Source organism: Panthera tigris, chromosome C2, assembly GCF_018350195.1.
Source record: "Panthera tigris isolate Pti1 chromosome C2, P.tigris_Pti1_mat1.1, whole genome shotgun sequence".
Lineage (NCBI taxonomy): Eukaryota > Metazoa > Chordata > Mammalia > Carnivora > Felidae > Panthera > Panthera tigris.
Genome location: NC_056668.1, coordinates 73172328 through 73243621, shown reverse-complemented (window position 1 = coordinate 73243621; position 71294 = coordinate 73172328). Strand labels below are relative to the sequence as shown.

Sequence of the window (71294 nt, the reverse complement as noted above, 5' to 3'; positions counted from 1 at the left end):
TACTTTGACAGTCAGGGAAAACGAAGTTAAATATTTAAAAGGGAAAAAGTGGGGTGCCTGGGTGGCTCAGTCGGTTGGGCGTCCGACTTCGGCTCAGGTCACGATCTCACAGTCTGTGAGTTCGAGCCCTGCGTCGGACTCTGTGCTGACAGCTCGGAGCCTGGAGCTTGCTTCGGATTCTGTGTCTCCCTCTCTCTCTGCCCCTCCCCTGCTCATGCTCTGTCTCTTTCTGTCTCAAAAATAAATAAAAACAATAAAAAAGAAAAAATAAATAAAAGGGAAAAAGTAAAAATAATGCAGCTGAAAGAGTACCTGGGTGGCTCAGTCAGTTAAGTGTCCAACTCCGGCTCAGGTCATGATCTCACAGTCTGTGAGTTCGAGCCTCGCATTGGGCTCTGTGCTGACAGCTTGGAGCCTGGAGCCTGCTTCGGATTCTGTGTCTCCCTCTCTCTCTACACCTCCCCCATTCGTGCTCTGTCTCTCTGTCTCTGTCTCTCTCTTTCTCAAATATAAATAAACATTAAAAAAAAATAGGGGAGCTGTTTTAGGTTGGGCCCCAAAACACAGATGGGGGTGCTGCAGGCTTCAATCTGAGTTGAGCAGCTTGACTTCCTCAGCTCCTCAAGATCATCTGGGCTGGAGGCCCTGGCCCAGATGACCTGTACACACAGCCCACCTAGCTTAGAGTAGACACTCCAATGTACTGAGTGCTTATGTCCAGCAGTTTCTGCTGGAGTAGGTAGTATTTCTGGATCCCAGCCTCAGTTCCAGGAGTTCCAGAGTGGCCCTTGGTTCCTGATCTTATCCTGTCTGGGAAAATACCGGTGACAGCAAGGAACAGGCAAAAGAGGCTGAAAAGAAGTGAAGGATGTACATTCCGCTGCCGCATCCACTCCTAGGACAAACCCACACAGATGCACGAATACTCATTCTGCCATTGTTTGCAACAGTAACAAATTGGAACAAATTGGGGGAAAAGGTGGAAAAATTGCCTGTCCATCAAAGGGATACATAAATTATAGTATTTTCATACAACGAGATACTGTATAGCATCAAAATAAATGAATTAACATGAACATAGAGGAATCCCTAGTGTTAGCAAAAAATAAAGCAAGTAGCAGTTTGATTTAATCTCTATTAATATTTATTTTAAAACCGTATTTCATATAGTATTTATCTATTTAGCTTTTATTTTCTTTAAAATTTATTATCACAATCTATTAATATTATATAGGTTTTATTAAGTTTATAGCATGATTCCAGTAAGATTAAGTTAAAAGTATGTGAAAACACCACTGATTATTTATGGATGTCTACGTGTGGTAAAAGGAAAAGTCACGCATGTGAATAATCAACATCAAATTCCCAAGAGTGGTTTCCCTTGGGATCAACAGAAGGGAAAAGAAATCAGGGAGTGGTACATGGAGGCTTCAAAGGTATTTTCGAAGTTTTGTTTAAAAAAAAAAAAAATACATCCAGGGGCGCCTGGGTGGCTCAGTCAGCTCAGCTCAGCTCAAGTCATGACCTCACAAGTTTGTGAGTTCCAGCCCCAGGTCTGGCTCTGCACAGACAGACAGTGAGGAGCCTGCTTGGAATTCTCTCTCCCTCTCTCTCTGCCCCTACCCCACTCGTGCTCTAAATAAAAAATACATCTGAAGTAAGTATGGAAAAGAATGTTAGGATTTGACAAAGCCTGGTGGTGGGCACAAGTTATATTCTTCACTATACTCTTGTGCCTTTTGGGAAGAATTAATTTAAAAAATAATAAAGTAACAAATAGAAAGTAGGTCACCGACGCAGGATGCTCCGAGTGAGGCAGGGGGAGGTGACCATGGAGGGACGGGCTGGGGTGCCCTGGGTTGCGATGTGGTCACACCCGCTGCGTGCCCGCGGGGGGGGGGGGGCCCTGGACGCCACCCTGCGTGGTGCACACTCCCTGCCCCGCCCACCAACCCATGTGGCGCCTATTTCTCCTTCTTGTTTCCAAGTCCTATCTGGCAGCTTCGCCGCCGCGCTGCTTGCTGGGAATTGCAGGTCTCGCCAGCGAGATTCAGCTCCTGACGACCTTCGCACAGGTGTATTTCTGGCCGTGTGCACCTCCTTGGGTGGCTCCGGCCTTTGTAGTTCTGGGTCTTGTGCAAGAACAGCACAAGTTCACGCCCACCTCCTGCCAAGGGGCAAGGGAATCTCGGAGGCCTGGAGATCCTGATTATTTTATCTAACTGAGGCATTCCCAGGTATTTGGGTCTTCAGTGTTTTGGTTTCGTGTACTTATTGATCTGTCTGTCTCATCTTCTTTATTCCTCGGGACATGAGTCCAGTCCGGGTCGGTGCCAACATTCCAAGAAAATCCAAACTGGGTCTTCTCACCAGTGCTCCTGTCAGGTCTTGGAATCGGGACACCCGCTCTGGGATCCCAGCTCAGCCAGCCAGCCGCCAGATGCCTTTAGGCAAACCTTGTCACCTCTCTGGGCCTCCCATTCTTCCTCTGGTAAATGGGGCAGGGATGCCTGCCTCACAGGGTTGGCATGATGTCACGATTGCATAATGTCTCGCTTGTCAAGGTTCCAAGCACAGCGTCTGCACAAGACACAACACATTAATTTAACTTTTCCTAAGGTCAAATTTAGCAATTAACGTTGGCGGGCCTTTCAGATTCAGATCCTTTCTTCCTTCCCACCAAGCTACTTCCCTTCTTCCTTCCTCTGTTCGCTTCTTCCCCAAACTCCCTTCCCCCAGGTTAGCTCTGGCCACTCAGGCTCGGACAAAACAGCCTAAGCCCCAGCGTCCAGCTCTGCATAAGACTTTCCAACAGCAACTCTTGACCTTGTAGAACCTTTGAACCCCCTAGGGAGCTAAAGAAAAAAAACACCCAAGTCCCCCAAACACTCCCCCACCCCTCTTTGCCCCAGACCACAGCCTACCCCCACAGAATGTGATTCAGTTGGTCTGGGGTGGGGGCCGGTGCACCAGGCACTGTATTTTCTTTACCTCACCACACCCACCCCAGGCAGTGGATCCTAAGGTCCATTTTAAGACTAATCCCTGTAAGCACCACAACCTTCTCTTGAGCTCCTTCCCTCCTTGGGATGTTTCCCTGTCATCATAACAGTGGGAAGCAATGACCATGTGTTCATTTTTTCCATTTACCAGGTTCTTTCTTGGAAAACATCTAATAATTTACAAGTCCTTCACAGAGTCCTTCCTTAACTTCGACTCGTGTGGTAGGCAGAACAGAAAACACCCCCAAGGTGCCCGGGGGAGGGGGGCAAACTGAAGTTTCCTCTGAGACCTGATACGTGCTTCTGTTCTATCTTTTCTGGGGCCCAGCTACCATTCTGCCCATAGGGCTCACTTTTCCTTTGCCACAGATCTGAAATAAACATCTGACGGCAGAGCCAGCTGAGTAAAGCCAACAGTGAAGAATCTGTGTTTAGGGAATGTTTCTACTTAATTTTGGCTCACGTACTCTTAAGACACTGGTGGCGTTTGCTCAGTGCTCGCTATGTGCTGGGCACTTTGCTATGTTCACTATCACATTATTTCCGCACAACTCTATGAAGCAGGCACTGTCATCCTCCTTTTACAGATGAGCAAATAGGCTTCGAGGAGTTACGTGTCTCCCTGCTTCCCCAATATGGATCTAAGATTTGAACTCAGGCAGTCCAACTCCAGAGCCCGCATCCTTGTTTTTGATTCTTCACTGCTGTCCATCTTCCATCCCTGATCTGCCGGCTGCCTTTCTGAGCACGGAGCTGGTGCGACTTGGGGGTGAGAATAAGTTAACGTCTCCGGGCTGCTCTTCCCGCTCCCCTGATGTTCCAGAGCCAATGATCATGGGCCTCATTTCACAGAAGGAAGCACATATGGGCTGTGACATCTCCAAGGCGACAGCTCAAATGACAGGAAGAAATGGGGGTGGGAGTAGTGAATTCCCAAACCCAGACCTCTAGGTCAGCACAGGGACCTCGGGGACTGTTGGCATTTTATAAATGCCTTTCATTCCTCAAAGCCTAACACAGTTTAATTTTGCAAATACACCTGGGGCGGGTGGCTGAAGAGCAATATAGACAATAGACCTGGCCTGCCTCAGATTTTGCAGAAGAAGGTTGCTTGTAGTAGAAGCAAATAGTGTTAAATGATTATCTCACAGGAATTCCTACCAAGTCTGACCATCCGCCTGTGCTCCTTTCCAGCTTCCTGGGGCCACCTAAATGAATAGTTACAATGTTATATTTGAACAATAAAAGGACTTTGCAGTTCAGTTCCTCTGTGCCTGTGCGAGAGAGATATACTCTGTCAAGCTTCATTAGGAGAAAAAAAATGAGTTGGTTACACTGTAAATATTACGTTTGCTCTTTCTAAACAGGCCCGTAACTAGCAAAATGGCTAAAAATTGGAACAAAACGTGAAAAAAACACAAGCATAATCCTTGCCTTTTTTGTCTGTCTTAAAAACATTTAAAAGGCCAACCTAATTAACCAAATTGTTTTCTTTTGCTATGCACAGATGGTTTCCTTTCCAATATTCTAGAGACAGATTAATTACCTAACTAGATTTACAGGTAGACTGGGATAACACGTTTCTCCTGCCTGCCTCCTAGGGATGAAAATACCCACAAGTAGTTTATGAGGTGTACTAGGTTCAGCAGTGGGTCCCCCAAATCCATGTCTTCCTGGAACCTGGGAATGTGACCTCATTTGCAAATAGAGTCGGGGTGCCTGGGTGGCTCAGTCAGTTAGGCTTCTGACTTCAGCGTAGGTCATGATCTCACAGTTTGTGGGTTCGAGCCTCTTGTTGGGCTCTGTGCTGACAGCTCAGAGCCTGGAGCCGCTTCAGATTCTGTGTCTCCCTCTCTCTCTGCCCCTCCCCTGCTCACGCTCAGTTTGTCTCAAAAATAAATAAACACTGAAAAAAAAAAAAAAAAAAGAAAATAGTGTCTTTGCAGATGTAGTTAGTTAAGATGAGGTCACACTGGATGAGGGTGGGCCCCAAATCCAAGGACTGCTGTCCTTACAAGAAGGCCATGTGAAGACACAGCCCCACAGAGAGAAAAGGGCCCCTGATGGGGGTGCGGGTGCATGGCTGTGAGCCAGAGAGCCTGGACTCAGCAACCTCAGAAGCTGGGGGAGACAAGCGTTCTCCCCTAGAGACTTTGGGTCAGTGTGGCCCTGCTGACACCTTGTTCTTAGACTTCTAGCATATGAGAGAAAAACTATGAGAGAATCAATTTGTTGGCTTATGCCGCCCAGTTTATGGTACTTTGTTACAGCAGCCCAGCCAAAGTAAAATAAGGGAATTTGCGGTGGAATCTGGACGGACACTCCTTCTACCTTCTTCAGAGCCCCCTTGCACTGAGGACTTGATGTGGGTGGAGTGAGCTCCACACAGTCTCCCCTGTCATCACGTGGTGAGAAAAAGGAACCCAAACAGAATGTGACCGTTCTTGGAAGTCAGAATAGGCAACATCCACGAAGGCTTTTCTCTTGTTGCCTGATTACCGTATTCACTGCTAACTCTAGGCCAAAAAAATACCACTTTTATTGGGGAAAAATGAGGCTCTTCCTAGAGAATAGAGCTGACTGAATCCAGCAGCAGTAGGAGGTCTGCTTCAGGCATGGTCAGGTATTTATGGAGTGGGAAGAAAGGACACCTGCCTGCTTCCGTGTAGGGACCCGGGCACATGAGAAGCACCCAGGGGCTTTTAAAACCCTGATGCCTTGCTCCCACCCCAGAGATTCTCATTTAGGTAGTATGGGGTGCTGCCAGGCATTAGGATTTTTTAAAGCTTCCCTGGGTGATTCTGATGTGCAGTTTGGGTTGAGAAGCACTAGTAAAAGTTACCTGGAGATTCCAGATGATTGTTTTACTGTGTGATTACTTTAAATTAAGGAAAATTAGTAAAAACATTATATATTAAAGAGAGAAAGAGGCTCCTGGGTGGCTTAGTTGGTTAAAGCATCCGACTTCGGCTCAGGTCATGACCTCACGGTTCGTGAGTTCGAGCCCCGCCTCGGGCTCTGTGCTGACAGCTCAGAGCCTGGAGCCTGCTTCGGATTCTGTGTCTCCCTCTCTCTCAGCCCCTCCCCACTTGCCCTCTCTCTCCCTCTCTCAAAAATAAATTCAAAAAAACTTTCTTAATTTAAAAAAAGAGAGAAAATAAGTGAAACAAAAAGGTGACACTTAGGATGCCATCAAACTCTGTAGTAAAGTCTTCAAATACGTGGAGAATACAACAGCTATTTTGGAAAGAATGGTCCTACAGGTGCAGCTCTGAGGTCAGTGGAGTGAGTTTGAGGCATTTTGTTTGCGGGAGCCCTCCGCACAATGCCTGGCGCAAAGACGCCTTCAAGAAACATTGGCCAATGAGGTCTGCTTAGGAAAATGAGAAAACCGTGGTTCAGACTTCCCCTGGCAGCTTCTTTTCTTCTCCAAAGAAATCTGGATCACCCAACTCATCCCCTAAAGCCTTCTTAATTCCTAAGAAGGCAAACACAGTTCTTTAAATTAAAAAGTTAATTACCATTTATTGAAGTTCCTGTCTTCATTTTAGGTGGGTTAACTGGTGATTCGGGAGAGTTGGATGCTCTCACGTGGTATGTGAGCACATCATAAACACTGACTAATCCATATATATGGTATATGGAGGCCCATTTTAAGGGACTTTAAAGTTTCAGACCTTAATTAATTATAGGAGGCTATTGTTGGATCATCTTTGTGATTTATTTGCTGCCGACTTCTTAATCAGACACACAACCTCCAGTTATTCTATTGTTATTATAAGAAAATATAACCCACTTACCATATGATTATCAGAGGGGCGCCTGGGTGGCTCAGTCGGTTAAGCGGCCGACTTCGGCTCAGGTCATGATCTCGAGGTCCGTGAGTTCAAGCCCCGCGTCGGGCTCTGTGCTGACAGCTCAGAGCCCGGAGCCTGTTTCAGATTCTGTGTCTCCCGCTCTCTGACCCTCCCCCGTTCATGCTCTGTCTCTCTCTGTCTCAAAAATAAATAAACGTTAAAAAAATAAAAAAAAAACCAATATGATTATCAGAAATATACCTTGGTAGAGGGCAGGGATTGTTCATCGTCACATGAGCTATTAGATGCTATGTGGATAGTTTTGAGGGAGGGATGAGTGGAGGGTGGAAATACCCCCTATCCCGGAGGTGGCTGGGTTTTGAGCCTAACTTTCATGGCATAACATTACTGCTCTCATTTCTTTTTTTGTTTTTGAGTATGTATATGTGATTACACAAATACTTGTCAAGGACCAGACAAGAGAGGATCATTAGGTTTCGACTTGTCTGCCAAAGGTGATAGATCAATTGGTAGTGACTCCTTGGGCTACTGGGTTGAAAGTAATTCGGAAATCAAATCCATGTTGAAAGGGAAAGGGTAGCAAGATGGATTAGTAATTTCTTAGAGCACATGAGAGGAGGGAATGGACACACGATGCCAGGCATTTGCTAAGATCCCCTTAGACCCGTTAAAAGTTTTTCCAAAAATTTGTTTGAGTATAGTTGACACACAGTGTTACATTAGTTTTAGGTGTAAAATGTAGTCATTCAACTTCTCTGTACATTATGCTATGCTCACCACAAGCGTGGCTACCATCTGTCACCATGGACCCTTATTACAATGTCATTGACAACATTCCCTATGCTGGACCTTTCATCCCTGTGACTTATGCATTCCATAACTGGAAGCCTGTATCTCCTACTCCCCTTCACCCATTTGCTCATCCCTCCACTCCCCTCTCCTTTGACAACGATCAGTTTGTTTTCCACAGCTTTGGGTCTATTTCTGCTTTTTGTGTGTTTCTTTGTTTTGTTTTTTAGATTCCATTATGAGCATATGAGTAAAATCATCTGGTTTTTGTTAGACTCTTTTTTTGACAGACAAGCACTCTGGGTTAGCCAGTAGGCTTTATACTAGTCATAGGAAGTGCTGTTTCTTTTCTAAACAGCTGTGTGCCCATGTTGGAAATTCAGTGTGTGGTACAGAGCCTGGGTACCTTGGGCTAGGAGTCCCAATGGAGAGATTCCCTAATAAAATGAAGCATTTAATTTCACTAAGGTCTGCACAATCCTTTCCATCTAAGGCTGAATGATTGGCATCCATTACCAATTATTCTATTTTTTTCATTCATATTAAAGAGGTTTTTTTTTGTATGTGTGAGGTATTTGAGTACGTAGTGCAAGAGGCCACACTCTGTTTCAGAGAACAATGGTCGAGGTCCAACCTTCATGTTTAGGCTTGTGCTCAGCTGTCCTTTAGAATGCTTCACAGGACATGACCATTCTCTGTCCTGTTATTTCCCACCATTCAGCAGTGTGATGCTAATAGATTGGATGTATTCTGTGAGAAAAGAGTCAGGATGACCATCTGACTGGGGGACCTGGGAGGACGGAGATGCCATTTTGAGATGAGGGTGACTGTACGAGGAGGGACAGATCATGAGCTCAGTTTCAGATGCCTACTAACTGTCCAAGTGGAGATGTCAGCAGCAATTGGATTTATGTGTCTGGAAATCAGAGGGGAAACATAGATCACATGTATAAATCTGGGAGTCATCAGCTTGTGGACAGAATTTAAAAGCATGGAAATGAATGAGATCACCAGGCTAATAAGTGTAGATAGAGAAGGGATCCAAAGACTGAGCTTTGGGGCAACTTCAAGATAAAGAACTCCAGAAAAGAGGAGGAAGCAGCAAGGGTTGGGAAAGAGCAGGGTGTAAGGTAAGAGGAAAGCCAGCAGAGTGCCCTGGTAGCCAAGTAAAGAGCGTTGCTTTGAGGAGGAGTCATTGACTAGGTCACTACTGCGTAAAGGTCAAGCAAGGTGGAGACTGGAGAACTGGCTACTGGGTGGGGCTGTGTGGAGGTCATTTCTTTGATGGAATTCTGGGGAGGGGTGAAAGCTCAGCTGAAACGTGTTTAATAGAGAATGGGAGGGTGGGAAGTAGAAGTGTCCAGCATTACAATGTTGTTAGGAATTTTGCCATACAGAGGAAGTGATGGGGGAAAATGAGGTTGAGCACACCTTTATTTTTCAGACGGGAGAAATAATTGCACATTTGTGTGCTAGGGTCAAAGGCCCAATCAGGAGAAGGTGTTGATGATGCAGGAGAGAGAAGAAGCATGGCTGGGGTCATGTTCTTGGGTAGGCAAGAGGGAACGGGGTTGCGTGTAGGTGTGTAGGAGCTGGTCTGTGCCTGGAGAGCACGGTTCATCCGTAAGACTGGAAGATAAAAGAAAGCATGTTGATATGATGGGAAGTGCTTTTGGAAGATCTCAGCAGATTACAGACCCTTCAGTGGCTCCCTGTTGTGCCTTATGTCAAAGAGTCCATAAAGCTCAGCCTAGGATACAAGGACTTAAAATATAAACACTCTGGCCCCAGGTTATATCTCCTTCCTCATCTACTCTTGATCCCTACTTGTTTTTTAAGTTTATTTATCCATTTTTGAGAAAGAGAGAGAGAAGGGGGAGAGACAGAGAGAGAAGGGAAGAGAGAGAATCCCAAGCAGGCTCTGTGCCGATACCCTATCAGCTGATAGCTATCGGCACAGAGCCCCATGCGGGGCTCGATCTCACAAACCATGAGATCATGACCCGAGCCGAAATCAAGAGTCAGACACTTAGCCATCTGAACCACCCAGATGCCCCCAAATGTGGTTCTGTGCATACTCTACATACACTTCTTATTGAACTATAACATGTATACATATGCGCACACCCACAAATCACAACGTGTATGTGTAGCTCTTTGTGTTTTCAAAGTGAACACACCTGTGTCAATAAATGGTGCCTCACTGGCCCCCTGAAACTCCGCTCGTCTCGCTGCGATTGTCATGCAGAGGTAACCACGATCCGGGCTTCTAACATCATGGATTACTTTTGCCTGTTTCTGAACTTCATGTAAATGGAATCAAACAGTGTGGACTCTTTCACGTCCCACTTCTTTCACCCGCTTCGGATTTCTGTGCGGCATTCCCTTTGTTAGCATGTAGCAATACTTCGCTCCTTCCCGTTGCTGTGTTGTATTCCACTTTGTGAAGAATAGCCCACAGTTACTTCCCCATCATGTTGTGGCTCGACGTTTGGTTTGTTGTTGGCTCCTGGCTCTGACAAATAGCCCCATAGTGAAGGTTCCTGCACACACTGTTGAACCCGTATACGCTTTTCTGCTGGACATGTACCCGAGAGTGAGATGCTGGGTCATAGATTGAAGTGCTACGTGTATTTTGATCCTGTTATTGTTATGAAGCACGCCCAGGAGTATAATCCTAGACACTGGAACCCCACGGTCCAAGTCTCTGAGCTCCAAGGCGTCTGAGGTGATTTGTCCGGCCCCTTCATTTTCATATGAGAAGCCTGACCCTCAGGCTGGGGAAGCGACGTTTGCAAAGTCACACTGCGAGGAAGTGGGTCCGTGCTCCAGGTCTCCTCATTTGGGGGCTAACGCTGGCCAAATACCTGTTAGTGTTCACACGAGGAAACTGTCCTCTCTGACCCAGGAATGGTCACACGCCGCTCCAATTTGTATAATGAGCACTACTGTTTACGAAGTACGTGCTCACTGCCATATACCTTGTGTCATATGTTTGCACGTGTCATGTGCTTACCTTGTATTATTACCTCTAGTCCCTTTTGCACATTTATGTATTTATTTGTTTTTTCCTCTCCCTATTTTTCAGATGGAAAATGAGCTCAGAGCGTATGAGTGGCCTGCTCAGGTTTCCACAGAAGGTGGCAGAGCTAGGATTTGAACCCTGCTTGTGACTACTTGAGAGGAAAAGGGGCAAACTCCTTAGAAAGTTATCGCTGCTCCGGCACAGGTAGACCTTTCTTTACCTCACTCCCCGGGGCTCCTCCCAAGTATGGAGAGTACAGTTTTCTATCACAGACCACGTGACTAAAAGAAGGCAATCGCATTGCAATTTTTTGTCTACGGTGTGGCGCCTGGGTGGCTCAGTCGGTTAAGCATCAGACTCTCGATTTCGGCTCAGGTCATGATCTCCCAGTTTGTGGGATTGAGCCCCGTGTCAGACTCTGCGCTGACGGCATGGAGCCTGCTTTGGCTTCTCTCTCTGCCCCTCCCCTGTGTACTCTCTCTCATTCTCTAGCTCAAAAATAAATAAATAAATAAATAAATAAATAAACAAACAAACAAACATTAAAAAAAAAAAAACAGAAAGAAAGCAAGAAAGCAATTCAACAAGGCAAGCACGGAAAACACCTGCAGCTTTCCCTGTAGGGGCTGATACAGAATACATCTGCTCAGAGGCATCATGATGATACTCATTTCTATTCAAAAGTTGTGGATGCGGTGAACACTTGCTCCTCAAGCTCTTCCCAGAAGTCCCTAGGACAGTGACGCTTGATGTTCGGAAATTAATTGAGCCCTGAAATTTCAGGGGAGCCAGGATGAGCTTCATTATTCTGTGAATCTTAGAGATATCCATCATCCATGGGCCCCCATCCCATATCCTGTATGCTATCTCAAAGAAGATAATAAAAGATAAGTGATCAGCATTAACATGCATTAGGCACTCACCCTGGGCCACGTGTGACTAGCTGCGCTCACGTGAATGACCTCATTCAGTCCTCCCGACAACGTTTCCAAGGAGGTGCTGTTACTATCCCCATTTTACTGATGAGGAATCAGATGCTTCCAAAGATGAGAAAACCTGCCCCAGGGCGCACAGTAAGTGAATGAGCGGGGGCTTCACCTAGGGCCCCCATGGCGGCCAAGCTCTATTCTTGTTTGTGGCCCTGACGCGCAGGTGCACAAAAAGTGCTTGTTTACTGACTGACGCCTCCCCTTGATTAGGGTTTTGGTTCTTTTTTTTTTAAGTCATTCATTTGGGGGTGTTCACAGTTTATCACAACCACCACAAGCTAACCCAGTGAAGCCTGTGTTCTCGAGGACAATTGTCCCCTACCTTCCACCTTGGAAAGAAGAGGGATTTTTCTTCTTATTGAGATCTCTTTAAATAATCTGCTTAAAAAAGAGATGGGTGGGGGAGGGAGAGAATCGGAGAGAGTCTGGGTGTCGGAGGGTCCTGGACGTGGCGAAGTGGGCAGTACAACGCGGCTGTGGGGTTGCCTTGGCTTTTAACTGGCACATCTTCTTCGACAGACCCTCCTTCAGCTTCCTCTCCACCATCAGTGCAGTTTCGTGAAAGCAGGTGGGAGGGGTTGGTGTGTCTGTGGACTATTACTTTTAGGGATTTTGAAAAACATTGAATGATTTGCACTATTTTGGCATCACTTAGGCTGTTAGGGCTTAGCTCTTTGTTTTTCTGTTTCAGTGTTATTTTATAAAAAGAACACTTAAAGTTTTAAGTGTTCCTCTCCTCCATGCCACAGATGGAAACTCAGTGCATCACCAAGTGATCCATCTCTGCGGGAATACAAATTACCTGTGCGTTTCAGCCTCTTTGCACTTTGCCTTAGCTAAAGAGCCCCTGCTAGATACATAGTATTAGCAGGTGACTCTCTGGGCCATATGCCGAAAAAGACAGATGTTTTACTTAAGTTCATTGAAAGGGAAATGTGAAAGGCACTAAAAGTCTGCTGGCCTATCTGTCTTCTCCCCAAACTCCCTCTGGCTGAGTGATCTTGTGTGTGTATGGGGAAGAGAGAGAGAGAAGGAAAGAGAGAGAGATGGAGAGAGGGAGATGGGGAGAGAGAGGGGGCGGGAGTGGGAGGAGAGAGAGAGAGGTAGAACAGAGAGAAGGAGGAGGGAGGGAGAGAGAGGGAAAGAGAGAGAGAGAGGGAGAATGAGAGGGAGGGAGAAAGAGGAAGAGAGAGAGAGGGAGAGAAAGAAAGAAGGAGAGAGAGGTGGGGAGAGAAAGAGAGAGAGGGAGAGAGAAAAAGAGAGGGAGAGAAGGAGAGAGAGGGAGAGGAGATGGGGGAAACTTGGGCTGTACTGGGACTTTCTGTTCCAAGGTGGGCTATAACACCAGCCAAGAACTTCCAGTCTTTTAAAATTCCCTCTGACTCTCACCTGAAATGTTAGAGGTGGGAGAAGTAGGAAAGATGCTGACTAAACCATTTTCCAAAGCCATGTTCAAAGAGAATAAGCTTGGGAACAGACACCGGACTCTTTGTTGTTGTTGTTCGTCTTAATTGTCTTGTGCTTCTTTTCCCTCTAAAAGCCTCACTTTACCACAAGGGACATGAATATCAATCAACCTGATAATGGAGTACCCTCAGATGGCAACTAGGAACCAGCTCACCGGTTAACTGTGTCACCTGTCTGTGTGTTGGTGTCCACCCACGTCAAAGCTATCTGTACAGTGCCAAGAACGATTCGGATTTGAGAGATGAATATTGTCAGCGTTTGGTGTGTGTTGGGAGGAGACTAGCTGTTGCAACATCACGGATGATTGTCATCCCCACCGTGATCCTGTAGAAATTTTGCGACAGAGATGTTCAACCGAGAAACTGTTCTCCATTTTCCTGAGTGCACAGTGGAGATGTTAAGTACTTCAGTTACTGCTCTGATTAAAATCTAAACGGCTATCACTTTCAGAGAAATGTCCAAATTTCTTTACCCTGTTCAACAAGGGATGGAGAACACCACCACTTTGGGACATATTTTAATTTTCTTTTGTGTTCAGGCTTTCTATACAAGTTACCTGGAGCAAATTAATTAAGCTGTAAGGGCTTTTATGAGCCCGATTAGATGGAACTCATCTTAAAATGCCTGAGGATCCTCCAGAGAGGGGACTGGTCCTTTGAAGATGAATTACCATGAATCAGGAAAGCATTCTGTTGTTGACCTCACTGTGTGCTAGCAATCTAGGGCTGGGCCAGGGGGCTATGATCTTGCTCTCAAGCTTCTTTGATGTGCACAAACGCAAAGAAGGTGCCCTTGGAGTGACAGTGGGGTGACTTCACGGGAAGTGAAGAGCTCATTGTCCTCTGTACGTTGTGATGACTTCTCGGGTAGCTTACAGCAAAGAGAACCTTTAAGCAAGAACACTGTGTGAATGTCCGGCTCTCAGATTCCGAGTCACTAAGAAGTCCCGAACTTGGGTGTCAGTCCCAGGGGCCGGGGTCCCTGGAAGTCTGCCAGGCTTCTTAGAGGGTAGTTTCAACAGGAGTGAAAGCACATACAATTAATTCTCAACAAAGAGACTGTGCTACTGACACACAAAACACGTTGTATGGTTAAGTGCACATTTCAAGGGCCTCTGAATTGTTGAGAGAAAATGTCTTGTCCAGAGAGTGACTGGAATCAGGTTCCTATCTGCTGCTCCTGAATTACTCTATTTTCTCGCTGTTGCATTTAAATGATGTTTAGAAATCAAGTGTGCAAATAGGAGACACGGGCTGCTTCTGTGGAAACAAAGTGGCAATAATTATTACTTTGTGTTCTGAGCAAAAGAAGGCTAGACATTCTAATTCTGGAGACCTAACAATGGAAGTCAGAAGGAATAAAAGTTCACTGGGGGAAGGAATATATCCTAGGACAGAAAGGAGATCCGAAAGCTGATTTGCGGGACGTGTCCTTATTTATTCTTGAACATGACATCGACAATGGTAAACGCTTTATTTTAAAGACTGCCTATGTTGAGTCGTCCACCTATAGGTTGTGCATTTTGCCTTAGGAACATGCTGTGGTAAGCTATGGCTACTTTCTGGCTGTTTCAAGAGGAAATGGAAAGTTTCAGTCACTGTTTAAGTAATGGAACCAACAATTAAACTGCAGGTGACCAAGTATTCCCTTGGCTCTGGTTGTGAAAGTCGCTGTCAAGCACAAGAGGGAACAGGAGGATTTGTTTCATTAGGGGTATTCATGTCCCCTCCACTCCTACCATGTCACTGCTGGGTCCAATGTGACCCAGGGGAGGAGGAGTCCAAAATCCATGCACTCAGCAACAGGAAACTGTGAGCTGAGCTGGGAGGGCCCTGAGAGACCCCTTGGTCTCCTTGGTATCACACAAAGTCCCCAAATGGGAAGAGCCTTGCCTAATGTCATAGTGCTGACCGGAACGGAGTGGGGCTGAAATGCAGATCTCTGGACACCCATTCCTGTGCTCTTTTCATTTTGCAATGGGGTTTTTTACCCCCCTGGAAACCTAGAAAATGAAATTCATTCACTTAATAGACATTTATTGCTAGGCTCCTGCTAGATATTGGGAGATGTGATATGAAGGGAAACATAGGGCGTCATGAGCACTTAGGGCCTGGAGACTTGATCCAGTCTAGGGGGTCAGGGGAGACTTCTCCCAAGAAGTGTTTGAATTGTGATTGGAAGAGAAGAATGGGGGGGGGGGCTGAATGAAAAGCAGGGGCAGGTGAGGGTGAAGGGGGGAATGGTGCGGGGTGGTGGGGGGAATGTTCCTAACAGAGGGAGTAACTGTGCAAAGGCCCTGAGACCACGAGGAGTTTGATGTACTTAAGAACTGAAGGAGAGCCGCTATGGCTGGAATGCAGGGGCTTGGGCAAGAGGGGGTGGGCAACACCAGACCACATGGACCTGCCTGTGTGAGCATAGGAAGACATTTGGCTTTTATTTTAAGGCCAGTGGGAATCTCAAGCAGGGATCTGCCATGATCAGATTTTCATTTTAACATCATGAGGGTTTCAAGGTCATTGGGCTCGAGAAGAGCCAAAGCAGCAGCTTAGGCCAGGGTGGTGGGGGTGGAGATGGGGAAGAACGGGCAGATTCGAGAGAATCCAGGGACACGCCTTCTCTGTCCAGCATGGCCAGCTGGTATTTCAATGTCCATAGAAAATGCTGGGTTGGCTACCTAGCCTGGAAAGGCGAGTCAAGGGACCTCTGAATCATGGCAACCAGGTGGCTGGGCCGCCTTCCTTTCTTGCTCACAGAAGCCTTGGAGCCTTGATCCTCCTACACCACAACCATTTCTTTCATCTGTAGCTCTCCAAGTATTTTCCCAAGACGCTCCAGCATGGGAGGGGCAGGGCAGACAGCTTGGCCTGCCATTAAGTGACTTGAAAAGTCCCCGAATTTTACCGTAATTGCAAACTTTGAGACAGCTGAGGTGGATCGGTGGTGGTCATTTACCGCAAAGTGAATGGAACTCAGAGAGAAGACTGGTTTAGGAAAGTGGTCACGGCTCCTCTTATTCCCGGCACGTTGAAGGAGAACAGCCCCTCCTCCCTGAGTACCTTCACCTTTGACCCCTTCAGAATATAAATTTTTACTGCCCATTCAGGCTTTAACATACTTTTTCTAATCAGTCAATTTGTAGGTGTTTATACATGCTTCCTATAGCAATATAATAACTAGGAGTTATGGAGCACCTCCCGTCTGCCAGGACTGCTCTAAGCCATTCATGAGTAACTTTACAGGTGATGAGCCTGAAGTTCAGAGAGGCGCTCTGTTTGCTTAACCAGTGCTCCAAGCCACCACAGTGTGCTGCCCTGCTCATACCTTCTGGTGGGTACACGGAGGTGCAGGTGCTGTGGAGAGAAACGCATCACCAGCCATTTTCCAAAGAGTATTCACCAGACTTAGGAAGCTTTTCACATTAGCGGGGCCGAGGGTTTTCCTTCTGTCCTTTCCTCTCACCTCTGATTTCCCCATTTGACTCCAATGTTCTCCATCTCTTGAAATTTCCCCTGTGACCGATCCAGTCACTTCTTGGAACTCCCCAACTTTCCCCAACGCATCTTTCTCCCCCTCCCGCGCTCACACACGTGTGCACGCCCACACGCACATGCACGTGAGAGACCCTTCTTCTGATCTCACCCCAGTGGTGGGGTTTGTGGTGGCCTGGAGGGAAGGGATTGGGATGCCCTAAGCCCATGCAGGTTTTGCCTCATCAGACGATGGTCCCCTTGTGTTGGCCTCACTGTAACGTAGGCGTGGCTTCTCAGGAGGGGGCAGTGCTTATGAAATAAGTGCTGGGGTCTTTGGGGGACATGCGGGAGGACTGAGGGCCCCTTGCTCTCTCTTATATTCTCACAGGGCCTGAGATTCTCTGCTCAGAGCTGGACTCTCGCTTTCTCTGGGCCGCTCCATGGTGGAAGGCCGAGGCAGCTCTGTGGAATGTTTCTTTTTTTCTTTTCTTTCCTTTTTTTAAATTTCCTTTTTAAAAAATTTATTTTTAAATGTTTATTTTTTGAGAGAGAGAGAGAGAGAGAGAGAGAGAAAGCACAAGCAGGGGAGGGGCAGAGAGAGAGAGAGAGAGAGAGAGAGAGAGAGAGAGAGGAAACACAGAATCTGAAGCAGGCTCCAGGCTCTGAGCTGTCAGAGCAGAGCCCAATGCGAGGCTCAAACCCATGAACTGTAAGATCATGACTTGAGACGATATCAGGAGTCAGATGCTTGCCTGACTGCGCATTCCTGCAGAATCTGTTCCTTGAGCGGAATCGGGGAAGTGTCTGTTCTGGGGACAGGCTGGATATCCTTGTTAGATTCGGGGGCCACCCTCAAGGCAGCTGGCTTCCCAGAAGGAGCAACCCCTCAGAGGACTGGGGACACTAGAGGGTTATTGGCCAGCCCAGCTGTCTCTCCTCCCTGGAAGCTTGTACTCCAGTATCTGGAGGTGTCTGTTCTTCAGCACCCTGGGTGCCTTCTGGTCACCTCACAGGCACGTCTAGATGGCGAAGTGGGACGCAGCCCAGTGGCCATCTCTCCCCAGCAGGACAGGCCTGACCTCCATGTCGTCGACCTCTTGCCTGGGAGAGGAGCTGTTTCATGGGCAGGGGCTTGTCAGAATCTCCGAGTCTGATGCTTTTTATCCTCAGCCCTGGGCATAAGAGGCTGGTGTCCCATGCAGGCCCCCAGCCTGGCTAAAGCGGACAGCCTCGATCGTCCTTCTTTCCGAGGAGGAGAGCCCTTCTTGCCCACCCCAACTCTGTCAATTAAATTCCACTTCTACCCGTTGATTCTGAACTCAAACCTCTCCTCTTTCTAAAGCCTCTCTGATGGTTCCTTATTTCGCTGATTCTGGGCCTTGCCATCTGTACCCCTGTTCTGACCCTTAGCGTGGCCCGGCCTCAGACGATGGGCTCAGGAAAAGCAGGGCCTGAGTCTCCTCTTCCTGTGCGCGGCCCCTTGAGGGTGCTTGATCAAAGTTCATTCCTTCATTCTCCCTTTCATCTGGGGAACATTTCCTGCCTACCCCCAGCCTCATCCTCATGATCCAAGCCACTAGAATCGCGGCAACATCTCACTGGGTCACCAGCCCCTTTGTTTCAAGGGGTAAACGGGGGTTCGGACAGCAGATAGCTCACAGCGGCCAGCTCTGTGTCCTCTCTTCATAGCCCTCCGCGGACGCGCCTTCTGCTCCTGCTTCTGCTTCTGCTGTGTGGGCTTTGGTTTCTCCTTCAGGCCTGTCGGCTTCTGCTCTCCCTGCTGCTGCTTTCTTCCCAGTTACTTATTCTGCTTCTGTTTCTCTTTCCACTTCGACTACTTGAAATCCTCTCCCCACTCTGCTTCCCCCTCCTTCCTCCTCTCTCTCCCCCCTGCTTCCCCTTCCTTCCTCCTCTCTCTCCCCCCTGCTTCCCCCTCCTTCCTCTCCTCTACCCCCTTTGCCTCCTCCTCCTTCCTCCTCTCTCCCCTCTGCTTCCCCCTTCTTCCTCCTCTCTTTCCCCCTCTGCTTCCCCCTCCTTCTTCTCTCCCTCTTCTGCCTCCCCCTCCTTCCTCTCCCCTCTCCCCACTGCTTCTTTTACTTTGCCTTTTGCTTTTCCTGCTTGTGCTTCTTCCACATGTGCAGCTACTTCGGCTTCTGCTTTTTCTTCATTCTCCTCCTCCTTGTTTCCCTGCTTTTGGTTCAGCTTCCGTTTCTACTTTCTTGGCTGTGGTTTTGGCTTTTTTTCTGCTTCTGCTTCTACCGCTGCTGCTTCTTTTACTCCCACTTTTGCTGCTTCCACCCCTCCTCTCCCTCTCTGCCTCCTGCTCCCCTCTCTTCTTTATTTTCCTCTGCTTCTTTCACTTCTCTCTTTCCGCGTTCCCTTCCTCTGCGTTCTTCAGCTGTTTCTTCTACTTCTGCTTCCTTTCCTCCTAGTTTGCTCTTTCCTCCTCCTCCTCCTTCTTCCCCTTCTGCTTCTCCTAATTTTATTCTGATTCCCTTCCTCTCCTCTTCCTCCTCTGTCTCCTCCTCTTCCTCCTGCTCAGTTTTAACATGCTGAGTTTTCAGTGCTTAGAAGACACCTGTTCATACCTTCTCTAGGGCTTTCCAATATTCTTTTTTTTCCCCAATATTCTTTCAGAGTTGCAAAATTTCCGCCAACTTGGGACTGACTGGTCAACCTTCAGTGCAGTCTCTTTGGTAAACAACAAATATTAACGAGAAGGCTTCACAGAGGGGCAGTGCTCTATAATTAACTCAATATTTTAAGCCCATTAGTTCAATTCTCATAGCCATTACAGTGTCTGGCAGAGGTGAAGTGAGGCTCAGAGAGGTTTCCACACTTCCCCACAGCCACACAGAAAGGAGCAGAGCTTTTATTAGAATTTAGGATTCTACTCCCTGCCCAGGGTTCACCATAAGTCCTGGCATTTTTGTTTGTTTTTTAAGTTTATTTTGAGAGAGATAGAGTGCCCATGGGGAGGGGCAGAGAAAGAGAGAAAGAGAGAGAGAGAGAGAGAGAGAGAGGGAGGGAGGGAGAGAGAGAATCCTAGGCAGGTTCTGCCCTGTCAACATAGAGCCTGACGTGGGGCTTGGTGGCACAAACCATGAGATCATGACCTGAGCCGAGATCCAGAGTCAGACCCTTAATTGACGGAGCCACTCAGGTGCCCCTGTTTATTTGTTTTTCAATAGGCTATTTTTAAAAGATCGTTTTAGTTTCATAGCAAAATCGAGTGGGAGGCACAGAGTGTTCCCACGGGAACTTGCATTTTTTCACACTAAAAAGCCCTTTTGCGTCTGTGATTTCTTCTGTTCAAGAAACAGATAAGACAGCAGCCCAGAGAGGGAAGGGGTTCGGCTGTGGACACACAGCAATGTGGTGATATGTTACTGGGATGAGGGCCCCCAGCCTCTTGTGCAAGTGCCATTTCGGAAAGCCGATGGGCAGTGAGTGGGTGGGCCCTGGGCCAGCGTGTCCTCAGCACCCCCTTTGCAGGTTCTGGCATGTAAGAGACCTCCAGGTCCAATTCTTTGAGCTCTTCCATCCTTGAGGAAAATTCTAGTGACCCAAATCCAGGGCAGGAAACCGATAAACACAGGCGTAGCTTTTTCAGAAAGACTCAATTGATAGGCTGTAAGTGCCACAAGGCCACAGGACAATTAGAGTATGCTGGGCTCCAAACTCTGAGCAGATGCCATCCTGGTTGGGAGCCAGGCCTTTCTCCAACAGGCCTGGCAGGGGCTCGCTGAGCAGCTGGTCTCCAGCCAGTCACCCCCCTCTGCTGCCAGCGCTGCACAGGCCCCAGGAGAATGGAAATAGAATTTGATAAAATTCCCATCTCGTCTTTGGAGAGTGGGCCGGAGCGGCACCCTCGGGTACGGAGTAGTAGATTATCCATCAGGCCCTGAGGGCAGGCCTAGCCTGCTCTTATTTAACCATCACATCCTATTAAAAAAAAAAAAAGTATTCAATGGCCTCTGTTAAAGAATGGCAGGGCAGACCTTATTCGGAGGGAACGTTGCGGCAAGTGTAGGGACCATTGCAATGGGATTTTGCAGTGGGGGAGAGAGATTGGGCCCAACTCCAAATACAGCCTGGGCAAGAAGGAATTTATAGCCAAGGAGCAGGGAAGGGATCAATGGATAGAGAAGTTACTCAGAGGAAACATCAGGGATAATGGGGGTTCTGGCTAAACTGACCTAAGAGCGTGCTGGCTGAAGGCAGACCAGGGCGATCAGATATCACCTGAGGGCTGGTGAGGGATGAGTAGAATTCTGATCACCAACTCCAGATTGTGGGGATCCCCCAACACCACCACGTAATTCTCCGGCACCAGCTGGGTGTCCTACAATTGGACTCAGTTCTAACCCTCTCTACCCAGAGAGAGCATCAGATTCCACAGGGTAGGGGCTCAGTCCCCCAGGACTGCCCTCCGCTCCACTCCAGATGCTAATTATAAGCCTGAGTCGTCACCCGTGCTTGTGACCGACCGGCTACAAATCATAGAAGGACCCTCTCTTTTGTCAGAGCAGCTCACAGAACTCAAGGAGACATTTTACTTACTACAATGGCAGTTTATTATAAAAAGATATAACTCAGGAACAGCCAGATGGAAGAGGTACATAGGGCAAGGTATGGGGACAGGGAGGGGAGGTTCCATGCCCTCTCCAGGTGGGACACTCTCCCAGGACCTCCAGTTGTTCACCAACTTAGAAGGTCTCTGAAAGCTGTCCTTTCGGGGTTTTATGGAGGAGGTTTCATTACATAGTCATGATTTATTAAACATTGGTCATTAGTGATTGATTCAACCTCCAACCCTTCTCCCCTCCCTGGAGATGGGGAGGGAGGGAGTAGTGGGGACTGAAAGATCCAGCCCTCCAAACACACGGGTGGTTTCCCGGGCAACCAGTCCCCATCCTTAGGTGCTTTCTGAAAGGAACGGCGCTGACTGACGTAAACTCAGGTGTGGCTGGAAAAGGTTTGTTAATGAATACTAAGGCACCTTTACAACTCTTACCACTTAGGAAATTCCAAGAGTTTTAGGTACACTATGCCAGCAACAGGAATGAAGACCATGTACACATTTCTTATTATAAATCACAGTATCACAACGAGGACTCTGATTAGATATCAAGAGTGACCAGATATGGAGGAGGGGGAGTGTAGCTAAGCTGACTTGGCAGGATTCTTGCTAAAATTGGACGATGCAGAGAAAAACAAGGAGATCAGAGGGGGAATCTTTGTCAGTCCTCAAAGCTGGACCCAGCACTGAGCACCTAACAGATACTTAGAAACATTTGTTTACTGACTGCGTACACACTGAAGCCAAAGAAGGGAGCCTTCACTCCTTCCTAAAATTACCAACTCCAGCATCTTTATGTTGTAGGACTGTCAGTGGGTTCTGATTAAATGCCTGGCATCTGGGGTGGGGCGGGATGTCAGGAATAACAAGGGAATGGCTTCCACAGTCAGGCTGGACTTTAGAGGCAGCCCAAAGGATAGAGAGATGGAGATAGTTTTGTTTTAATTTAACTTATTTAATTTGATTTAATTTTTGGCACAAGAACAGACACTCAGATCAATGGAACAGAATAGAGAACCCCAAAATGGACCCACAAACGTATGGCCAACTAATCTTTGACAGAGCAGGAAAGAGTATCCAATGGAATTTGATTTGATTTAATTAAATTAAATTAATTTATTTATTTATCTGTTTTGAGAGAGAGAGAATCCCAAGTAGGTTCCACACCGTCAGTGCAGAGCCTGACATGGGGCTTGATTCCACGAACCGTGAGATCATGACCAGAGCCAAAATCAAGAGTCAGACGCTTAACCGACTGAGCCACCCAGGCGGCCCAGGAATGAAGGTAGTTTTAAAGGGGAGAGGCAAGCTGGCCATGCCTTGGCTTGCAGGAAGGAAAGGGGACCCCCGAGAGCTGTCTTGGGCATGGGAAGAAGGCTTAGGGCCTAACTGCAGAAGGACTTGTGGAAATAGTTTTGTCACTTAGCCAGTCACCTAACATCTGTGTGCCTCTCCTTTGTGATGTGTTTCCTGGAAAAGTATTGCATCTCTGTGGAGAGAAAGGTTTCCTCCTGGCTAGGTCCTCTCAAGAGAGTCCTTAGAAGGCATGACTTACAATCCAGGAGTACAGATGGCCAAAGGCACAGAGTGTCATGGCGGCACTGCCCTCCTAAAAAGAGCCACCCTACCCTTGGGGCTCCACTGGGAGCGCTTCTGCGTACTGATGAGTACACGCTTCCAGGCACATGATCACGCCTGCAGGGTGACGCAGAGAACGTGCAGGGCCACCAGAGAGGCGGGACACCCTGGGGAGGGGGCATGAGAGTTGGACTTTGGGGGGAGGCGGCAGCACAATCAGAGGCTAGGGGTCAGCAGTGTCGTGTGCACAGCAAAGCATCCTGTTTGACTTGAATGGGAAGTGGCAGCTGAGGCTGGAAATCTCAACCAGGAGAAGCTCAGAGGTTTCTGTGACTTTCCTTTCGATTAAAAAAAATTTTTTTTTAACATTATTCATTTTTGAGAGTGAGAGAGACACAGCAACTTCCAGTGGAGGATAGAGTTTATCACATTCTCTATCTAGTTCATGACTCATTGTCATCAGTGGTCCCTACAAACTCCTCCCTGTACTCCCATTTCCCTACCCATAGAAAATGCATCCTAATATGCTTGACGTCTAGCTCTTGATTTGTACATATTCTTGGATAAGGTGTATTGTTGTTAGCTGCTTCGGATGGATGTGGTTTTAACGTATGCAAGTGATTTTGGTTTTTTTCCATCTCGTTCTGCTTTTGACTTTTTAATTGGCACTATGGTTTTAAGATTCATCCACGCTTCTGTGTGTGCATCTGGACAATGACTTCTAACTGGTTAGAATCGTACAGCATATGCTACATGAGCCCTTCCCTTCCCCAGGGGTGGATGTCCACATTGCTCACAAGTGGCTTCTCAGCAGAGGAGTGCCATGTTGAGCAGTGCCGCGGCCTCACAGGGCTGACACATGCTCATCAGTCGACAAGAAACACGTGAGCTCAGCTTGGAGGTGTCCAGCCAGAGCAGAAATGGCTTCAGATCCCTGAGAGACCTGCGAGGCTGCCGACAGGCCATCCACCTTTGTGGTAGTCCTACAATGTAGCCACGCGTGGCACAAATATTAGGTCTCAGTCCCGGCTTTGAAAGGGCAATGTGTTCGTTATGCATAATAGGAAGTCTAGGAAGCAAATCCAGGAGATCTGTTCTCCCAAAGGTCGGCCTGTGAATAAACATGGTCCTTGGTTTGATGTAGGTACAGGGTTTGGGGAGGGGCAGCACATGCCCATAGCAATCTAGAGGGAATGGAATGAAAGTGTGCGTGGGCATGCGCACGTGTGTGTGTGTGTGTGTGTAAGGGAGAGAGAGACACACAGAGAGAGAGAGGGCATTCGTGACTAGGCCACCATGGAGGTTAGAAGACAGAAAGGGCAGTTAGGAAAGACTCTTATTTCCTTCTTACCTATCCATCCTTGCCGTGACTTGGGGAAACTGTTGCTGGGTCCCAGTTAAAGCTTCTAACTGAAGAGCACACAGAGTGAGCTGTTATTCTCGGTTTATCAGGGTTGACTCCTGTGCGTGAGTCTTGTATTTCAGGAGAATTTGTTTTTCATGCAACAAGTCTCCTCCTCATCAGCGTGTCTGTCCATCCGATGCCACAAAAAGACTTAGGCAGCCAGGGATGCTGTTTTGCTTCTCGGTACCCTCCCTTCAGGCTGGCCCTGCACTGGAAGTGGGAGGTTGGGGTGGGCGAACCATGTGAGGGTGCTGTGGAGTTACAACCATTTCCTCCTCCAATTCCAGGATCCACAGGCGAAAGGTAGAAGGGATGGGCAGGTGGCAGATCGAATCCAATAGAGATTCTGGGAATCCCAAATTTCACTCTCTGAACTCTTTTCATGTATGTCACATCCCTCAGACAATCCTGCCAGCAAAAGAATTAGAGTGGTTCCACGGTTGCCTTGATGCAGAGGGCAGGGGCAATATTGACATCAAGCACGAGAGGTTCACGGAAGCTTGGGGCCGGCCATTCTCGGAAGGGTGGCACCCGTACCCATCTTGTTCACCACTGTGCCTCAGTGGCTAGTCCGGTAGCTGCTTACACTGTATGATGGCCTGCAAAGCCCTACACCTTCTGGTCCCTTCCATTCTCTCCATGCACAAGATGCTCCACTCTAACTGGCCTTTCTGTCACTCTAACATGACTATTTCTAATTCTGCCTCAGGGCCTTTGCACTCTCTGCAGTCTCTTCCTGGGACTCATTTCCCCAGATCTTTAAATGGCTGGTGCCCTGTCAGCATTAAGGTCATAGCTCTAGCATCACCTTCTCAGGGAAGCCTTTCCTGACAATCCTAGCTAACGGGCCCCCTCTTTACCTCCCTGCCCCAACAATCCTGGCTTTTCTCTATCCCGTTACTCTGTTCCATTTTCTTTACAGCACTTGCCATTATGTCAAGTTCTTTTAATTGTGTAATTGTTCAGATGTTTATTGCCATCTCTCCCTCTGGACTACATGGCCGATGGAAGCAGGGACTTTGCCTTGCTCACCATTGTTTCCCCGGTGCCTACGTCATGCTGTGTATAAAGTATGTGCTTACTAAGCATTTGGCAAATCCATCAATGAGTGAATAATGAAATGAGAGAATAAGCCAGTGGAACTGGAGGCAGTGCAATAGAAAAGAATCTAGACCGGGGAATGAAAACACTTAGCTTAGAGTCCTTGCACCCTGCATGGGAGCCATTGATTCTGCAAAAGCCCCTTAACCTCTTTGAGCCTCAGCTTCCTCATCATTAAAATGGGGACAACACTACCTTTACTCTGTGCCTCACCAGAGCAAGGAATGGATGCAAAAACTCCTTGTAAGGTCGGAAGCTCTGCCGAATGTTAGCTGCTTCCGTTGCGTTCAGTGGGGACCCACTGCAGAGTTTGGCTGCCTCCTTTCTGCTTTTCTATCAAGCAGCCACTGAGTGTTTCCTGAGCACTACTAGATGCCCAGAGCTCCTAGGGACTGGGGTCTACATAGGAGGCAGGGGCCTGGCCTCTGATTTAATTGGAGAGCAATTAACGAGGAATGCTGGCCAGCCCTTTATTAGTGGAAAGTCTAATGAGATGAAATGGAGCAAAGCTGAAAAAAAAAATCCCTTAACCATAATCATATTTACACTTTTATTGTCAGCCACACTCTTTGTTGGTTGAAAACAAGCTGACTTTAATTTATTGCACTCATCATTTCTGTCTGGGAGAGATAAAGAACCTGAGTTTCATGAGAAGGCATGCAATGGTAACTGTTGAAGGGGACCCATGCCCACGTTCGGTAGATGCTTTTCAGAACAAGTGACTCTCAGCATGGTAGAAGTTTTACTAATTCTCAGAAAGAAGCAGCCCTTACTCTAGAGCAGTAAAGAAGACCCTGGGAACTATGTTTCCTAAGAGACTTCCTTTTTTATCTTAACTGTTACTCAAACACACCAGGAACCTGAATCCTTTGGGAGACAGGACTTGAATAGTCAAGAAGTGAGTAGAACAGGGCTCAAGGTCTCAGGCCGGGATGAGTATGGTATATTCTGGGCACAGCGGGGAGGCGGGCCTTTCTGCAGCGGGGGGAGGTTTGTGCTGAGAGGGAGCAGGAGATGCTGCTGGGAGCGTATGGCAGAGGCTTTGAGTGCCAAGGTAAGGAATGTTGTGGTAGAGTGCATTTTTCAAAGATTACTGCATGTTCTTCTTAAAACGTGACCTTGGCGCCTATCCCATTCAGTGGTGGAGTCTATATCCCCTCCCTTTGAAACTGAACAGAGCTTTGTGACTGCTTTGACCAGTAGAGCATGCGGGAAGGGGTGTCATGTGCATTCTGAGGCTAGATCATACAAATTCCATGCATTTCCGTTTTTCTCTCTTGGGATACTTTCTCTTAGAACCCAGACACTATGCTCTGAAGAGATCTGAACTATCCCAGGTTGAGAGATCACACAAAGAGGCCATGTATCGGTGTTCCAGCAATTGCCCAGCCAAAGACCCCACTGCTGGCCAGAACTTCACATCCAAGTGAAGACAACCCCAGATCCTCTGGCCGCCAGCTGCTGAGTTACCTCCCCATCCTCATGTGCTGTCAAGTAAGGCCCCAGATTCAGCAATCCTCTTTGTTCCTCCAGTCGTGGTGTTTCTCAAAGAGTTTTCATCAATAACCATGAAATTGCCATCCTTCTCTACAGATGAGAAGATGCTCAGTGAGACGAGCTAGGCCAAGGCCCTATGGCAAGTTAAGTGGCAGCAGACCCAGCCAGTGCCTCCCAAGCCCCTGCAGAGCACCATCTAGCCCCTCCTGGTGCACTTTCCTCCGTGCCCTCCCCACCTTCCACCCTTCCCTCAGAGATGAGGAAGCTGGCCAGTCTCTTGCCTTCTCCCAAGTCCTTGGAGCAAGTAAACAACATCCAGTGACTGAGAGCTCCTCCCCCGCCACCACCCTGCTGGGCACCCCGGGGCTTCCAGGAGCATGGACCTCTCTCTGGTTGACAACAGTTAGCCTGGTGTGCTAGGTCCAACATGACCATGCTCATGTCATAGCTTGTCTAAACTAATTCTGCCTTACACCCATGGGCAAGGCCAGAGCCTAGCCATTCTTTAAGGCCTATCCCACTTGCCACCTCTTTGATAAAGCCTTCCCTGATATCCCCACCACTACTAACTGCTCTCTCCTGCAGCTCTAATAATATTTTGGTCATAACTCTAGCATGGTATATTATACGGAGGTATCTCCACTTACGTGGCTGGTGATTAATGCTGGCTGACGGAGGGGTCTTTAGCTGGGCTGTGGCTAGAGCACCTGCACGTGGCCTCTTCATGTCGTTTCTCTGCATTAACAACATCAAATAAAGAAATGTTTCTCAGCCAGAAACGTACCCGCAGACCCAGCCAATCAGTGGGAGAAAGTGTGTGCGCCTGAGGGGAGAGAAGCAGGGTGTGTGTGTGTGTGTGTGTGTGTGTGTGTGTCTGTGTCTGCGTTTGGGGAGGGAGGGAGGAGAACGAGCAGTAAAACTGGATGACCTTTAATTTCCCTCTCAGCCCTGCGATTCTGGATTTTCTTCTGGAATGCTTCATGAGACCCACCCCAGTTGCAGGCTCTCTGCCAATACATCTGGATGGAAAGCTGACAATTAGGGCCAGAGTAAGCACGAACAGAGCTGTAAGGATGGTCCGGTGAACGTTGGCTGAGCACCAGCTGTGTGTGCCCAGCATGATGCTAGGTCAAGGCTGTGTGGAGACCTGGCCAGGGCCAGGTATACCCTGTATGGCCTTCAGAGGCTGAGCATGCCTGTGTTTGTGATCCCAGTGTCGGGCTGGAAGTCAGAAGGCTGGGGGCAGATCTCAGCTCGGCCACTCCCTTCGGTGAGCTTTTCACGAGCATCTCCTCTATGCTGTTGCTGGTCTGGGCCCCAGCGGGGCACAAATGAGTAAGACCCAATCCCCTTATAGGAGTTTGCACATAACTTGGAAGTTTATGTAACCTCCCTTGGGCCTACTTTTCTTGCCTGTAAACATTGAGCAAATGTGAAAACCTTTCACACATGGACACCTGACACTCCGTGTATTCTGGTGGAAACCAAACATTCTCAGTCATCCCCTTTCAGACCCTCACTCCACGGACTTCTCTTCCTCAGTAGGGTGGCCAAACACATCTTCAAAGCTTCAGGAAATCAAGAGTGATTAGGAGAATCTACCGAGCCTGGCTGGCAACACTAACAGAACTAAAAACAAATGAGCTTCCAGAATTAAGGGCTTAGGGAGGAAAAAAACCCAAATCCAGAGCGTGATAGGCAGTTTTCAGTGAAGGAAAACATTTCCCTGAGAAAGGGAAAGGAATGAACAAGAACTCATCAGATTCCTATCTAAACTTTTCTTTATTTTTTCTCAAGAAGCTCAAATCACTTGCCAGCTCCTTCTGGGGTGGCCTCCCCCCTGCTTCTGTGATGGCATTGGTGAGACAGCAGGAGGATGAGGGGGCCTCGGCAGTAGCTGGGGCTCCACGGGACAGTGGGAAGAGAGCTGGGAAGACCAAGGGAGTTGGGGCACTTGTGCTGGAGACCCATCTCTGGGTAGGTCACTTTCTCTCAGTGTCAGGGTTCTCCTTCATCTGTAACATGTGGGGGTCAGCTGCAGGGGTCACGCTGGGGCTGTCCCCTACCACTGTGCCTCAGGCCCTGTGTTTACCTCAACACCCCCTTCTGAAACAGCGCCTCATTTCAAGTCACTTCAACCGACACTTCCTCTCCAAAACACTTCTTCCTCTTCTCCAGGCAAGCCCTCCCTTCCTGAGTACCCCCATGCCAGAGCCCAAAGGCATGGGTGGGATACTCCAGGGCTGTCTTCTCATCCCAGCTGTTCCTCAGACCCACGAGGCTCTTTTTCAGCATGGAAGCCTGGGCTCACCCCAGGCAACTAAGGCACGTATCCAGTATCTTCTAAAAGCTCTCCTGGTGGTTCAAAGGTGCATCCAGGGCCCAAACTCCTCTGTCTCATGTAGACACCAGTGATCTCCTCCCTTTATAAAAATAAACTCATGGCTCTTCCAAAGCCGTTCTGACCGACATCTCCTGGGTCTGGTTTGTTTTCTCTTCCCTTTCATTTTAAAATTTTGGACCTTAGGTCCAGAGGACTGAGTTGATGATATTTCTCAGTTCATGGCCATTCTCAAAACTGGCCGCTGGAAGGCCTCTCTTTTTCACGGATGAAAGGTGATTGTTTCCATGCTCCAATCCATTCCCTTTCTTTGCCCGTAGACCGCTCTATTAATGCCTTTCTGTTTATCTTTTTATTTGAACATGTTCTTGCAAAAAGTGTGTTCTTTTGTGTACATGAGCTTTTAATTATGTAAATGACATGTTATATGGCTCGTTCTGAGTCAGCAGAATGGTTTCCTGACACTTCACATGCGTGTTTTCACACGGATTATCCAGTCTCCTGCTGGGTTTCTTCCCTGAACACACCATTCCCCTTTCTGAGAGAGATGGGACAGATCTTCCACCAGTGGGGCAAACATTTTTTCGTGCTCAAAAGTGTTGTGGAATCTACATCCTCCGGTCTGTTCCCCTGGCGCTGGAAATGAGACAGGGATGTAGACTTAGGAATGCCCAGTTTCTCACAGATTTCGGGACTTGACCCTCCACGCATAACGGAGGCACTCACGCCTGAGTCCCGGGAAGTGGCGGTCTGCACATCAGCAACTGACAAACAGCAGCCCCACCCACCGCGTCCCACAGGCCCTGGTTTCACAGTTGCTGATGTGGCATCCCGAGTTCCTGGTCACATGGGAAAAGAACCTAGCACACCATTCCCCATGCTCTGAGGACCCTGGGCGGCTGCCCTTCAGCACATTTGTGCAGGGACAGACAGTAGCCTGGCCTACTGGTGCTGATGCCCTCCGTCCCAGGGACCAGAACTGAGGGGAATGTCTTTACAGTGCCGATGACGGAGCCTGGTGCTGAGATACAGCGCTGAGCTGTGTTTCAGGCCATCTGACTTGATCTTGAAAGGACTGCATTCTCCTGCCACTCGCTGGCAGATTCCGGCTTGGGGCATGTTTTCTGGAGTTTACTGTCTCATTAACCCCAACCTGCTGGCCTTGGGATGCAGCCGGATCCGTTTTGTGGCCAACAGAGCAGGTACATGGAGTGGGAGCAAATGTATTACTTTTGGTCTTTTTATGTGAGATCAAAACCAAAATGTTTCTGTTTTTGTTTTGGTAATGAGGTATCTGGACAGAAGGGCAGCGTGTTAGATCCAGACTGGAGGCTGACGTTGAGGCCCAAGGGACTTGCTTTGCTCAGAGTGATGGAGTTGGCAGGGGAGCCCCCAGTAGAACCCAGGTGTCCTGCGCCCAGGTGCGTCAGCCTTTGCTCCATGTTTGATGCCCCATGGGGCTGTTTGTCCTCTTTAGTGCAAATTATCAGATGCTCGGTCGGCAGTAGCAGCCTTCTCTCCTGGGCCGTGTTGAGCACAGACCACAGAACGTGGAGTCTCTTGCCCTGCGTTTTGTCCTGGACTTGTTGAGGATTAGCTGTGTGAACTAGGACAAATTATTTCAACTTCTGCGTTTCAGTTCCCAACTCCAGGAAAAAAGGGATATAACAATAGCTTGCAACACATGCAACAAGAGTCTTGACATAGTCATACCTTTTAATCCAGTGATCGGACTTCTGGGCACTCATCCTGTAAAAGCAATCCAAAATGCATAAAAAACTTTCTGCTCAAAAATTGCCTCATCCAGTAGTTATTGCATATTGTGTTTAAGAAGACTTTTTAATAACATGGGAAAGTGCTCATACTATGTTGAATAAGAAAAAGCAATACCTTAAAACAGCATTCAAAATCACAAATAGAGATCGTACTCTATTGGTTTTGTTAAACCAATCTTTAACAAAAGATTGGTTAAAAAAAAAGAAGAAGAAAAGAAATCAAAATGACCAGAATTGCTTAGGTGATGGGCCTATAGACAATTTTTTTTCTTATTCTGTTCTGTACTTTCCAAAATGATATATATGTATATTTGTGTGTGTGTGTATATATATATCTATATGTGTGTGTGTGTGTGTGTGTGTGTGTGTATCCCAGAACATATATATATATGTATGACTTTTATAAACGACTTTTATAAACAGGAAAAGAAATCCTTAAATCTTTAAGCATCAAAAATGAAAGAAACAGGGGCGCCTGGGTGGCTCAGTCGGTTAAGTGTCCGACTTCAGCTCAGGTCATGATCTCACGGTTCGTGATTTCAAGCCCCGCGTTGGGCTCTGTGCTGACAGCTCAGAGCCTGGAGCCTGCTTCGGATTATGTGTCTCCCTCTCTCTCTGCCCCTCCCCTGCTCACACTCTGTCTCTCTCTGTCAAAAATAAGCTCTAAAATTTTTTTTTAATTAAAAAAAAAAAGAAACATTTAAAAACCTAGTCTGCTTTATAGCCTTCTAAGCATTTTCTTCAACACCTATTGCCAGATTTTGTAACAGCCCCAAGAATTAGGTATGGATTGGATTCTACTTACAGATTAGGATGCTGGGGCAAAGGAGGGGAATGTGTGGCTGTTCCACCTTGTGAGGGGAAGGGCCAGCAAGGGGACTGAGCTTCTGGCTAAGGTGACAGAGCTTCTGCCATCCGCATGCCCCGCCCCTCGGAGCCACAATGGCAAGACTAACCAAGGATGGGGTAGGATGAATTGGTACACAACCTGACACGTTCCTTGGTGGGACTGACGGCTCCCACTGTGGCAGAGGGGGGACCTGAGGTTCTTGAGCCCCTTTTCCTCCAGCTGAGGTAGACACAGGGAGCACCCACAGAGAGACTGCCTGGTGCCTGGGTGACATGGCCTGGGACTTCTTAAAGTAGGGCTGGGTCCCTGAGCTCATGTGGGAACGGAGCAGTATGAACTGGGGGGGGCAGGGTGGGTGGGGAAGAGGGTCACGGGAGCCAAGACAGGTAGCACACTTCACATTCCACCTTGGCACCACTGAGCTACCCTAGGTGGGAACATAACAGCGGTGCTTTCGTCTGGGCGGCCTTTTCCCCGGGGGGTGAGGGGGAGAAAGTCCACCAATGGTCACTGGTGTTTCCAGGTGCCTTAACAGCTGCTTCCTGCTGATTCTACCCTTTCTTGGAACCTCATTTGCTCCCGAAGACAGGAATGCAGTCTGGTGACTCTGAGTTAGGGGAGCTCAGCCAGAAGGTCAATGCTCTCCCCGAGGCTCCCACAGAGGCTGGCAGGACGCGAGAGGGCAGGTGAGCTGGGCCCACAGGGTCATCTGTAGCAAGACCTGAGGCCCGGATGTTGGGGAAGTGTCTATCTCTTCCTCCAGAGCCAGGGAAGAGGAGACAGCTGGAGTTTTGAACACAGCTGGAGCAGTGTCCCAGCACCTCGCCCTAAGAGGCGGTGTTTTGCAAGAGTCCTTCCTGTGTTACTCACAGTGGATAAGGTTCATAATCTCACGAGCCCTTTGTCAGAGCCCCTCTGATATGTGGGCGGTGGTGGCTGTCTATACTTGTCGGTACCTCAAAGGATAAAATGTCACCATGTGATGAGGGTGGGAAGGGACTCCCTGGCAAGAGAGGGGAAGATATAGGGCAAAATGTCTTCACATGGTCCTTTTGGCACAAGCTGTGGGGAAGAAGGCCTCACAGAGCAGATGGTCGAGGTGTGGAAGGTCTGAGGCCTTCCCTGGCTCTGCCACTATCTGCCACCTCCCTGAGCTTGTGAGAGCAGAGTGGGAAATGTGGGAAACACTGAGGCAGGATGCGACACAGAAAGGGACTGTGGTGGTGAAGCAGCTGTTTACTGATGGACTGTCTTCATTCACAAACCGGCCCCACCCTCAATGCTTGACAGTGTGGAGTATATGACACTGGCTCTTCAGAGGGACATTCGTTCGAATTACTTGGGAACTTGTTTCAAATGCAGATTGCAGGGGTGCCTGGGTGGGTCAGTGGGCTCAGGTCATGATCTCACGGGTCTGTGAGTTCAAGCCCTATGTCAGGCTCTGTGCTGGCAGCTCAGAGCCTGGAGCCTGCTTCGATTCTGTGTCTCCCTGTCTCTCTGCCCCTCCCCCACTCATGCTGTCTCTCTCTCTCTCTCTCAACATAAACAAATAAACCTTATTTTTTTTAGTTATTAAAAATTTTTTAACTGTTTATTATTTTTGAGAGAGAGAGACAGAGAGAGAGGGTAGGGAAGGGCAAAAAGAGAGGGAGACACAGCATCCAAAGCAGGCTTCAGTCTCTGAGCTGTCAGCACAGAGCCCGATGTGGGGCTCGAACTCATGAACTGGGAGATCATGACCTTAGCTCGTTGGACGCTTAACTGACTGAGCCACCCAGGCGCCCCTAAATAAATAAACCTTAAAAGATAAATAAATAAAATGCAGATGGCAGAGCCTTCTCTGAGATTCTGGTTCAAGTCTGGGGTAGTGCCTAGGAATCAGTATTTTAATAAGTTCCCAGGTGATTCTTTTTTTTTTTTTTTAATTTTTTTTAACGTTTATTTATTATTGAGAGAGAGAGAGAGAGAGCATGAGCAGGGAAGGGGCAGAGAGAGGGGGAGACACAGAATCCGAAGCAGGTTCCAGGCTCTGAGCTGTCAGCACAGAGCCGGATGCAGGGCTCGAACTCACAAACCGCAAGATCATGACCTAAGCTGAAGTCGGACACGTAACTGACTGAGCCACCCAGGTGTCTCCATTCCCCAGGTGATTCTAATCCACTCTTGGGGATCAGCTAACAGGTTAGTTCAACTTGCCTGCAGCCAAATATAACTATGTGTGCCCCCAAATATGTCCTTGGGCCAATGCCATCTTGTTTCTGGTCCAGAAACCCAAACGAGGCATCCCATTATCTGTACTAAGTAGGCATTCCCCTCTCTGCTGGTACAACTGACATGTCTTGCTGGGCCTGCCTGTAAATCCCTGTAGGAAGAAGTTTATACCCTGTCAGGGCTCAGTTTGGGGGTCAAAGTCTATATAAGAACTTCTTGCTGTGGGTTTCCTGGAACCCTAGTGTTCCACGATACTACAAATAAATCCTTGAGCTATTTCCAAAACCCCTTCACTGGAACAAAGCTATAAAAGTAGCCAAAATATCCATTTTCTTTGCCTTTGGTGGAAAGTAGATCTACCTGGTAGTATGGTGACATTGAGTTGAATTCATTGCAGCATTTATTGAGTACCCGCGGTATTAAGCAAGGCTGACCTGAAGTTTCTATGTTTACATGTCATTGATTCATTAGTACACGGACAAATAAGTTACTACTTAACGAATGCACTCAAGCAAGCAATATTGTTTAAGACCACATACTCCATAAAGGGAATGAAATAATGACGTTTAAAAGAGTTTTGAAACCCTGGTCTGCATATGGAGTTGCTTATACGATGGCAAGAGAAGCTTGTTTAAAAGATGAAAAACATTTTACTCACGTTTTTCCCTTCTTTGCTAGGAGAGACAGCTCGTAGCCTCCCAGAGAACAGTCTGTCTCCTGGACGTGTTTCAGAAATGTTCACTTCATCCGGTCTTGGGGTGCAAGGCAAAGGGATTGTTTCTAGGAGACAGCATCCATTGTCCACAGCGACATCTAGGAAGGGCTGGGGTTTGTCACTTATTGCCTTCCAGCTCTTTCTCTGTTTTATCGCCAGGCTATGTGAGGCTTCTGGGATCCCTAACTATGCCTGATAGATGGGAAGCTCAAGTGGCTACGTTTAGGGCTCCAAACATTAGCAGAGGACTCTTGCACTGCATAAGGACAAGTGATTCATGTATTCCGTGGGCCGGAGTGCGGCCAGTAGTGGAAAGCTCATTAGAGTTCAATTAAGCGCATTCTTTACTGACAGGAAGTACACACTTCTGGTGCTCAATAGTAAGATGCTTTGGGGTTCGGGACTGTGTTTTGCACTCACTCTTTCTCTCTTTCCTGGGAGATCCCACTGTCTCCTTGGCCTTCATGAACCCTCTGTGGTGTGCATCAGAATCACCCCTGCACACTCTGATTCAGTTGGTCTGCGATGGGCAGGATTCCCAAGATTCCTTCTTGTCGTCCTCCACGGTGATTCCGGATTGCTACAAGGCCTGAGAACCGCTGATCTATGTGGACCTGTGGTTCTCAAGGTGGTGTGCTCACTCCAGAATTCCAGAACCTCAGCCTCTGTAAGCTTCTGCCTTCTGTTCTGGGCCTCTCTGTCTGGGATGTCTCACAGGCATCTCAGACGCCAAGTAGAAGTTTGGGAGCCACTTTAGCAGCTGTATTCAGCCACTTCCATTCCTTCTTTACTCCAAAATATACCTCAGGTCAGTCAATTCCTGTAGGGAAAATTCTGCCTTTTGTAAACAAAGTCTAGCTGTCACTGGACGGAGAAGCCATGTCTCTGATTCGTGAGTTCCCCCTTTTTCTTGAGAGTTTCTCTCTAACCATTACCCCAGCCCACAGTAACCTGGATGAGGGCCTGCTATTTTCCCTGCATCAATCAACTCATGCCTCTTTCTTCGCTTTCCTCCAGCAGAGACAAAGCCGCGCTCTTTGACAAGATTTGTTTCACTGGAGACTCAATGATAACAAAAAAGAAGTAAACGCGGGTCATGCTGTGACACAAGATACCGGGTGGGCTTTTCTCTTTGAGGCCTGCGGACCCCGCCTCGTCCCGGCCTCCGCTTCTGTATCCCCCTCATAGGCATTATCTCAGCACTTGCCAAGCAGAGTATGTGCCCAGTCTCCTTGCTTCCTCAAGTCTCCACCCAGACAGCTGGAGTAAGTTTGTCCTATTTATATGCTCTGTTTCTGCTTCTTGTTACATCCCCCCCTCAAATAACCAGCATTGGAAATGACCCTCGGAGGAGACCAAGTCCACTTCAGAGCCATGGTCTTGTAGCATTGGAATGAAACCAAAGTGTGACATAGTGACCTTGGTTTGCACAGTGAATGGGCACCACACCTCTGGCCGGCCTCATTGCCACCTTAAGAACTGTTGTGGGGATGCCTGGGTGCCTCCGTCAGTTGAGCGTCTGACTTTGGCTCAGGTCATGATCTCATAGTCCGTGAGTTCGAGCCCCGCATCGGGCTCTGTGCTGACAGCTCAGAGCCTGGAGCCTGCTTCCGATTCTGTGTCTCCCTCTCTCTCTGCCCCTCCCCTGCTCATGCTCTGTCTCTCTGTCTTAAAAATAAATAAAAACATTAAAAAAAATTTTTTTTAAAGAAACACAGAAAAGTGCCCACCATACTTGAATGTGCATACCAATCACCTAGGGATCTTATTAAAATACAAATTCTAGGGACGCCTGGGTGGCTCAGTCGGTTAAGTATCCAACTTCAGTTCAGGTCATGATCTCACAGTTCGTGAGTTCGAGCCCCATGTCAGGCTCTGTGCTGACAGCTCGGAGCCTGGAGCCTGCTTCTGATTCTGTGTCTCCCTCTCTCTCTGCCCCTCCCCTGCTCATGCTCTGTCTCTCTCTCTCTCTCTCTCTTTCAAAAATAAGCAAACATGAAAAAAAAAAAAAAAAAAAGAACTGTTCTGGCCCTTATCAGCCCTTGTCAGCATGTAGCAGAAGGCTCCCATACAATCCTTGACCACAAGCCTCCCCACTGTTGTGAATCCGCAATCCTAATACTATAGAATATTGAAACTTAGGCATTCTCAAACGATTTGGTCTCAAGACTCTTCTCCATTGTTAAGAATTACTGAGGACCTCAAGAGATTTTGTTTGAGTTATAGCTGTCAAAATTTACAGTGTTAAAAATGAACACAGAGGGATTTAAAAAAATATTTATTTACTAATTCACTTTAAAATTACAATAATAAACATGTCAATACAAGGAACTTTTTATTTTATAAAAAGTAATTTTTTATTTTTTATTTTTATATTATTTTATTAAATTTTTATTTAATTTTATTTTTATTTTATAAAAAGTAATTCTACTTCCCAAAACAAAAGTCTTACAGAGAAATGTGGCCTTGTTTTATATTTTGTAAGTTGCTTTAATGTTTAGCTTCAGAGTTGACCCTGGAGTCTCATAGCTTCTCCTGCATTCAGTCTGTTGTGCTATGTTGTTTGATGTGTATGTGGAAAATCTGGCCTTATGCATATATGTAGTTGAAAAAGGGAGGAATATTTTAATAGTTTTCTTAGATAATTCTGGGTGTTCTTTTTTCATACTACATCTCAACTCAAGAGGTGGTAGTTTTTTTTTAAAGTTTCCTTACGATGTAGAATATGAAACCACATCAATGAACTTTTTGCCTTCTTACATTAAAATCTATTCCTTTATCTTGCACTTTGACTTTATCTTTTTCTAACATCATACATGGGCCATTTAAAACAAATTGATTCACTGAGTTATATACATTTGTTCGTTTAATTAGTTAATTAATTTTTATTTTATTTGAGAGAGAGAGAGTGTGTGAGAGGGGAAGAGGGGCAGACAGAGAGAGAGAATCTTGCAGTCTCTACACTCAGTGCAGAGACCAATCTATGGCTCGATCCCATGACCCTGGGTCATGACCTGAGCCAAAATCAAGAGTTGGATGCTCAACTGACTGAGCCACCCAGGCGCCCCAAGTTACAAACATTTTCTAAATATCAACACACTTCATTATCCAGCATTTAAAAATCACACTTGTTAATATCACCATTGGCATATCATTGGACAAGCCATTAAACCCTGGAAAGCTGTCAAGCTCGCAGTGGCAGATGCAATTTTTCCAAGATCCTGATCTCACTTGAAAGCTCGGATTTTGTCATGGGCAACAAATACTGTCTGTTGTTTTCCTTGAAGTGACAGCCTCATGAGATTCATTTTTGAAAAAATACCTGCCAAAACCCAAGTCTGAATAACCATCGTTTATCTGTTAGTTGCTTCCTTCACATAAAAACATGTTTTCTGAAAGGGTGATTAGTACAGCTCGCTATACTCAGCCACACAACTGATTCTTCTGGAGACAGCATGGTACTTCTGAAGGAGGCAGAAGTTATGTGCGCTCACCGGTTCAACACACAGCATGAAAACAACCGTGCTACGCAACGGTTGAGGTTTCATAAAGTTGGTAACTTTATTGTTTTATCCCAGACCATCTTAAAAAAAATTTTTTTTATGGCAAGTACACGATAGTGACGAATATACCGATTACCATACAGTCTAGGGTCGCTGTCTTGATTTGTGTTAAGGGACCAGCAGTTTTACTCACTGCTGCTTTTATACTATCACTGCGAATGTCAAAGGAGGGAGGAAAGGCAATGAACATCTTTGTACCGTTATGAAAATAGTTCTGACCTCATGGCATCCCTGAAACTATCTTGGTGACCCCAGGGATCCATAGTACACAGTTCGAGAACAGCTGAACTAACTCACAGACTCTCAGTGGTTTCCACTTTGTACAGGCTAAAGACTGGCTGACCAGAAGGAGCATTTGATGAACTTCGACCTTCCACCTATTCTTCTGCAGGAAGATAAATAAAGAGGACTTCTAAGGAGGAGCAGCAGAGAGCCCGGGTGCTGTCTGTGGGGAGAACTTTGTGAGTTGCCAGCAAGCCTCGTTGTGGTGGATACATCTTGGGGGAGACTGCTGGTGGGAAGGTTGACATCAGCTGGGCAGCAGTCACCCCAGGGTACCGGAGGCTTATGCAGCTCTTGGGGGAAAGTCTGCTGTGCTTTGCTTGAATTCCAAAGCCGTGCGAGCTGCCAGTTCCAACGATGACCTCATTACAACTGACTGATTGAGCGAGGCAGACATCCTCCAAGGAGATCAAGTTCAGAGTGACTTTCTAATCAAACTGCACAGCGGCACGCTGCAGCTGCGGGCAGGGAGTGTGATTTGGGTTTTGCAGATGGGGCAATGGCATTTAGAGAGGGCAAGTGAATGGACAACAGTTGTGGAGTTGTGAATTAGCTTCATAGATTCAGAGACTTCTAGGGCTAGAGGAGAAGTCAGAGATCGACCAGACAAACTGAGTTAGAAGGAGTGGAAAGGTGGCTCAGGATTCATGGGCTACTAATGCTCATGAGTTCCCTAGGCAGCCAAGCCGCTCCTTTGCCCACCCCACCAAGGTGGCTCCGTGCCCCTGCGTCACGTGGCTCAGCGGGACCGCCTCCCCAAAAGGAAGCCAGCTATTCAGTGTATCTTTGGTCTATTAACAATATTTTCAGAGAGGTCAGCAGGAAGGCTCCAAGTCACAGAGTGTTAGGTGACCCGGCGGGTGGTCTTAGCTCAGCAGCTGGAGGAGGTCCAAGATTAGGTTCTTGCAAACGGTTGGTCACTTTCCCAGGGTCAGCCAAAGACCCTGGAGTGGGAAAGATTCCGAATGGCTGGGAATTGACCCCTGACACATATCTCCCTTCCTCAGGGGACAAATATGCTTCTCTGATGTCCATTATCTCATCTGCTTCCTGCAACATCCCTGTCAGACGGATAGGACGCAGGGTTTTATCCCCATTTTACAGATGAAGAAGGTAAGTCCCACAGAAGGGACATGACTTGTTGCAGTCACATTAGTAAGTACCAGAGCAGGTGCTTGAACTCGGGCCTCAAGTCTCACGGTCCAAGGCTCTGTCCAGGAGTCTGTGCTATTTCCCCTCAGCGCTGCCCGTCTGACTGTAGTATGCACAGAAGTGCCGACAGTCATGGTCATCCCAAAAGGCACGGCTTATATTTTAGCGGTGTACATAACACACCTCTCTTAGCCTCCTTGGCCAATCTGGAATGATTCCTTCCTAAACACAAGGCACACTGACCCACTGAGGGTTGCTCTAGGACTGGCACCCAATGGCAGTGATAGAACTTTTTTGTCTGGCTGTTCATCACTTGTGATTAAAAACCAGAGTTGCTACTGACTTTTTGTTTCGCACCGGGATGCTCTGGTGTAAAGGGAAGAGTGCCAGATTTGAGGACAGAAGGGTGGGGTTTTAGTTCCCCCGATATTTGGCAGCGGGTTACCTTTCACTCCAGCCATTTAATCTCTCTCAGCCTTAGTGTCCTCATTGACAAAAATGAGCATTAAGTATCATGTAGCCTAAGCTAGCTCGCAGGGTTTTTTTCTGAGCATCAAACGGCATCACTTTTATACAGATGCCTCGCATACTGTGAATCCCTATATAAAGGTGGGGGCCACACTCCCAGATAATTAACCATGTTTGAGCACCAAGTGGGATCTATTTTTACCTGGAAGGATGGTAGAGGCCCTCCGGATGGGCATTGCCTTCTTTAACTAGGGCCCTAGGAATTCCAACATTTGGGACATGTGAAACATGAGACGCCAGCAGCTGGAAGCAGGGCTTTGGTGGAAGGGGAGTGAACATGATTCATGCCAGATCAGCTCACCTTCCGGCAGCTCCAGTGGGATGGGTGCGGGTCCGGGGGTGGCATTTCCTGTGTGACCAGCGTAAGACCCCACAGTCCCTGTCTACAGGCTCCCACCACTCATGCGGCCAACCTCTGACCATTGTTCAAGCAGCACTGTGTACGATCTTTCACCTGTTGGAGTGGTCCAGGCCCTGGGAGGAAGGACACGCACCGCTGGCCTTCAAGCTAGGCTCTCAGGCACTTGCAAAGAGACGTATTCTCATGGCTTCCCCAGGGCAGCGCTGTGTTGCCGTGTTGTATGCAATGGCCGCACGTATGGCTAGAAGCAGGACTCCAAAGCCACCCTGCTTGGGTTACCTCTTCTTCTTACATCTATGTTCCCCCCTTTTCTTGTCTTCAGTTAGCCTGGGCTGCCGTAACAAAATGTCATAACCTGAGTGGCATCTAACCAACGGGAACTTACTTCTCGCGGTTCTGGAGACTGGCAAGTCCAAAATCATGGTGTCGTCAGATTCAGTGTCCGGGGAAAACCCATTCCTTATTCACAGAGGGCCATCTTCTCTCTGCGTCCTCACATGGCGCAAGGGGTGTGCTAGCACTCTGGAGTTTCTTTCAGAAAGGCGCTAATCCCATTCGTGAGGGCTCCACCCTTAAGTCCTACTCACCTCCCAAAGGCCCCGCCTCCTAATACCATCATATCTTGGGTTAGGATTTCAACCTGAGGCTTTTAGGGGAACACAAACATTCAGCCAATACCAAGTACCTACCTCGAAGCATTGTTGTGAGATATAAACGAGTTTCCACGTGTACAAAAGGAGTCAGGACAGCGTCTGGATCATAAACAGACACAGGCCTCTGCAGAAGCCATGCTATTTGCAGAATCATCATGTGTAAGGGTTAGAACGGGCCTTGGATGGTCCCGTTTTACAAGCGGAGACATTAAGGTCCCGAGAGGAAAAGCAGTTTACCTACGGTCACCCAGCTGCTAGGCTGGACTACAAGCTCAGTCTTCTGATTTCAGTTCCAGGTACTTCTGTGTGATTCCCCTTTCCTGGCCTATCCACTACTTGAGTCAATCCCATAAGCCATTAAACCAGGTCTGCTGCTGATGCTATTGACCCCCAAGACATTGGTAAATGGAAGCAGATGTCTTACCACAAAGCGGACTGAGGACTTCTTATTTCTCTATCATCATGGCATTGTTTTCTGCCAGCCTGGATTCACAATTTCAAAAAGATGCCTGCGCACATTTCAATTCTGTCCTACAATACCTCCCACTGCCCTGCTGCCTCATCGGTTCAGGCCCTCAATATCTGTCCTCTGGTTATTTGCCCTAGCTCCATATAATTGCCTGAGCAGTCTGCCAAAAACGCAGCTCAAGCATATCCCCATCTCTAAAATCTTCAGTGGCTTCCGTTCCCCACGGATCCCCTTCTGCTGGCACCATAGCTCTCTGTGCTCGTTGCCAACAGCTTTCTGGCTATTGAGTTAGTTCACAGCGTCATCCTTTAGGCACCTTTTATCCCCACCCAGCCAGCCTCTTGCTGTTTTCTGCACAAATCTTGAACTTCCTTAAGGCACTGTGTTTGCTTAGACTGTTCCCTTGGCTTAGAATGTCCTCTTGTCTCTTCCAGGACTGCAGACATGCTACCCATTCGCCTACCTCAAATGTCATCTTCTCCACGAAGCCTTCTTCGTCAACCCACACGAGGCCTCAAAGTTCTTTGTGGTGTCTCTCTTGTCTCACTTACTGTGTTCTGTGTTGTTTTAATAACTCCTGGGTCCCATGTCCCATGTCTCAAAGACCTATGGACGGGGGTGGGGGTGGGGGGTAGGGACCTCGTCTTTCCCAACTTGGTAATTGCTGCTGTCCATGCAGCAGTCTATATAATAACCCTTTGTCAAATGAATACACTCTTCACAGTCTGTTATTGTAAGGGCGTCTCTGAATGATTAAGGTTAATATGAATAATTAAGGCTAATTATTAACCTCTGCATTATTAAGGCCAGTTCAGTCTCTGACTGCCTGTCCACAAACCAGTGACCTAGCCCTAGCAGCTCTATATCCACTGGAAGAATTTCCTTCTGGAACTTAAGACTGGTTGTTAGAGAAAGCACCCTGGGGGGGCAGAACCTAGATGGGTCTTTCACATTTGCAGTTGGCTTGAAGAAGGCTCTGAGGGGGAGTTGTATGGAGGCAGGTAAGGGTTGCCCCCAAACTGGCCTACGTTGTTGCAGATACTAAAGAAGCTGATTCATTCTCTAAACACAGCAAGTGTTTTATAAGTGGGTAGGCATTCATTCCCAACCAGCCTTTCACTTTTCCTGTGCTCTGTGAGTCTGGAATAACCAGCCAATTGGCCATGGATTCCTAGGATGCTGTCTGGAAGTGAATGCTGTTGATTCTCACAGTTTGGACTTGAAAAAACTGTAATCAACTAGTCCTTTCACCATCCTGCGTAGACTTTGCCCTTCCCACCACAAGTGGCACATAGGGCTGGATCATCCTGCATCTTTCCATCTGAGTCAATAAGGGCTCTTTGAGCTCACCCTGGGCTGGACCTCATAGGGATGCCAAGACACGATTCTCATCCTCTCAGAGCAAACAGTGTCAGAAGGGCAGGCTGTAGGAGGAGAAAGCACCTGGCCTGACTCCTTTCATAGACCTGGCATCTGGCCGGAGCAAGACACACAATATACAGAGAACGTTGCATAACTGTGCGTGAGCAGGGGACAGATGGACAGTCACTGTTAGTCTTAGAAGTAGGATTGTAGGGGGCAGGCTCCCGATTCCAGAGCCTTTGCCCATTTGGCCTGGCATGGCCCTGACCTATAGCTCCACAGGGCGTGCCCTGCACAAAGGCACCAACTGAATGGGGCGAGCAGGGGCTGAAGTCTAGCCCACACTCCATTTACCAAGGCCTGCTCCCTGCCATGGAACTACATCTGCCCTCCATAGGAAGGGCCATCTTTTCCATTTTACATAAGGATGCCTTCTGCCTGACCAATCTAGTGCCAAGAGGGCTGCAGGTGCCCAAGGCATGCCTTTTTCTAATTGGTCCTGTCACAGAAGCCTGGTTTTCAGATTCACACAAAGGTGTGCTAGAGGACAGTGATGCCCAACCGACCTTTCCCTAACTCTTCGACCACCTCTCACCTTCTCCTTGTAAAGATCCTCCATTAGACTTAAACTTCTTATCCAGAACTGTAGCGGTCACTCCTTTTTCTGGGTCTGAAGGCCTCTGGTGCATTCTCCTCCTCTTCAAGGCACATACTTGTAAGTACTGTGTTTCCCTGTAAGTTGATGGACCTATTGACCTTGGTTTCCACAGCTCCTAGGAGTAGCCTAAAATACATGAATGGATGAAGGAAACCTAGGAGTAGCCTGAAATACGTGAATGGATGAAGGAAACAGTTGGTTAGTTGCCATATAACCTCTGTACTGCCTCTGTACTGCCCCCGGTAGTATCTCATCCACACTCCCATTCTCCCACCTTCATGCCATCTTCTTGCTGATTATTGAAGTCCTCCTCTTCTTTCCTTTTTTAAATGTTTATTTTTGAGAGAGGGAGAGAGAGCGAGCGGGGGAGGAGCAGAGAGAGAGGGTGACGGAGGATCCGAAGCAGGGTCTGCACTGACATCAGAGAGCCCGACGTGGGGCTCGAATTCACAAACTGAGATCACAACCTGAACAATGTCGGACACTTAACTGACTGCATCACCCAAGCACCCCTGAAGTCCTATGTTTCTTTACTACTTACCTCAAGTTCTGCTTTCTCAGGAGGCCTTCCCCAAAGGACTGAGGCCACAGATTAACCCTTTTGGTCTTTGGTACCACAAAAGGTGTGATAGAGATACTAGTAATAGCCAAAACTACCGTGGCCCTAATATGTGTCAGACTCTGAGCAGGATTCCGTTTAGTTTCGTGCTTGCGGGGGGCACTTGGGTGGCTCAGTGGGTTGAGCGTCAGACTCTTTTTTTTTTAAATTTTTTTTTTCAACGTTTTTTTTATTTATTTTTGGGACAGAGAGAGACAGAGCATGAACGGGGGAGGGGCAGAGAGAGAGGGAGACACAGAATCGGAAACAGGCTCCAGGCTCCGAGCCATCAGCCCAGAGCCTGACGCGGGGCTCGAACTCACGGACCGCGAGATCGTGACCTGGCTGAAGTCGGACGCTTAACCGACTGCGCCACCCAGGCGCCCCGAGCGTCAGACTCTTGATTTCAGTTCGTGACCCCAGGTCATGGGATCAAGCCCCGGGTTGGGCTGTGTGCTGAGCAGAGCCTACATGGGATTCTCTCTCTCTCCCTCGGCTCCTCTTCCCTGCTGAGACGTGCGTACTCTCACTCTCTCTCAAATGATTAAAAAAAAAAAGGCATCAGCCAGGCTGTGTGCTAGTCTGGAGGCTTGACTGGGGAAGAATCCATCTCCGCTCCAAGCTCACTCTGGTTGGTGGAATTCATTTCCTTGCAGTTTGTAGGACCGAGGGTCCTGACTTCCTGCTGTCTGTCAGCTGGAAGCCTCCCTCAACTCCCCGAGACTGGCATGGCTTCTGTCCTTAGTCTAAGCTGCCTCTTAAGGTTCGATGCTTCTGACAGCCAGCTCTGTTTTTCTTTCCCTGAAGCAAGCCTGTCTTGATGAATCGATGCCTATTAAAGGCTGGGTGAGCCCTTTGGCAAAGTAACTCTGAAGGGCTGTGAGTTGCTGTTGTCATGCTGCCACTCATTCACCTGTGCATCTTCTGCTTCTCACAGAATCCATGCCAGTCAATGTTGTTGACCATGACTGTGACAATGGCAGACGAGGGAAGCCCTTCAGTCGAGGAATGGGGGGGAAGCCCAGCCGGCAGGAGGAGGGCTCTGGCTGGGTGCTGGCTCTTTGGGGCAGGAGGGGAGCAAAGGGTGACCATGGGATAGGGGTGCAGGAAGCATGGAAGTTCTTCAATTCCTTTTGGGACCCCAGTGACAAAAGCTCTTCCTCCCTCCCTGAGGCAGAGTGAGGCAGCAGGGCCAGCTGTGGACCCCTGGCCGTCCTGGATGCCGTCTGCCGGTGTTGCCCACTGTCCCCTCATTCCCTCCCTGTCCCCTAAGACAATGATGTGCCATCTGATTTCCCTTTTCCTTCAGTATTGGGCTGGTGAGACTTTTCTTTTTTTCCAAATGTTTATTTATTTTGAGAGAGAGAAGGAAAGAGGGAGCTTGAATGGGGGAGGAGCAGAGAAAGAGAGAGGGAGAGAGAGAATCCCAAGCAGACTCTGTGCTGTCAGCACAGAGCCCAGCACGGGGCTCGAACTCACGAACTGTAAGATCGTGACCTGAGCTGAAATCAAGAGTCGGACGCTTAACTGACTGAGCCAGCTGGGCTCCCCACAGCGAGGCTTTCTTACCCAGGTTCTGCTGATGACGGGTCTTCTCTCGAGCATTCAATTCCCGTGAAGGCTTTTGTCTCTGAGATCACCTTTCCATTTTCCTCTCCTGTTATGATTCTTTCTTTCTGGCTTGAGGCTCCCATTGTGTAAGTTTAGTTCTTTACCTGACCAATTCACCCTCTCCCATTACTTGGGCTCCCAAATTTCATTATGTGTTGATCTTTCCCCTGAGATACCTGGTAGGCAGAAAATCGTAGTTTAAAATAATAATCCATCTCATTTAATCATTATCCACTCAGTACATGATCCGTTTTCCTGAGCTATCGTTCCATTTTATTTACTTTATCAGTCCCGTGACCAGAAAGGCAGGACCGTAATCCCAGCCACCTGGAAAGGATGGGAAACACTCAGGTCTTGTGAAACCTTTTCTTACCTGCTGCAGGGCTGGGCACAGAATTAGCATTTACTCAATTAATGCTTGTTCTGGTGGTTCTATATTCTCCATTTTCCCCAAGTTTGACATCGTGTCCCTCTTCTTCCTGATTTGAACAAATAAAGAAACATTTGCCCAGGTGAAGTGCACGAATCACCTTTGATCTTGTCCTCTCCCCAACCTGTATGTCCAAGCAATCCCAGTCATGCCCATTTTAGCTTCAAAATATCTCCCTGGTCTACGTGCATGCAGGCCCCTCCCTGTCCTCTCCCCTGTGAACCACTGTACCGATCTCCCTGTTCTCGTTCCCTCCGTTCTTGCCTCTTCCAATCCATTCCTCACAGAGCGGCCAGATACTAAACCTAAACCTCATGATGACTGTGACTTCCCAGTGCCCTCAGAATTAATCCAAGCTATTTTCTTCGGTCCACAGGCCCTGTACCCTCTGGCCCCTCTTCCTTCTCTCTTTCGTCTCCTGTTTGTCCTTCCTCCATGCCCTTGGCACACTGTCCTCTCCCTTCGATTCCTCCCAATGCCAAGTTCTTCTCTGCTTTAGGTCACTGCAGATGCTATTCCCTCTGCCTGCATGCCCTTCCCCAAGCTTTTTGCATGACTGGACCCTTTTTGCATGACTGGACCCTCCTCAAGAGGAAGCCCAATCCAAAGTAAGCCTTTCCTGTTATTCTCTCTTATGCCTGTTGATCTTTTTTTTTTATGGCACTTGCTGTTTTATTCACCTGAAGTCTCTCCTTTCCTTTCCAGACTATAAGCTCCATGAGAGCAAGGACCGTACAGGTTTTGTCCACCACTATATAACTAGCTCTCAGCTTAGTACCTGACACATGGCAGACATTACAGTCTATTAAATAGAGTTTTGACAAAGGATGAATGAATGCATGATGAATGAGGCTTCCTTGAATTTTTTCCACCTGTTCCCTTTCAGCCAAAATGCTATGCATTTTAAATACTGTGTGGACTCCCTCCCTCCTTCCCTAACTTCATTCCCTCCATTTGTGCTTGTTTGTTGGGAACTTTCCATGTACATCTAATGATGTAGATGTTCACTTCCCTGCCACGATAACATCTTCTTTATCTGAAAGTTAGCAATTCACACCCTCTTTTCTATTCAGCACTCAACTGACAAGCCAGAAAGAAGCAAAAAGTCCTCTGCAATAAACCCCAAATTGTTATATTCCAGCCTTTGAGGTTCCCATTCAGGTTAGTTTTTAATATTTTCTCACACTTCTAATAGGCAGCAGGACCTGTTCTCCAAATCTGCTGCTAATTAGATGTTATTTCTTTTGTTGGTGGGAAACAGTGCTGAATTCCATTAAGTGCTGGGGCTTTTCTAACATATCTCAAGAAGGGAATTTAAATCACACCTCAAGTAGACAAGAATTCTTATTTTTAATACATTCGTTAATTGCAGAGTGTCAACCTTGTGAGACTTGTGTGTGTGTGTGTGCGTGTGTGCACGTGTGCACACACACGCACACACACACACACACACACACACACACAGACATCCTGCTTCCTGTGGGCTCATTCACCCACAGCCACCATCAGACATAATGTGTCTCCTTCCAGGGGAGACATGAAGTACACTTTCCTTGGTGTCTTGCTAAGGATGCCCAAAGGGGTCCATTTCAGCGGATCTTCTTTACAAGATCCAGAAACTCTGGGAGCCTGGGATTCCTTCAGCTCTTCTTGGATTGGTTGTCCAGAGTCCTAGCCCCCAGAAACTCAGATGAGACGCCAGTAGCTCATAGATGACTCCCTTCAGCATCAAGGGACTCTGTTCAACATACTTGGTCCTGACAGATCATATACCTACATGCGCCCCTCTAAGGACCCTTCCACAAATTCCAGAAGGCCAAAGCCAGTATTGACCTTAGCTAACTTGTAAGTATGGAGTATTTGCTCTACCAAGTAATTATTCATTGTTTACTCATTCATGTTCAGTGTCACCTGTGGGCCAGGCAGGCAATATGCTGGGAGTGCAGACATCGGCAAGACGGTTGGTCGCAGTACTGGTCACGTGCTGTTTCTAAGACCTGCCCTTTCTCTCTTACACAGCTTGTGAACTGAGTGCCCTTAAGGATCCTTAACCTCAGCTCTGTCATGTCCTTATCATTTGTTTACAATACATTCACCTATCTCAAAAACACGCTGCCCTGATTTACAGATATCGTGCTACCTTATTTGTTGTTGTTGTTTTCTGCCTCAACTGGAACTGCCTTCCAGGCTCTTCCTTTTTAGTCTCAGGCACCCCACATCTGATGGAGGGTTGAAGTGCAGATTTAGCCTTAGGCTTATCCTTGAGGACACAGGAGTTTTTTTGGGATGAGATGCAGAGAATTGTTAGTGACTCATTCTCATTTTCCTAGGAGTTGTCCTATGAAAGGCTCATAGTTGTATACATATGATATATGATATATAATATATATACAAGATACATATGTAAAATTTGTATATACATATGGCTCTTTCGCTATATCTGGGAGCTCTCACCCATTTGTTGCAATCTCATTACTAGTTATTTCCATGAAAGACTCCCTGATGAGTGCTCTGGGAGCTGAACTAATGATGCAGATGTTCAGGCACGCAAAATCCCAAGGGTTCAAGACCCGAAGGGAGTGGGATCAGGCCATCGGGGTGGCCAGAGCCATGTCCGCGAGGTGGCTTATGCATTTTTCTGTGTTAGGTTTCTAGGCAAACCAATAAACCTATCTTACTAATTGAAGGATTTTAAATTTCATGGGCAAGGAATTATGGGGCTTCTCTCATGAATATGGACTTCCAGTCATTCACAAAGGCATTTTGGCTCTTCCTCTTAAAAATCTGTTTGTTACATCTACTCTCCACCCTTTGCCACCGTCACCGTTGCCTGGAGACCACATGGTTCCCCAGCCAGCTTGCCTGGCTTTCTTTCCTCTGATTGCCTCTAATTCATTCTCCACACATGCAAAGCCATCTTTTTTTTTTTTTTTTTTTTAATGTTTATTTATTTTTGAGAGAGTGCAAGCAGGGGAGGGGCAGAGAGAGGAGGACAGAGGATCCAAAGCCGGCTCTGCACTGACAGCAGTGAGCCTTATGTTGGGCTTGAACTCATGAACCATGAGATCTCATGGCCTGAGGTGAAGCTGGACCCTCAACAGACTGAGGCACCCGAGTGCGTCCCCCTACTTTTTAAATGTTTATTTAAAAAAATTTTTTTTACATTTATTTATTTTTGAGAGACAGAGACAGAGCACAAGTGGGGGATGGGCAGAGAGAGAAGGAGACACAGAATCCGAAGCAGGCTCCAGGCTCCGAGCTGTCAGCACAGAGCCCAACGTGGGGCTCGAACTCACGGACCATGAGATCATGACCTGAGCCGAAGTCAGACGCTCAACCGACCAAGCCACCCAGGTGCCCCAAATGTTTATTTTTGAGAGAGAGAGAGAGAGAAAGAAAGAGAGAGAGAGAGAGAGAGAGAGAGAAAATGCATATGAGGGAGGGGCAGAGAGAGAGGGAAACAGAGGATCCGAAGCAGGGTCCATGCTGTGCGTGCAGAGCCCGATGTGGGGCTCAAACTCATGAACTGCATCTGAGCTCAAGTCAGACACTTAGTGGACTGAGCCACCCAGGTGCTGCAAAGCCATCTTTTAAACTACAGATTTAATGGGTCACCATTGCCCCTCCATGGCTTCCCTAGACCTCAGGATAAAAAATTCCAAGCCTCTTTTTATTTATTAAAAAAAAGTTTTTTAATGTTTATTTATCATTGAGAAATAGAGAGAGACAGAGCATGAGCATGGAAGGGGCAGACACAGAATCTGAGGCAGGCTTCAAGCTCTGAGCTGTCAGCACAGAGCCCAACACAGGGCTTGAACTCACAAACCGTGAGATTGTGACCTGAGCCAAAATTGGACGCTTAACTGACTGAGCCACCCAGGCACCCCAAAATTCCAAGCTTCTTTAGTCTAGTCCACAGAATCCCTCCAACTTGACACCTGTTGACCTGTAGCTACATCCATATTCCTTCTCGTTCTCTTATACTAATGCTCCAACTACTCATATCCCATGATTGCTTTTGCTTCAGGATTTTTAGCATGCTGCATTTGTGCCTGGAGCTTCCTGACCTCCTCTCCCTAATTCCTAGTCAATCCTGAAGACCCTGTTCAGACACTACCTAAGGGTGCTGGGACAGAGCCCTCAACGCCTTTCCCCACTATCACCTCCTTTCCCAGCAATCTTTCCCAGAGCTTCTGGGTATCCCTCTGTTGGGCCATTGCCAGAGTCTAGGCTAATTGCCTGCTTAATCTTCTGTTCCCCTTACTGGAATGTAAGACCCTTGAGACTCCGATTCCCTCCTATTCATTATTGTGTCTCCAGTTGCTTAGCACAGTTCCCAGCTTAGAGTAGGGAAGGATTCCCTAAGTACTGAATTAATTCATTCATGAATAAATTTGTTGGGATAGATAGATACATCCTAGGTCTTGATGTCAGGGATGGTCTTGATGAAGCAGGTGACACGGTAAGAAAAACCTAGGCAGGAAGTCACGAGTACTGAGTTCCTTATAAACTCAGGCAAGCCACTTCTCCTCTCTGTACCTGAACTCCAGTTTTCCCATATACAAAATACTGGAATCAAAATCCCAGAGGTCCTTTTCAACCTTTTGTGGTCCATGGTGCTACATCGAACATGTTCTCTTTGAGAATTACTCCTATTCCTCTGTGTTGCCTATAAGAGCCATCCAAAGACTATCATGCCCAGAAGGATCCTCTTAAAATCCATAAATAGCATTAAGGACAAAATTAGCAACAAAGGCTGCTTTGGTCACAACGGGACTTAGTCCCCAAAGTCGCATTGCCACTGCATCTCGCCGACTTCTCCCAGGGACTGAGGAGCTCCTGCCTTTAGCTCCTCCTAATTGGTATCCTGAGGCTTTTCTATGGAGACTCCCCCATCTTTTCCCTACAGAGCTGATAAATTTGCTGAATTCCAAAGATTGGGGTGAAGTTATGGCTTGAATCCGGGCCTAAAAAGAGTTCAAACAGGTGTCAAATTCCATGCCTGAGCAGGAAGTGTCTAGAACCTTAGTATAACCCTCCAGAGCCCAAGGCCTGGGGCCACAGAATTCTGGGCTGTGGTGGAGGGCTGGGGGGTGGAAGGCTCCACATTATTGCAAGGGGTCTGCAAATCCATTTATGAATCAAGCATTGTCTCTGACTAAATGAGTGCTATGTTTTGCAAACATACATAGTTTTTCAAGTGTACCACAGAGCTGACTGTAACTAACAAAGTAAACATTCATTTAAAAATAGCTCTAAATTCACACCAGGCTCATGCACTTTCCTTGCCCAGGGGGATAATACAAGGGACACTACTATGCAATGACTCTCAGCTCCAGGAAAGAGGAATCGGTGGCTGTCGCTGTACTCCTAGCACCTTGTTCAAGGCCGGCACTGACTAGGTGCCTAATAGATGTTTGCCAGGACTCTGTGAAATCTTTTTACTTTGAAAAGGCAGGCTTATATTTGAAAAAGGTTAGCAACCACTGGCTACCCCCTGTAGTTAATAAAACAATCTTTCTGTGGTTTATATAGCCTTTAAAAAAGAATTGCTTTCACGTACATCACTGCATTTGGCCCTAAAGAATAACCTCACAAGGGAAGTGAACTCAGAGGCTAGGAGGCTACTAGTGGGGGGCTGCAAGCAACAGGTGGTAGAACCGGGCTTCAGCAGCACATCGAGGGATTACAGCATCTCTCTCCTGTCCCTCTGGTAGCTGGAATGGCTCAGATGAGTGACATCTAGGTAAGATAAGGCCCTAAAATTAGACTGGCGTTTCATCAAGTCAACTTAGTTACGGTAAGAATTACGAAGATAGTGCAGAGTTCCTTGCATTTAAAAAGAGAAGCTGGGAAGTTGCCTGAGACATTGCAGGCTAGAGACTCTCGTATCACTATCATTTTTCCCTTTTCTGCCATTAAATAGTAATATAATGGTGGGGCAAAATGAAGGTTAATCTCTGTTAAGTAATTCAAAGTGTGTACTTTGGGTTATTTTGACCCAAAGGTTTAAGGATGGTGAAAGATGATCAAGATATGAAACCCAATGCAAACTGCAATCAGAAGAATACTGATTAAGGGCGCCTGGGTGGCTCAGTCGGTTAAGCGTCCGACTTCAGCTCAGGTCATGATCTCATGGTTCATGAGTTCAAGCCCCGCATCAGGCTCTGTGCTGACAGCTCAGAGCCTGGAGCTCACTTTGGATTCTGTGTCTCCCTTTCTCTCTCTGCTCCTCCCCAGCATATGCTCTGTCTCACTCTCTCAAAAATAAATAAACATTAAGAAAAAGAAGAATACTGATTAAAATAAGGTGCATTTGTCCAATGGAATTGGGCACAGTAGTTACAATTATACAGACTTGTATTTGTGGGTGATTGACTACTGAAAGCAAATGAAAAGTTTTCATATCCTGTACAGTGTTTTCCCATTTATGTAAAATTGTATACATTCTTACACATGCAAGGACACGCCTGGGCTAAGTGACGGTCACCCAACATCAAACAGCTCTGCACTGCGGGATTTCACGTGGCTTTGACTCTCCTACTTCTGCATGTTATGAGCGTGCATGATGAGGTGCAACCAATGGCATGTTCTCTGAGTCCGCCTGCATTGCTGATCCTACAGAGGATAATGTAGCCCCACGGGGCACTCGTTTTATTAGCTATTCCTCGCACAACATCCAAAGTTGATTGGACATCCCATTTCCCTGGATAACCAGGGACTGAGTCTTGATGCACCATGTGGGGAGCTGAGGTGGGAGCAGAAGTGACTGGGCCACCGCATGGCTCAGGTTACAGTGCTCGCTGCTTCCCGGGTGCTGCCCAGCAGGCTCTCCCAGGAGCAGCAGGACACCAGCCAGTGGGGGAGCCCATAGTCTGCCCTGCCCGCCTTTTCCACGGAGGCCCCGCTTTGCTCTCTCTGCATTGGCTTCCCAGTCCCCGGGAGGTATCCGCGAGGGTGGGAGGATGGACACATTTGTCCCCTCCCAGCCTGCCAGGTGTCACAGGGTCTGTGTCCATGGCCTCCCTCCTCACAAGGAGAGCCTACCATGAAGGCTTACCCTGAGCAGGTGAGGGATTTGGAGTCTGAGGGCCCTGCTGTGTCCTGAGGGCTTACCAGGCATGAGAAGGTGCTTTCTGAGCCTCAGTTTCTTCACCTGTAAAATTAGAATCATAATGTTGCCTTGGATGAGGAGCAAGTGAGAGGCTGTCTATGGAAGCACTTTGCAAGTTTCACAATGGGCATGTAGTCAGGAGATCAGCAAAACCACAAGGCCTTTAGAATTAGACGTGGATCCAAAGGTGCCCGGCCACATACAGCTTGGGGACTCGGGGTGACTTGGGGAGCTCGCACAGCCTCCCCTTCTGACCTGAAAAATGGGTTACTCTGCTCTTTGCCCTGCCCTCCGGCGGGAGGCCGAGGCCCTCCAGGTAGAGCTGTGATTTTTGCACTCTCTAGAGAACCAAGGCTCAAATTAAACTTTCTCATGAGCAATTATTCAGATGTTGTGGGGGTGGGGGATGCCCTGTGGCTGGAACCCAGCCTCCCCCACTTTGTTTTTATTTTTACACCCTTGAAGTCCCAAACCAGCTGTCTGAATCACTTGCAAACAGCGCCAAAACAATTTTCATGCGTCACAGGAGGCCACGGGCTCCAGCCACGCCTCAGGATGGTGCGCTAAAAATATCTTCCCAGAGCTATTTTTAAGGCCCTGCGGGCTGTCAGCCACAGGTCGAGAGAGCAGAACTCCTCGTGGCGCGCACCAAAGGGCGTCATGCTTATTACTCGGTGGGCCTTCGGGCCAGTTAAGGAGCTGGACTTCAAACCCTGCATCCTCCTCTCCGACCACAGGGATTTGTCACAGTGCGAAGGCGCACGCTCCAAGTGCAGATTTGACCTCCCTGGGGACCGGCAGACAGGGCCACCATGACATCATTTGTGTGCAACCTTTCCACACTGGGCATTCTGTGAGCCACTGGCATGGAGACTTCTGCCAAGCGACGACACTGGATACCCATCACTCGTGTTCGAACAGTCATTTATAATTTTCAAAGCACATTCACCTCCGTTACCTTCTCCGATCCTCATGGCACTCCTGCTAAATGGATATTATTGTCCCCATTTTATATATCAGGACAGTAAAGCACTGTTTGTGCTTTTATAACACTCCCGTTAGGCTACAGAACACAAAGCAAATTGTCTAGCAGGTTTGAAGGTGGGATGATCTTGGACATGTCACCGTGGGCTTAGCATCTTCCTTCTTAGTCTCCTACACGGTGGCCACACCCACTCCACTGTTGTCTGACTGCTCTCCATTCATTCGTTCATTCATTCATTTATTCCTTTGACAAACATTTCCTGAGCTCCCACTCCGGTCAAGGCTCCACTTTACTAGGCTCAGAGATGATGTCTTCTCTGCCCTGGGGAGGTGGCAGTGATAGGACACAACTCCACAGGGTGGTGGGAGAAGTCATGAAAGACTTTAGGAAGGGCTCATCCCTATGTGGGTCTGAAGGCTGAGTAGGAAATAGAAGAGGAGCAATCCAGACAGAGGGAGCAGCCTGGGACAGGCAGGAGACGCAGGAGAGCAGGGAACACGGGGGATCGCAAAGCAGGTCAGAGCAGGTGCAGGCAAGAGGCAGGAACCAGGAGGCTGGACCATGAGCAGGGTTAAAGCAGGAGCGCAGGGGCTGCTTGCAGGGCATGGATGGCACTGGAAGTTTTCAGCAGAGAATAGCACGATCCCATGTGTGGGTACAAGCATCCCTATGTTAGCTGTGCAGGGGACTGAAGGGGAAAGAGGCTGGGGAGAAGGAGGCCAGGTTGGAGGTTGTTTAATAGCTCAGGTGAGACAGGCTAGGGGCCTGGACTGAGGTAGGTAGGGTCAGAGAGGATGAAAAAGAAAGATCCACGGAGTGCCTGGGTGGCTCAGTCGGTTAGGTGTCCAACTCTCGATTTCGGCTCAGGTCACAATCTCACGGTTTGTGAGTTCGAGCCCCTCATCCGGCTCTGTGCTGGCGGTGCGGAGCCTGCTTGGGATTCTGTCTCCCTCTCTCTCTGTCCCTCCCCTGCTTGCTCTGTATCTCTCTCTCAAAAATAAATAAAAATAAACTCAGAAAAACAAAAAAGAAAAAGAAGGATCCAATTCGAGAAGTACTTAAAAAGTAATTAAAAGGCAGCCTAAAAATGAATCACAGGGCTGAGTGGCCAGTTGGATGTGTGGGGGCAGGAGGAGAGTCTGAGGCAAGCCCAGGGTTCAGCCCTGGGTGACTGAGAACAGGTTGATGCCATTCAGCAAGCAGGGGAACACGGAGGAGGGGCAGGCAGAGGGAAAGGAAAGGCTTGTTTTGAGTCTTTTGTGATGAGGAGCCAGTTGGAGATCCCAGTGGCTGTAATAAGCAGGAAGGAAGTCAGATACACAATTGGGAGATCAGAGGAGAAATCAGGCTTGGAGTTAAGAGTTTGGAAGGGAGCGGGGAGCTGAGGAAGCCTGTAGGGCAGTGGGTCTCAGCCTTTCACTACCATCCAAATCAGCTGGGCAGCTTTAAAAAAAAAGGGATCTGAACCCCATCCCCAGAAATTCTGTATCAATTGCTGCACAGTGGGTCCTCATTTCAGGATATTTTACAAGTTCCCAGGTGCTCCTTCTGACAAGCAGCCAGCGTTGGGAAACACAGCCATAGAGAGGTGAGGATAGACTGGAGGTGGCCTAGATGGATGGCAGATGGACAGACACCAACACGAGAGGCCCAGGGAGGATGGAGAGCCCCAAATCCGACTGGTCTCCAGAGAGGAGGCCGCCAGGAGACAGCATTATCTCCAGAGCCAAAGGAGGGACAGGGGGAGGGTTGCTGAGCAGGAGGCCCTGTGAACTCTGTCAGATGCTCAGGAGGGGCCGGGCAGCTCGAGGGTGGAGGGTGTCTAGGGGCTGACCTAGGCCAGAGCAGACGTGGGGCGGGGGTGGGGATTGCAGAGGCTGGTTGGCTCAGACTCAGTGAAGGTATGCAAGGGGGGAAATAAAGACCACAGAAGGTAAGCAAGTGTGTTAGGAAACGCGGCTGCGAATGGAAGCAGAGGGAATACACAGAGGGAAACAGCGTGGGGAGGCAGGATCGGACAGCCTTGAGCAGTCTGTCCCAGGGGGAAGGAGGCAAGGAGGACAATCTGACACCATTCTGGATGATGGGAGCGTTAATAGAGGGTGGTCCCAGGTCCCTGAGAGACTGGGCTTCAGAGCCCAGTGGAGAGATCAGCCCTAGGAGAAGGGATGCTCCCCCGTCTGGGGCAGCAAGGACCGGAGACACTGTCACCTGCCTCCCTAGAGCCCAGCACCTGTCCCCGCCCCAGAAAGGTGTATGGATGGCCGGCAGACACTGCTGCTTCCCTCCTCCCCACAGGCCCTCTTCTAGCCCTTCTTTCTCATGCTTGCCTCCCATGTTTTCCTCCCTCTGCTCTAGCAGGAGATGCCAGGCGGGGCCTTGGTGCAGCCGGCTCCCACACGCTCCTGCCCACTCCTCTTGCCCAGAATGTTCTTACCAACTGTTAAGTAGACTATGAATGCCTTGAAAGCAGTGACTCAAAGTTTGCTAAAACAGTTGGTTCTGAACATATGGTAGGTTCCTAATAGACATATGGTGTGCAAATTCATGTCTATACACATACGTAAACATAAAGCCTTGACACAGATGTATTTATAAATATATATGTGTGCCTAATTGTGCGTGCTCACCACAGGGTAGACACATATGCCCACGCGGGGCACCTGTGCATTCACCAAGCTATCCCTGCAGGACCCTGCCTGTCGTTCTCTATGACATGCTCCCACATCCAGGAAGAAGCCCCGTGGACACAGGCCTGGCCCAGGCACACTTCCTGGATACAGTTGCTCTAGTTTAGGAAACACCGCGGGTCACTTGAATTTTGGAAGGCAAACACTTCTGACATGTGGCTAAAGGGAAGGAAATTTACCTCACATCATGGGATTTATGCTTCATGAGGCTCATTTTTTTAAGAGGAAACAGCTTCTAGGAAGGTAACAGGAAAGGGCATCTTTTTATCACTTGTCTTCATTTTCTATTTGCTCGAGAAACATATGGCAGAATCAGTGACTCACATGTAACTTTCAGTCTTTATTTCCTAGTTTATAAGAGACATTAAAAAAGGCCCAGTGTGGGGCGCCTGGGTGGCTCAGTCGGTTAAGCGTCCGACTTCGGCTCAGGTCACGATCTCGCGGTCTGTGAGTTCGAGCCCCGCGTCGGGCTCTGGGCTGACGGCTCAGAGCCTGGAGCCTGTTTCAGATTCTGTGTCTCCCTCTCTCTCTGCCCCTCCCCTGTTCATGCTCTGTCTCTCTCTGTCTCAAAAATAAATAAACTTAAAAAAAATTAAAAAAAAAAAAGGCCCAGTGAAGCAAGCACTCTAATATTTTCAAGTTTCTAACACCAACTCTTGTTTCTACTCACAAATGTTAGGGTATATTCACAAAAAAATTTTTGTTTTCAATCCAAATTCAGTCTCTTTTATTTAAATATATTTAAATTTTTCTAACACAAAAATTGTTTTCTTTAAGCCAAAAAGTTTCCTAATTCCAGATAAAAAATTAGCACATGGATGATATAATATTGTGGGCTGGTATATATATATATATATATATATATATATATATATATATGTAATAATATACAAATAATAATATATATACATATATATTATTACTATTATTTTTACCTTGTGTGTGGCCTTTGGTTAAGCAAAGAGACACGGTCCCTTCTTATTGTGAAGGACAGTGAGCAGGAGTCATGTCTATGCCTTTGACGACCAAGCACCAGCAGCCCCCACACACCTATTATACAATGTGTGTAAAATATGTCAGCTTGGGCCAGGTCAGCATGAGGCAGAATTTCTTAGCAAGTTAGAGCCACTGGCTCATGATGCATTGGTTCTACTGAGGTCCTTTGAGTAGCCCACTCCATTCCCCCCCTGCTTTGCTTGGCCATAGATATGGCCCCTGACGATGGCTAGCCACTCTGCCATATAGAACACTCCCAGGCTCCCTGGTTGCCATTTTCCTGCCCTTATGATTTTTCTATCCCTGATTGCTTGAGTGATCAGGTAGGATTGTCCTTCTTGGAATAAGAAGATGGAAGACAATGGAGTTACCATTTTCTGTCTCAGAAGGGCATCTGGAAACAGGTGTTTCTAGAACTGTGAGATCTTCCTGCCTCCTAGCCCTCTGCCACTCTCCCATGCTGATGGCTTCCTGAAGCATGCGCAGTCATGTCTTTAGGCCTCAGAAGCCCATGCGTTTGCCTGGAGACAAGCGGACAAAAACTGGTGGGGACAGGGGCCAGGCTGCAGGAGGAACTGAATCCCAGGGATAAAGGGGGCAGTGGCAGCCATCAAGAGAAGAGGAAAACAGGTTGAAACCCCAGGGCTTACATGAGGAAGTGAGAACAGGGAGCCTGAATGGACCTCAGAAGGGAGCTGGTGGAGTTCAGAGCAACTAGTGTGGGAAGGAGGAAGAACCGAAGCAAGGAAGGGGTAGAAACACAAGATCTTTCTAGTTCCTACTTCACTTCCAATCTGGACCCTGCTGGGGATAATCTATCAGAACACAGGTCTTCCTGACACCTGCTAAATACAGCTGCAGACCTGACTGGGGCCATGGGTCCTCCAGGAGAGAGCATCACAGACATCGTCATCACTCACTCAAGGGGAGCAGTTATTAATAATGGCAGTTTCATCAGATACATACCAGATGCCAGCTGGGGGAACACCCAGCTCCTATTTTATTCAAGCTTCATGAGGAGCAGCTCAAGGAAGAAGGATCCTGGAACAGAGAATGCTAAGGGGAGACAGGACAACTGTCTTCAAGTATCTGAGGTGCCAGCCTATGTGTGTAAGAGGGGCAAGCTTGCTCCCTGAGAGCCCAGAGGAAGAGAAGGTAGCAGATTACAAGTCACTGAAAGGCGACCTTGGGAGGTGGTGATTTCCCTGTGCTGGAGAGATTCAAGCAGAAGCCATGGGACCATTTGTCAGGCGTATCCCACAGGGTTTGCCTTTGTAATTAGGCCTTTGTAATCATTCCCGCAGGCCGGAGCTGAAGCTTGGTCCAGCCTCCCGTTTCCTCTGTGGGTCTCTTTTGGGTTGCGCAGACAGGGCTCAGCCAAGACTGTTGCACCTCTGAAGCCTAAGCTGTCCTCTGGTGAGCAGAGCTTGTCCCTGTCTGGCCTATGACCTTTGCTTACTAAAAGGGAGCAGGGACCTCACTGGTACTGACCCAGAGTCCCGGCTTTGACCATATGAGAAAGGTATTAATAGCTTAATGAGGAACGCAGGGCTCACAGAGTTTGTAAAACTAGCTGGTGAGAGGAAGCCTGGCCCAGAGGCTCCAAGCCACTAGGCCATGCTGACTTTGGAAGACATTCTTAAGTAAGAAGAGGAATGGAGATAATTATTCCCCCTAAATTAATCCGTTGTAAACCAAGTTTTTTTTAATGCATTCCTTACAATGGGTGTTTAGCAACACATGGTTTCATCCTCAGTCCCCACCCACGGAATTTTTTGTTTTCTACGTTCTTCTCTCTCATCAAGGGCCACGTAGGTTAGATTAGGGATTACCAAACTCTGGGGAGTTGTCCTACCTGATCATTGCTTCTTTGATTTTGTAATCCATTCTCCCACCTCTTCCTACAAATGCTTTCTGGGGGAGATGGGGACATGCAGGTGCACGTGAAAATCAGGCAAATTCAAACACATTTTGGGAGATGTGGGGGCGGGACAACAAGATATTCTGGGTGGTCTTGGACCTTACGTCTTGGGTCAGGAGTCCAGAAGTTACATGAACGAGACCAGCAGGAGATGGCAGGGGAGAGGCCGTGCTGCCGAGTCACTGCCGGACCCTGTGGTCGCTTTGCCTCTCAGATGTCAGTGCGTCCAGGGATAAAGCCAGCTGTGATAGCTGGACACACGGGCCATACCTGAACCTTTGGTCTTAGAGAGCAGCGCTCTGTTTCGGCTCAGGTCATGATCTCACGGTTCGTGGGTCTGAGCCCTGCCTCAGGCTCTGTGCTGACAGCTCAGAGCCCGGAGCCTGCTTTGGATTCTGTTTCCCTCTCGCTCTCTGCCCCTCCCCTGCTCCGTCTCTCTCTCAAAAATAAGTAAACATTAAAAAAAATTTTTTTTTAAAAGCAGCTCTCTGTGTGTGATTGGGAGGTGGCAGTATCTACTTCCCACACACCTGGAGTGTGTACTTGGGAGCCTCACACCTGCAGGTGGGAAATCCGCCCTTATCTTCTATGGCCCACCTCCCCAGGGAAGGCCTTGCCTTCTCATAGCTCTCAGGAAAGGCTTCAAAAGAGTCACGAAGTCCCTGTCCCTTCTTTACTTTCACTAGGACACCTTATACGCCAACCCTAGGGAAAAAGCCATGACATGTTGATGAAGACGGAGGTAGGGATTATTGCCTGAAGAGAAATCAAATAAAACGGGGGGGGGGGGGTAGGGGTCAGGGGGAAATGAAGCCCTTTTCAAGCAACATGTGCGTCTCCCCCACCAATGTGCTTTGATCCCCAGGTGGAAGAGGACAGACAGCCTAGGGCGATCTAAAACACAGAAGCTGGGGGATAAAGAATGTTTCATTTCCAAACTGATTAAGTTATGGGAAATAGACCCTTAAGAAAAGTCAGGGCATTTCCATCTCCTGAGGCCCTTAAAATGTAGGCAAGGTGCGCACTTTAATGGAAACCAAAGGAGAAAATCCCACCCCCCTAAATGGGACAGGAAAGATGGACACGAGAGACCTGCCGGTCATAATCGGCGCTATTTTGTCATTTCAAAATAAATTAATTAATGGATTATTTGGCTTGTTGTCCATTTGTTTTGGGGTTATTCTGTGTTAACAAATAAAAGAAGGGAGGGAGGGAAGCGTAGGAAAAAGGCAAATGATTAAGGAAACAATCTGCCTAAATTACAACTATCCCCTCAAGCTTTCAGAAGGGCAGAAGGTTTGCCAGAGAAAAGTAGTATCCATGGAGGTAGAGCTTTCTTCACTCCCCTAAGCATCAGGAAGAGGAAAGAAGAAACAGCAAAAGAAGGGAAGAGGAGAAAAGAAGGAAAAAGAAAAGATGGGAAGGAAGGGAGGAGGGAGGGAAGGAGGGAGGAAGATAGAGTCATCCGAAATTAAATAATTATTTCTTTTTTCAATTGTAAAAATAGCTTAATTTTTGGCATATATTTAGTGTGGTATATTCAATTATATTCTTTCTACTCTTGCGCCAATATTCCCTGGAAAACTTTATCAGTGCAGCTCCCGAGATTTCAGCACAGAGTCCCAGGCTCTGAATGTTATTCCTCTTACTGTCAAATTTTAAAGGCACAGCCATCCCTCTGTGACTCTGTTTACTGGTATGTGACAGAAGAACCAGGAGAACAAAGAGATCTCTTTTGCTGATGGGACTGGAGACGCTCGCTGTACTCAGGGTCGTGGGTGCACAGTGAGAAGGCTGAGTGTCTGCCTGGTGGGGAAAGAGATGTGGAGAAATGGGAAAACCACACCACGCATGTGTCCATGACGTGCGGAAACCTGAGACGAAGAAATTCCTATCAAAACCGGTGTGGAACAAGGGAGACCCAACAGCACCAGCAGAGGTTCGTGTGGAGCCGCCCTGGAGAGACATCAGCATGACCCAAGTCTGGTGGGCACCCCCAGACAACTGCCCTGCTGGAACAAACTGGAACAGAGCAATTGAATAGCCAAATGCACCTCAGTTTTGGAGTATCGGGGACCACAGATGAGAAATCATCTGAAAGGTTTTAACCAGTACATTTAAAAGAGTGAGTGGGAAGTGAGAAAAGGGGCTGGTGAGTGTGGCCACGGTCATCAGTGTCTTGCTGTGAGGAGGGACAGAACCTAAGCAACTGGTCAGGGATGGGAGGGAGGGAATGGCATTTAAAGACAGAAGACTGGGGGCGCCTGGGTGGCTCAGTTGGTTAAGCATCCAACTTCGGCTCAGGTCATGATCTCACCGTCTGTGAGTTCGAGCCCCGCGTCGGGCTCTGTGCTGACAGCTCAGAGCCTGGAGCCTGTCTCAGATCCTGTGTCTCTCTCTCTCTCTCTGCCTCTCCCCTGCTCACACTCTGTCTCTCTGCTGCTGTCAAAAATAAATAAACATTTTAAATACATACATACATACATACATACATACATAAATAAAGAAGGAAGACTGCCTGCTGGTGGGATGCCCGACCAGACTGGGCGAGGCTGGCAGAGGCTGGCGATGTGCTGATGCAGGAGATGCTGCAGGAACACAGTCCCTGAGTGGGGGCAAGGGGGAGGGCCCTGGGCAGGAGGAGGGGAGCTGTGTCCACCAGAGCAGAGGGAAGAAGCCGATGCCCAGGCAGCTGTGGCTCTGTCTATGGGGGTGGGGTGGAAATGAGGGTGTTTCTCTCCGGTGGTTTCTATTAAAGGCAAAGGAGGTGAGGCTGTCAGGTGGAAGAGAAGGGGTTAGAGAAAGGACAAAGCATGCAATTGGCAAGCTTTCCGGAAGAGTTCTGGAGGATGGCAGGACAGCACAGAGGTGTGTGATTGTAAGCGGAGCAGAAGGGGGGAGGAGAAAGAATGGAGTAAGCCACCCGCTTCATGCCTGGGGAATGTCGTTGTAGCACGGACGAGCAGAGGACCAGCCGGCCACTGCATTGGAGGATCCCCACGTGCCAGTCTCTCAAGGTCTGTTCTTGGCATCTATTCAGTTTCTCCAGCAAGGATGAGTCTGGCTCCTTTCTGGAGGGCAATTGCCTGGCTGAAGTGTGCTGCGGCAGTTGGGGAAAGGGGGGGGGGACCTCGCTGGTCCTCCTACAGATTTCACCGAACCCCGCTTTCATCCCATGTGCCACCCCACCCCCCTCCACTGAGCCCGGGGATCTGAAGGTCAGAATCCATTCTGGTAATTTGCTTAGAGACTAAATCCCCATTCTCCTGCTGGCGCTGGTGGGAAAGGGCTGGGTGCAAGACAGGTGCAAGCCCCTGACCGTGTGAGGCGGGGTAAGGAACAGGGGTATTCGGTCCGCAGGTGTACTTTAACACAGTGCTCCTCTTTTCATGCCTCAGCCACACCCTGACCTTCACAGGTTGGGTGAGAGGCCAGTTCAGGCCCTGGAGCAGGGAATTCTGTTGTCCAGCGTCCCCAGAGCTGGACCAGAAGTGGAGGGGTGGGGGTGGGGGTGGGGGGAGGCGAGTGTATGTGTGCGTGGGCTCCTGCAGGGCACAGCTGCTAGGCCCCTGGGCTCCTCACCCTGTGACTGTGGGAAAGCCTGCATTGGGGCCACCTGAAGAGCCAGGTGAAGGGCAGATATTTATACCACCTGGCTCCCAGCAAGATACTATGTCTAACATTCAGTTAACTGGAAGATTACAAACTACTCACTCCCCACTGCAGTCTTTACTTATCAACGGGCACTGTCCATCCAGACAGAGAACGTGGATGCAGTTTTCACTCCTAATCTGGGTCACAACAGATTCTATAGAGTAGCATTGGAGAACTCCACCTCCCTCAGAATTTGCTAGAGTCTTAATCCATTAAGAATAGTATGAGCAAGGGGGAGCCTGGCTGGCTCAATTGGTTAAGCATCTGACTTTGGCTCAGGTCATGATCTCATGGTTTGTGAATTCGAGCCCTGCATCAGGCTCTGGGCTGACAGCTCGGAGTCTGGAGTCTGCTTTGGATTCTCTCTCTCTCTCTCTCTCTCTCTCTCTCTCTCTGCCCCTCCCCTGTTCATGCTCTGTCTCTCTCTCTCTCTCTCAATAATAAATAAACATTAAAAAAATTAAAAGAGAAAAGTATGAGCAGTAGCACTATTAGGAATTTATCCAAAGGATACAGGAGTGGAGATGCATAGGGGCACATGTACCCCAATATTTATAGCAGCGCGTTCAACAATAGCCAAAGTATGGAAAGAGCCTAAGTGTCCATCAGCTGATGAATGGATAAAGAAATTGTGGTTTATATATATGATGGAATACTACTTGACAATGAGAAAGAATGAAATGCTGCCATTTGTGACAACGTGGATGGAACTGGAGGGTATTATGCTAAGTGAAATAAGAAAGTCAGAGAAAGACAGATATCATGTTTTCATTCATATGTGAAATCTGAGAAACTTAACAGAAGATCATGGAGGAAGGGGAGGGGGAAAAACAGTTACCAACAGAGAGGGAGGGAGGCAAATCATAAGAGACTCTAAATACAATGAACTGAGGGTTGATGGGGGGAGGGATGGGAAAGTGGGTGATGGGCATTGAGGAGGGCCCCTGTTGGGATGAGCATTGGGTGTTGTATGGAAACCAATTTGACAATAAATTTCATATTAAAAAAATAAAGCTATAAAATGATTAAAAAAAAAGGGACTCTAAATACAAAGAACAAACTGAGGGTTATTGAGGGGGGTGCAGGGGAAAGGGGAAAATGGGTGATGGGCGTTGAGGAGGACACTTGTTGGGATGACTACTGGGTGTTGTACGTAAGTGAGGATTCACAGAAATCTACCACCCAAACCAAGAGGACACTGTATACACTGTATGTTAGCCAACTTGACAATAAATTATATTTAAAAAAATAGTAAGATAAGAGCTTTTTTGCCTTGTCTGATTGAATGTTTCATAGGCAGAAGAGGCACGGACCCTTGGTTCATTGTTGGTCATGAAAATCTGGCAGGTAACGGCAGGGCAGTTACTCTGGATTCTTCACTCAGCTTCTGACTCCCAGTCCTGGGTTCCCACCATCAAAGGCATTGGAGCCAAGTGATGGTGGGTCTGGACAAGTGGGAGCAGCAGGGAGAGGCAGAGGTCCCTGTTTTCTGCAGGGGGTTCCTCGAATCCTTCATGTTGGGGAAGAACAGTGGGCCAGGAGTCTGAAGGTTTAGGATTGGAACCAGTTTTCCCTCTTTCTAGCTGATGACTTTGGGAAGATGTGATCTGCAAAATGCAGCAGCTTAGGAGTTGTCTGAATTTGGGTTTGAACCCTGGCTCTGTCACTTACCAAATGCGTGACATCGGACAACTTTTTTTTTTAAATTTTTAAAAATGTTTTTACTTATTTTTGAGACAGAAGGAGACAGAGAATGAGCAGTGGAGGGGCAGAGAGAGTGGGAGACACAGAATCGGAAGCAGGCTCCAGGCTCTGAGCTGTCAGCACAGAGCCCGATGCGGGGCTCGAACCCACAGACTAGGAGGTCGTGACCTGAACCGAAGTCGGACGCTCAACCGACAGAGCCACCCAGGCGCCCCTTCATTGGACAACTTTCTAACCTACATTTTATGCGTTATAGAAATGGAGATTATAGTACCCTCAGTCACAGGCCTTCTGTAAGGATAATTTGAGGCGATGCTTAAAGGGACTTAGCACAGTGTTTGGCACTTAGCAAGCAACCCCTTATGGGTTCCGATGATGATGAAAATGATGATCATAATAGAACAGAAACTTTCAGCTCTAAGGAGCATCACAAGTTAGTTCCTTTCTTCTTGGCTCAGTTTGCTCACCTGTAAAATGGGAATAATGCTACAATTCTTTGTCTGTCTTCCTTATTTCGTTGTTTTGAGGACCGAAGGAACTGAGGCAGTGCTTGCCCAGTGCAGGTCTGCAGACACCTGTCAGTTTAGGACAAAATTTCCACCAATCTGTGGAGAAATGAGAAAAATAACATAGTGAGTGTTTTACAAATTGAGCTGTACCCAATTTTGAAAGACTGTCCTTTATTCTGATATTCTGGCATTTCTAGTCTCTGTGTGTGTTAAAATACCCCTTCTTTTATGAAAGTATGTTGCTAATGGATGACAGTTTGTCTTTAATGACCTCACTCAGCAAAACGAGCGTTGTCAACCCTGTGTCGGTCCCTTATTTTTTGAAATCTGACTGGTCTGTGAAATCAAGGCTACAGAGAAACCACCCAAGTAGGATTTTGAAGGGGTTTGCCAATCTTCAGTTTCTGTACGCCGATGACAAAATAATAGCACCACGTACTGTGTCCCCAGGGCATGACAGGCATCTCTGAGAACTGATACATATTTGCTATGTGCCTCTCGATGGTCTCACAGGCTAGGTGGCATTTAGCCCATTTGACAGGTGGAGAAACCAAGACTTAGCCTAGGCCAGTGGGCTTTCTGTTCTGAGCGGGAACAGAATAGCAAGTCTCTCTATCTGCAAACCTCACAGTTTTCCCTGGCCCTTGCTGAAGGATTACTATGGAGGAGGCCCTGATGTAGCCACCAAGACTCCACCCCTATAAAAAGTAACCACATCAAGAGCTTATGGGCAAATCACTTAACCTCTCTCTGCCTCTAGCATCCAACGGAGAAATTAGGTAGAAATCAGGGTCACTCTGAAAACAGATGGAAACAGTCAAGCCAAGGTGTCCTAGGAAATAAAATTAGCACAAAGAAGCCGTTCTCTATGATTCTCTATGATTCAATGCCCTTTGATTATTTACGAAGTTGTAAGGCATCCAGCCAGGTAGCTGACAGAATGCTGTCTGGGTACAGAGACACTGTCAGGTGACCTCTTTCTTGGGTCAACCAGATTCAGTACCCCTGTCTTCTCCCAGCCAGTCAGGGCCTCCCTTCCTCATAGTCTTGGTGGCATCCGGGTCCCACAGGCTTGGAAATCAGCCCACGGGCCCTCCTGAGGCCTGGTGATGGCAGACTCCACCCTCCTCACCCTCCCTGGCCTCCTCCCACGCAGTGGGCAGGATGCTGTGTATTGTGTGTTTATTCTCACTGACCCCTAGGCTACTCTGGGAGGAGGTTTTATTAACCTTATTTCACAGATGGGGAAACTGAGGCTCGCGGAAGCTAAGTAACTGGCTGGGGGGGAGGGAGGGATTGGTGTCACACAACCTGCAAGGGTCAGAAGGAAGGAGGATCCCTGCCCAACCAGGGCCTCCTGACTTGAGTCTGTGCCTGGTGTTTCATCACTGACCCGCTCCCCGAAGACTGAGGCAAGACCATGCGAAAACTTGAACAGCTCCTGTCTCTTTTTGCAGAAATCATGTCTTCTCTGGATGGCAAGGTATTCACCTCGAACCCATCATGTGCTAGGTGTTCCTCTCCAGGGTCGATTCCAGCCCCGCCGCTGCTTCCTGGTCTTTACGCCCCAAGAGCAGACTTGCGAGAGTGCCTGACACACAGTGATTCTGGTGGCAAGGATACTGCAGTTCTAAACTGCCCTTTCTTTGAATTTGAAACCAAGTACTTCATAGTTCTCTCTCCAGCCCTTTTTAGTTAATTCACTCTCACAGAAGACGATTTAACAAATAACAAATTCCACGTGATCATTCAATTTTTGGTTACAGGAGAACCGAGCATTCATGGCTTGACAATACAGGGGTTTCTGTTTCACCTCTTTTTCTACTAGTATTTTAAAATGCTCCAAAAGGATACATGCACTTGATTAAAAATCAGGGTATATAAGAGCTTATGAAAGAAAGCCACAGGCCAAGTCTCTACCCCATCTCTTTCCACCCCAGTACAACCCAAAGACAACACTTATACCCCTTTGGTTGGGGGAGAAGAGGTACTGCTTTCAGTTCGTTTCCTAGCAGTTACCTCCAATGCCTCTAACTCAACAGCTTATATGATTGATTTCTTCAATCATTAACTTTAGACATTGTTGCCTTGACAGATGGAGATGTAGGTCACTTACCCCTCCTACCACCCCACTGCCCCCTCCCAATATATCTATAGCACTAGATTCAGTACTCTACTAGTAAATTTAACTAATATATTTGAACTTCTGTTTCTTGTTCTATCACTATGGGGACTATCTCTTCTCTTCTCACTGTGGCAGACCAGGATATTGAAAGTTCCCTCCTCTTTCCATCCCTTCCATCTGTCATCCCATGTTCGCTGCCCTTTTATTTTTGTATTTTCAAGGTGGATCACCTTAGCAATCTGACCTGTAATCGTAAATTTTCCACACTCTGTCCGATGTGGCTCCAAGCCAGGATTGTAGCTTTTTAATTGGGGCAGCTGCCCTCAGCCTCCTGCTCATTTACCTTTGATTCATGGTTGTTGTTGTGGAGATTGGTTAATACCCTTCTTTGCCACCCCATCCTGCCGCTAAGACAGCCGTATTCCATTAGCTGTAGCTCCACAGTATGTAGTTAAGCCTCTGGACTGCCAACCCATCGTTGCTGTTCCCAGGTCTCACCCGTCAGCTGCTCTTTGTTCTGCCAGGACTCTATTGTTCCCATTGCTACCAGGGAGCCCCATTCTGTACCAGGGTCTCCTACCCTCAGCCCCGGCCTGAGGAGAGCACTGAGCTCCTCGATGATGCTGGTACCCCACTGTCATTCCTATCACCTAAGCAGATGAAGGCTCTTCCAGACCCTCTCATGGAACATGGCTGGTGGGCTTTCTGGCTTAGACAACGTGTGCCTCTCTAGCGTGCCCAAGCCCTTTGATCCCTTCCTCCCCTGGGTGCCTTGCAGTTTTGGAATTTCCACTTCACTTTTTTCCAGGCTCCTGACATATAGAATACCACACATTAGCCATACTGCAGACCCAGAAGGTTCAGGAAACTTCTCATGATTCTCAAGCGTGTTGGCCCAAATAACCCTATGCCAAGTTTCAGGTCCTCACTCTTTTCCAAGCATTTACAATGATGGCCTTGCAGACTTGCTGAGGTGGAGAATTCCATCTTCTCTGGAGCTCAGTGACCCTTGAGACTAAGCCCTGAGCCTGACCCTGAGCTTTGCCTGCCCTCCAGATGCAGGAGATGGAAATTCTTTACATGCTAGCTCTCATACTTTGCCTAATCACCACTAAAATGGCAATTGGTCACCCTCAGACTTTGCCTGTCTTTCTCCAGCACACTCACGGCCCTTTGGGACAGCCATCTGATTCCCTAGTCCTCATGATGATAACTTCTCTGGCCTCTTAACTACCTGAGGTATTTCCCTTGCTAGTGCTGCCCTTCCCCCAGACCTCCATTCCATTTTACCACCAATGAAAGTCTTAAAGCAGAACCCTGAAAGCATGCCACCCTCCACCCACTGGCCCCACATTCTCATTTTAGAATCAGCTTCCTTGCACACATTGTGGCACGGCTGTCTTTGGCGGGTTTCCCCGAGAAACGTTCAGAGATGGAGAGTTGTGGGCAGGTTTTCCAGGGAGTTCTCTCAGCAGGAACACTGTGAGGGACGAGGGAAGCAGATCAGGCAGAGGCGGAAGGTGAAGGGCAACACAGTCACAGCAAAGGCCTCCACCAATCCCGTGGGGAGCTCTGGGGCTGGAGCGGCCTTTCAGATTTGTCCCAAATTGAGGCACAGGGGCCAGGTCTTTGTGCCCCTACCAGAGCCGGTCTTTGGTGAGTGTTATGCCTGAGGAGGTGACCTAAAGTTTTCTCAGCGGAGGGCAAGCTGGAGCCATCAGCAGTGGAGAGAGGAGTGTCCCAGCCCAGATGGGAGGAATTTGGGTGGCAGACTACAGCACCCATGACAGCCCCAAACAGCCTCAGCTGATGTATGTCGTCCTGGAACAATTATTACCAGTTTGGGTGATAGACTTTGCTGCCATTCCATTCATGCCCCTGCCATGCCTCCCACTGCTCAGGTAGGCCCTTGCTCCTACCCTGTCCCTTGGCTGTAATCAGCTACTCCGTCTTCTCACGGGAGCCATATTTAGAGTCCCCACTGGCCCAGGCCGGCTGCGTCTCAGGACCCATTATCACCTTGGGTAGATGGAGAAGCTTGGAAAGAAGGAGATGGAAGTTTCTGAAGCCATTGCTCCCGCAGCTCTGACTGTAAGCTAAGTAAGTGTTCATGTCTGATAAGGACCCTGCCCCAGCTTACCCCTGGCCCTCTCCTTAGTTACCAACAATGCACTGCTCCCAGTCTGCTTGTTGTTCAGGGGCCTACAGCACCTTGTCTGTGAGGCCGAAGAGACAGAGCTGTGTTCAGATATCAGCAAACACAGCCTCCTCCTGCCTTCTGGCAGTTCCAAGCCCTCCCTCCCACCTGGGCTGTCCACTGTTTGAGGACAGATAGATGCTTCCCCATTCAGTGGCTGTGCCTTGGTGGCCCTCAGCCTCTTGAACTGACCCGTGGTGCTCAGGCAGGAGGGGTCAACCAGGGCAATCTCCAGGAACTCAGCTCATAAAAGGGTAACAGGGATTTATATGAGAAGCGGCCATTTCTTGGGCGGCCATTTCTTGGGCGGCCATTTCTTGGGCTTTGCCCTTTCATCTGATGCCAACCAAGCCGTGGCCTCTGAATGCAGGGAGTTCAGTTCCCCTTTCTTGTCAGTGGATCCTGCTGAGATTTTCACTGACACCAAGTAGGCAACTGGCACTGGCTGAGAAGCCATTTCTGTGAGCAGTTTTCAACCCGATCCCAGTGCCTTGACCCTGGGCTCTGAGGACTCAAAGTCTGTCCTTCCACACTGACGAGTCACGGGGGAAACGCACAGAGCTGCTGCCCACCCACTGCACTCGCTGAGTGGCCTCTTCGGTCCCCTCCCTTCCTTTCCGGATCATGAAACGAAGTTGGCAGGAGGTAGTGATTTTTTTCAGAGGTCTTTCTGTGACCTACATTTTTCCTCTCTAGCATAATTCAAGACTACACTTCTTCGCTTTTTCTATAGACTATACTTTCACTTCACTATATATTTTTAATGGCATGAGAGCAGAGTAATCTGGCAGACAGGGCTCTTCTGCACGTGCCCTCATTGCCCGCCTCCTCAGACTTACTTACAGGTTGAATTTTATCTATTTGGTTCTTAAATTTCATATCCTTGGATAAGCAGAAAGGGTTATAATGAGTGTCTTGTTTTTAAATAAAATTGGAAAGCTAACAGTCACATCTTGATGACACTTTGGTTAATGAGACACTCTGTACTTGAAGACAGAAGAGCGAAGTCACTGTCAATGTCATTGTCAGATGCACTGAGTGCCTTCTGTGTACCAGGCACCGTGCCCCGGGCTTTCGCGCTTGATTCTAACTCCAAAATGACAGAGGAAGTGGG

General features: G+C 48.0%; 2 long non-coding RNA genes across 4 annotated transcripts; one reads left to right on the top strand and one right to left on the bottom strand.

Annotated features, from left to right (window-relative positions):
* Positions 1–13608: 13608 nt before the first annotated feature.
* On the bottom strand, positions 13609–35204 carry LOC122230691. 3 transcript variants are annotated; one of them, XR_006207737.1, is made up of 5 exons: positions 34562–35204; positions 30781–30816; positions 27374–27461; positions 24075–24536; positions 13609–14349 (listed from the first exon to the last, which is right to left on the bottom strand). It is a non-coding gene; the product is annotated as an uncharacterized LOC122230691 (long non-coding RNA). The 3 variants fall into 3 exon arrangements; XR_006207738.1 differs by having other exon boundaries at positions 24075–24333; XR_006207739.1 differs by lacking the exons at positions 13609–14349; positions 24075–24536 and adding an exon at positions 25865–26816.
* A 119-nt stretch (positions 35205–35323) lies between these two features.
* LOC122230677 lies at positions 35324–42224 on the top strand. Its single transcript, XR_006207715.1, has 5 exons — positions 35324–35426; positions 35636–35883; positions 38508–38642; positions 39471–39576; positions 42061–42224. It is a non-coding gene; the product is annotated as an uncharacterized LOC122230677 (long non-coding RNA).
* The last annotated feature ends 29070 nt before the right edge of the window (positions 42225–71294 follow it).